This window comes from Stegodyphus dumicola, chromosome 5 (genome assembly GCF_044657685.1).
Source record: "Stegodyphus dumicola isolate Sdum_Otavi_A_Nest chromosome 5, ASM4465768v1".
Classification (NCBI taxonomy): domain Eukaryota; kingdom Metazoa; phylum Arthropoda; class Arachnida; order Araneae; family Eresidae; genus Stegodyphus; species Stegodyphus dumicola.
Window position 1 is genome coordinate 75,788,893 of NC_140772.1, and position 72,089 is coordinate 75,860,981.

A 72,089-nucleotide genomic window follows, 5' to 3' on the forward strand; every position below is an offset into this window, starting at 1 on the left:
ATGGCGTCCATAACAAATTAAATCACTTTCTACGACTTCAGTGTCTTTTTGCCGAATGAGACCGAAAGTAACATTTCAGTTTTGTGCACCGAAAAATATGTCTTCTTGCCCGCTGGCCTAATAGCTTGTTTTGCGTAGAAACTGTCAATTTAATTGTAAAAATTGTTTTTTTAATTGTATTTGGTGTTTTATATTTTTTTTAATTTTTAATGAAGGTATTTTGAGTTTTTATTACTTTTGCCTTGCCGCGAAGTAAGAACAAAATTAATTGAATGAGAAATATATCTCTAATGAAATTCGAAGAAATAAGTGTTTCATATTAACAGAAAATACTGTCGCCAGCTGTTTCGAACAAAGAAGGATATTTAAGAGTAGCGCACGGGCATTAGGTAAGCGGCGCTGAATTGTCTGTCAAAAACTTTTTCTTTTTTATTTGTTTAATTTCGTTTCTATATCGTTTTAGATTTATTAGAGTAATTGAATAGAACGTGTGGCAACGATTAGATAATTCTTCAGATGATATAATTTTTATGCATTCTGAGTTATAAAATGAATAAGATGTAACGTTGTTAAGTGAGCCTAGCGCCAGAGTATCGCTATGGTAAATAAATGTAGTGAATTTTAAAGAGTACATTTATTTTATTGAGATTTATGCTCTATTAACGAAGTAGTTTTAATTCAATTCACTATGCATATAATTTAATATTCCGTACAAGAAAGTCACGTCACAGTTTTTCTTTTGAAATTATAGATCTTGTGATTCTGAATCCAACAATGTCTAAATGGTGAAATTAGCGCAAATAGGACTGGAGATACAGGCAAAAGTTTCCCTAATGATCTTGACTCCATCTTTTGTTGCTACGTTGATGACAGCGTGTGATATTTTGCCAACTTGGAATTTTCGGAAAGTTTGGGAAAATCGCATTTTCATAGCACTAAGTTTTTCTTTTTTTCTCTTTTCTCCGGAATTTCCAAATAAGCAGGAGGTGACACCGTATAAATATGGCTTCGATAACCAGCAGGTATTTGCTAGAAATCTGATTGAGTACAGACGGATTACGGTTCAAAGAGTTAGCCGAATTGCGTTTAAGAGTTTATTCAGTGATTGATACCGGTAATTAAGATATTTTGGTAGCTGTGGAAAATTAACTTAATATCTGCATTATTCCTGAGTTATTATTGTAGCTGTTATATTTACTGTGAACAACAATGTAGCAAAAATAATTACAGAATCACAAATAAATTCTCAATTTCTTTGAAGTAATTATTTGATCACAATGAACCTGTAGCTCGCAATAGTATCGTCTCTTTTATTGACTATAAACCTGTACAAATTCTTCTTAATTTAATTTTTTAAGTTTTCCTTCTATTAGAATTTATAACGCTCAATAACGTCTGAATGCTATTATCGTTGAATCGCAAATGTTAGTAGTTCCCTCCAGGTTCAGATCGGCGAAGAAACTAACTGCATGGAAAATTTTCTCAGTTTTTGCCATATGTAACATAAATAATCCTCCATCAAAAGTCCTCCACAAATGTCTACTTTTCTTACACAGATAGTCCTGGCGTACTTTATCTTTCTAATAATAAATCCAATCCATTAAAATATTTAACGTAGGTATGCCCTTAGTAACTTTGTCCCAGATTAGAACTATGAATTTAACAGAATTCCTTGGAGCTGTGTTCCATTACATATGATTGATATAGAAGAACCACAAAATTTATGAAAGAAAATATCATTTTTTCGAGAGTTTTATATTATCTTTTGCTAATGTTGCCTTAATCTCATATTGCAGCGAAAATTTCTGCTCTCGCCTGTGCTCCTCGCAGCTTAAGGAAGAAGACGCAGGATTCGCAACCCAAAGGTCTCGGGTTCGAAACCTAGCAAAGGCAAGATTCTTGATAATTGGTTTTTATGTAAATTTCTTTCTTATTAATCTGTTTCCTTTATGTTCCAGCATGTTCATTAGCTGTAAGTAGTATATGAGGACTAGTACATAAATAGCAGCTGCATACGATATTTTTCTCTGCCATACCTATTATATTAAGAAAGCTGATTTTATTATTAACATGAAAACACAAGTACAGTTGTATTACATATTAGTGCATAAAAAGAACATATAAATTAAAACTACATATAAAAGCAATAAAAAGGCTTTATAAATAATGTAATGCAAGATTTTTAAATGACGGTACAGTAATTCTCTTTATTTAACAAACTGACGTCAAAAATATGAAAATGACTGAGAAATTTGTGTAGAAGAATTAGTTGTTCTCGAAATGTTCTATACCGACAAAAGTATTCTTTCGTTACAAGCCTTTGGAACTTTTTAAGCTTTATAGTGAATTTCATTTATAATATTTTTATTTACTTCTTAGCGGAACAAAATAAAATTCTTAGATAATGCTTTTATATAATTCTGAAGTTCTGTAAGGTAATATTTGTTCAGACGAAATACTGATTTGATATTTGCCCATATATTTGCATGCATATAAGAAAACATTTCAATGTATTAGTTCTAATAGTGAGTACATCGACATTTACACAATTTATTCTAAAAAGAGCGATATTCTAAAAATAGATGCTACTGGAAAATAAATGCTGTAAAATGCAATTCTCTTGTAAAAATGCAATTCATGTCCAATTTTGACCGAAACACTAAACGTATTTCAAAACTGATAAAATATCCTATAATTGAACAAAATTTGATTATCTCTTTATAGAAACTTCAACTTCCTAATAGACTTCATATAACAGAGTAAAAAAAATCAGAATAAATGGCATTCCATTAAGGACCATCTCTTCTCCTAAATGGAATCACTAAGCAATGTTTGAAACATAATCATATTTTACATCAAGGTAATCTATTAGAATAAGGGTTAAAACCCGTTTGATGTATGCTATATAAATTATTGATTAGATAAAAAGAAATGCTAATTAAATGCTACAATTTATATTACAAAGTAGTTCCAAAATTAGAACAAAGGAATGAAACGGCGAGTCGGTTATCATTGAAAAGGACATACTATTAAGTCTAGAATAGTTATCAGTAGTTATACACTCCTGGTCAAAAAATAAGTAACAAAGACAAAAAACAGAATAAGATATGCATGCAATTGATTCAAGAGGTTGGTGTCGCATTACTAGACCCCACACGAAACAATAAAACAATATTATTTGCAATTTATTAAATGTTTGACGTGGGTAAGTATTTTGAGCCTTATGAGAAAGAAAATATACTTTCAACTTATTGTACACATTAGTTATGCTTCAAATATTTTAATTTTGACGATTGCCGCAAGTGTAGTCCTTAGAATGGAGAGGCGTTGTAAATTAGAATAAATCCTAGATATAAATGAAAAAAAAAAAAAAAAAAAAAGAGGATGGAAAATATACCCAGGAAAAGGGGGAAGGAAACTATTTTAATGTAAAACAGAATAGCTTCAGTCTTAGAATTTTTTGGTCCGTTTTTGTAGCCGACAGCTTAATCCATTTAAATGCCAATTGTGTGCTTTTCACATATGACTTAGAATAAGACTTCTAGAATTTTTTCAGAAATAAATGCTCTTATAATTGCTATGTCTACAACTGTTATTTTCAGTTTTCTTTTATAGTTTTTACTCCTTTTACAAAGTAAACGAAGTATTGTAATCCCCAAAATTCGGGTCAACGGATGATCCATTTCGACGATTTATTTGGGGAGGGGGAGGGAGATGCCTGTACGTACCGACAGAATAAAGGACTCTTTTTTTTATTTATTTTTTTTTTTCAAAAAATGGAATCCAACATGGATTTAAAAAGGGGTTCAAAAGGGATTTTTTTTCGTGATGTTTGTCCGTACGTATGTATGTATCTCCCATAACTCAAAATCGATTAGTAGAACGTTGGATTTCTATAATCCGGCTTTTATTTTCATAACCGTTGATCGTAGTCATATAACTCCAGTTACAGAAGTGTTTTAAATGACGAAAATATTCATGTTTTGGCAATATCAAAATTAAACAAAAATTAATCTTCGACAAATAATGAAATCTAAGCTTTAGTGTGATTTCCCCTGTCCTATACTATAATTTGGAAAATTTTATACTTATTATGAAGAAATAAAATTATTAGAAGTTTAATTCCCGTATGTCAAAAAATGACCAGGCTATTTATTTCAAAATTTGCAATTTTTGATGCCATTTTCAACTTGCCTTGAAGGATTGGTTAATTAAGTTAGAATAATTCGAGAAAATAAATTTAAATGAAGTCAAGCAGAGAATGCATATGTTTTATTAGGCCGCACAAAGAACTCGTATGGTGACCACATTAGATATTCTAATTAAATGTTCATGGTTTATAAATTATAAATATGTGCATAAGATAATTACCTGTATTATTTTGAGGTATTCGCATTTAAAAAAAGAGTCCCACTCTGATCTATAGAATGGGAACTTTTTTTTTTATTTAATTAGAACTTTTTTTGTTTGTCTAGTGGTTGGTAATGGGAAGGAGGGACACTAGAAATAAAATAAAAAATATAATGCAATCTCATTTATGATAGTTATTTGCGAGAGCTGCAGTTATGAAGAAAGAAAAGTGAAACACATGGAGCAAATGAAATATGCAAAAGTTCTGGCTACGTCAGTTAATATGAGTAACTTTTAGCATTTATCCTGCCTTTATAGAGATTTCCCATGGAGTGTGTCAAACGTTTTAATTCTTCAGCTGTTATAACGGGAAACAAAGATTGAATTATTGCTTTTATTAATTGGGTTTTATTAATTAGTTTTTTTTTTTTTTTTTTTTTTTTACAATTTCTTTAGTTGGCGAATAGATTAAGATCTGGATTATTTTCAGACCATTCTAGCAGGGGAATATGATTATCTTGAAACCACTTTTTGTACACAGCAGCAGTGAAAAATGAAGAGAAATCCTTTTAAAATATAAATACTTCATCGTCTTTTAATGGTATTAATAGCATTTAATGTTAAATTCTCTTAAGTCTTGGTCTGCATGAAGTATACCTTCGATAACTTGGGTGGCACTTTGTTATTAGATTCCATAGAGCTAGCTGTATTGGTCAGATTAATCCAGCATTTTAAAGCAGTTAAAAGCAAAAAACTCATAAGGCTATAAAACTCTTCTTCGATTTTCTTCTTAGGTGCTTCATGGTATCACTACTAAACGCCGAGATTTTGGTATCACAGCTGCAAATAATACTGTTCCATTGTTTTGTTGTGCAGTTAACGTAAATGTTAGCCTAATTCAAACTTTTTATCTTTTGTTTGAGAGACAAAAACAATTTCTGCCGTGTAATTTTAGCATTTAAAGCAAAATTCTTGCAGTCTGCGCTGAAAAATCCTTTTGTTCGACTTGAAATTAGCGCCTATTTCTTATTGTACATACCCAGTTGATTTTCTTATGGCTCCCATCTCTGAACTTTTTCTATCACACCTAGGTATTGTGTTCTTTATCCTTCTTCCAGCAGCCTTATTTTTTAGTGAATGATTTATCTTACATCTCTTCAAAAATTTATAAGTGTCATCTTTGATTAAGTTTCCACCTATTTGTCTTCTAACTTCTTCACATATGTAACTTCATTCACTTAATAACACAATTTTATATCACTTTCTAGGTTACAGCCAATTCTCTGCATCGCTTCCTTAATTTTATACGTTTAAAAAGCTCAGTAAATTAAATAACACAAAAATCAGAGCACTATCGTAACATACCGACAATTGCCTTTCTCTGACATCTAAATGATTGACATCATTAGTTGAAGGCTATCGAGACTTGACTGGCTCATTGTGAAAACAAGACGTCGGCTTCTTGGCAATTTAAATATCCATCTCATCGGTTACACTGAAATCTATTCCTCAGAAACTTAAGCAACTGGAGCTTCTTTTTTCTAGTGTTTTGGCTATAAAAAAATTCGAATAATTGAATAAATTAACATTACAGCATGTATTTATAATTAACGGGTTTCTTTAATCATTAGAAGAAAACTATGCTTTTCGGCAAACTCTCAAGAGGTTCTTCCGGGAAATCGGAACTATACTAAGCGGAAAAGGAGTTTCAGAAGTGAGTTTTGGATTGAACATGGGTTGCTTACAGGATGAAAAGAAATACCGAAAATTAAGAAAACGATTTGAGATTTGGTAATGAACGAACACGGTCCTGAACTGTGGAGTTTTCCTGTAGTTAAAACTATGATATTGTTCATATTGCTCCCGAGGTGTATAGAGTTTGACCTTCTTTGATAGCATAAACAGAGGCTATACCAGATAACTATATTTGTAAACCAGATAGCTATAAACACTGCCTTGCGTGTGTATAGCTAACAAACTCCTAACAGACTTGGAGAGAATTATCTCTATATCTGAAGCTAACCACAGAGACTGGAGAAGGTTAAAATAACCTTTTTATAAAATCAGAACTTTAACATAAACTCACATCTCGTGCTAACATGAACGATTACCACTTGTGGCGATGTAACTTAAAGTAACAATCAAATTCAATCAGACTACACAATTTAATTTAAAACTTGGGTGGCTCAGAACTTCTCATTAGCCATACAATTTAAACGACAGCATCTATAACGCAAAGTGGAATAATTTTAATTTTATCAAAGTTGGCGAAACCTAGTAACGTGGCCTCGAGAGGCAACACGCTCTGTCTCACGTTTCTGGTGAGCAAAAGGAAAATGAAAAGTGATAAAGGTTGAAATTATAAATAACTAGTCAATGCAACATAATAGCAACCATACAGATGCTTAGGGCCCACCAGCGGCCGAGCGGTGAACACTGGTAGTTCGGTCCAGTGTTCTAAGTCACTGAACACTGGTAGTTCGGTCCGAGGTTCGAGTCCCGCGAACGGGCTGGCTGCATGGGCGTTTTCGTGGTTTTCCCCATGTGTAACGTGTATACGAACCAGTTTCCCTTAGAAAGTCCTCCACGAAGGCATACCTTCCTTTAGGCAGATAGCCCTAGTGTGCTTTGCCCTAATTAAATACACCAAACCAAATCAAACCATACAGATGTTTTAATATGTCATTCAATAGTTAAATTTGAATAAAAAATCCCAGAGAGACAAACATGTGTATATTCTCATTCGGGAGATTTGGACTCTCTGTCCGCCTGGAAAAGTCCCAGCGGAAGACTGTCAAGAAGGAAGAAAAAATAATAAATAAATAAAATAATGCAAAATGTAAATAAATAAATAAATAAGCCAAAATTAAAAGGAATGTAAAAATAGAAATAGAAATTTAATAAATTATCAATTATAAATAATGAAATAAAAAGTAAATTATCGAACGACATCTTATTTAGGGCTCCGGATGGAATTACAATTTCACTCGGAAGCTAAGAAATAGTTCATCCGATCTCCATCGGAATTTAAGCCTAGTTATACGTATAATGCGCTATTTCAAGGGATGATAGCTATAAAAACTATACTTTTTTGCACCACACCAATGAAAACAGATAAAACAACTAAAGTGCCATTAAGAAGAATAGTGAGAATTCTAGAAAGAGTATAAGATATGGAGGGACATTTTAACGGGAAAATGTAGCTCTGAAAATCAGGAAAGAAGACCAAGACTTTTTGATAGCAATGTCCCGTATAGTTCTAGCCGTCAAGTGAAAATCTTCCCTAAATACCATCCATTAACAACGTGACAATAAACTTGATTCCTCTGTACTAGTGACAGTAGTGGTCCTCTGCATTTGAACACATTGTTGAAAAAGTCTGCTGAAGGTCCAGGATATCACTTCCAGTATTTTCAGGAACACAAAGTTTTCTTGCTCTCATAAATCATTGCACCTCCTAGAGAATTAGCCTTTGCCATGTTGCCGGGGCTTTTCTTTCCTTAAAAGTCTCAACCTGTGTCCAAGGGAAAGACAGGCTTTCATTCAGAAGTTAGTATAGTTTTTTAAGGCATGATTATTATTAAAATAAAAATTTTCTGTTAAAATATGTTGTGTTCACTTACAGAAAAGAAGTGCCCGGAGCCCTTTCATTTAGAACTCCGGTGCGATGATGATTTATCTCAAAAAGAGAAGTACTGGAGCCAGGCTCCGGTTCGATGATGATTTATCTCAACTCAGAAGTGTTGGAGCCAAGCTCCGGCGCAATTTAAGCTCTGAAAAGTCCTAATTCATGATGCGAAGCTAGAACATAATAATTCTGATTAAATTATCTTTTTACTGATATATAATTTTACGTTACTCAAAAAGAGAATGATGTTTTCAGCCGTCAAATCTAAAAGATATACCTTTTCCAAAAGATTCCACAGTTTTGTTCATTACCGCATTTTTTAAGGGTTTTATTTTATAGGGTTTAAAGTTAAGGTTTTCAATGGTTTTATTTTCCATATCCTAATTCGTTAGTTAAGGGGACTTAATGAAGCTAAAATTTAATTTTCGAGAGAATTTCATAATTTCAATTTATAAATTCAGTAACAATGTCTATTTAAATTTTGTTATGTTTTGAAATGGTCTGAGTTGTATTTTATGCTTGCAATGTTTTTATTCTAATAAAAATAAAAACCAAAATTAAGAGATTTCATAATTAATTATTTTTCCTAAGTATTATCTTGATTTTCATTGCAATACGAGCAAATGTATTAAATACTCCAGAATGTGTTCTGCATTTGATTAACATCCAGTGCACACAGAATCACATTTCCGATAAAATTAACCGCGAGCATCATAATAGGAAAAACAATGTTTACATCATAAAATTAACAGAATGGAAATGCCTTTGTTGACATAACGTTCATCTCTTATTGCGAGAAATAATAAGCTGAATTCATTTTATTAATGATGGAAATTACGCTTTTAGACTAATTTATTTAGGTAAGTTTCGCAAGTCCACCTATACGAAACAAATTAAATTAAAATATATTAATTATTTATTTTATTTTTAATTTACTCACAAAACCTAAACTTCGAACAAAAACGCTATTAGTTTGCTATGTTTTGCAACTACGCATTTCCACACTGAAGAAGATAAGTTAACATCTTTTCAAGATTTCATTTATTTACATTTCCTTAATTAAAATTTCAATATTATTCATGTATTTTTCCCCCTGTTTATTTCTGCTAATCTTTCTGTCTTACCTCACACAAGTTTGTCGCGAAACGGCGCACGCACACCTTTGCTAGATCGTTTCAAATAAATATTCAAATCATGGCTTTCGTTATGAACGAAACAGAGTTAGATCACAGAGACCTGCAGTTTGTCCGAGTCGATTTCTCTAACGGTAGAATTACCCAATCGGAGAACGATGCGCCAAAAAGTGACCACCCCTGCCTTGCGTGTGTATAGCTTGTGGGAAGCATTCCATATGTTGCAAACAGAATAACGGTCACCTGCGCCCTCAACGTTTGACCCGTTTAAATCGATGTTCGGGTGACCAATCCCCCCACCTGGAAGCCCATTGGTCAACAAGAAGTCATTACCGAGCCGATGATTGGCCAAGACTATGTTGCTCTTACCAATAATGAGTGGTCAGTACAACTGTCACGCGTTGTAGTTCTAGAAGATTAAAGTAAAAATCCCTTTAATTTAGGGAATTCATTTTCCCACTGCTCACGAAAAGGGATATGATTCCTTGCATATATGGGGTTTGTCATCAAATTAAAATATGTACAAAAAGAGGGATAAAAGTACTCTTATTTGATGCATCTTCATTCAGATTATAAATATGCATAAATGTGTATCCTCTGGTTATAAAATAACAGACTTTAACAATTACCTCCCTTTCCAAATACAACATAACAATGCATATAAAATAACATACTTTCTGGATGAAACTTTCAGGACTATTCAAAAATAATGATATAATGGCACATACTTGCCTTTCGCTTTTCATTGCCGTGTAATCATGTCGTAAAATTTAATAATAATTTAATCGTTTTTTAGAGAATAGATATATTCTCCAGTATATCTATCGAGTATAGAACTTGAACACTTTTATGAACATTATAGATAAAAATTAAACTTATAATAAACTAATATATGATAATATACCATTTAATTTCATAGGTGCTGTTCTTCGACAGAATAAGTGATTAATGAAACAGTAAGTATGTAGAGACATTAGGTTATATAAGCAGAAGCCATGTAAAATGAGCGCGACTCGGACGTGATTCGAACCTCTGACCTCTCGAATACTCGCCGAGCGTGCTGACCATTACACCACGAAGGTACTGTAAGAAGGCAGGAGAAATATCTTATATACTCTCCCTTTTAAAGGTAGACTGGGCAATAGGGGACCTTTTTCAGTTCGGAAGCCACTGTAGAGAGATTAGGTATTTTTTGAAAGCAGGAGAGATTATATAGTCGCTTTACTTAACCTGTTCCGCCAAACTGAGTTAATGGCACTACAGGGTTAGGAAATCATCCTAGTCATTGCTAGCAATCTGACGGTTAGGCCGCCTTTCTACATTTTACTTTAATCTGTAGTTTCTTGGATATAATTATTTTCATTCACTTGCTTCATTATCTCTAAGATGCCCTTGTTGCAGTAATAGCCCGTGAACAGTATATTCACAGGATATGTGATGTAGTCGGAAGGAAAGAACTGCTGTCGAAGGTGCTCTGTCAGAGGGCAGGAGAGCAGGTAATGAAGTGCGTCCGCGTCTTCCCCGCGAAAACCGCAAGAACAGTTGACGTCCCGTCTGAGGAAACGTTTGTAATACGCTGGGAATTTCCCGTGGTTGGTACAGGCTTGGAGGAAGAATCGGTTGCTTTTCTGCCTCTTGAGAGAAGGTATTGGGAAGATGTTGTAAGTAAATCTTCCTGTCTCTTTTTCCTGCCATCGTGATGACCATGTCTCTTGAAATGCTGTCTTGAGGAGCCGTTTTGCAACTTCTGCGGAAAGCGGAACTTCCTTGTCAATTTCTGGTTTGAGAGCTGCAGTCTTGTAAAATGAGCAATGCCCTCACCGGAACTCGAACCACAGACCTCTCGAATATGCGCCGAGTTTGCTGATCATTATACCACGGAGGCATGCTAAGAAGGCGGGAGAAAAGTAGAGATAAAGTTTGAAAAAGTTCACCTTCCTAACATGTATTGCACTTATCTGCAAAGCGTACTCTTTACATATTTATTTTGAAGTTTTTATTTGTGTCACTGACAAATTAATTTTTGTGACTGAAATAAATTACTCACAAATTAATATTAAACTATACTTGTGTCACTCACAAATATAGTTTTTTACAAAAGTTAAATTGTTCTATTAATTTAAAATAAACATCCAGGACTTCCTTTCCCCTTCAGAAACACAAAAAGAAGAGGTAACACGTTTGGAACTTAAAGTTGAAATTTTAAAAGTAGTATTATTAGCAGTATATTACTAGATTTGTAACTGTGTATCTGTGCGAGCTTCTGTGTACTGTCTGTGCCTTTGCAACAGATAGGAAGCATAGAAATCTGATGAATCCCAAAATTATACATTGAAGGCAAATTCATAATGGAGACAACATGCTCCAGATACTTAAGAATCACCTTAAATACAGAATTGAGATTAACTGACATGTCAAAAACTGTGGCGACAGAGCTTTGAAAAGATTAAGAAACATTAAAAGTCTTTGTGAAACAAATTGGGTAGCTTTTCTTGAGACACTTAGAACAACATACACCTCACTAATTAGATTGATCATAGAGTATGCTCCTCCCATTTGTGATCACGCTTTTAGGACTGTGTTGGTGAAATTAGAAAGTGTCCAGACAAAGGTCGCAAAAACATTACCGGTGCAGTGTCTTCCACTAATAATTTAAATGTAATTCAGGAATTGGACCTCGAAAGCCTAGGAAAAAGAAGACAGTACAATGTAATAAAATTTACACACAAGGCAAGAAGTCGTGTACTAAAACACATCGCTGGGAAAACCTTTCAAAACTATAATTGCAGCATTAGACTGAAAAGGTCACCTCGTATGAAATTTGACAAAGATATATTAAAACAGTTCTCGGCCTCGATCACAAGAAATTTTCCACCTTCCAAGAGCCAACATTTCCTTCCAGGCTAGCTATGAACTCTAAAAAGTTCTCAACCTACTACAGCTATGCAATAAAAAGAAATTGATTGACGTCATTAAAGCGAAGGACCGTTGAACAATATTCAAAAGAGGTGTACACGCTTTACAGATGTTTCATTTAATGAGACAATCACTAACGGAAGATTTGGAGTATTTCTGACTACTCAAGGTCATCATACTACTTATCAAGCTGGAGCGTCAGTCTCTAACTTTATTTGCGAGCTTCTGGCAATACGGAGGCACTTGACATACGTAGATTCTTTCCCGTGTCTGAGCAAGTAAAATGACTCTTTGTCTTCTGTGGTTCAAAGGCAGCTCTACCTGGATGCTTCCTGATCGCCAAAAGGATCCACTTTCGCTTAAACGAGATTCAAAATTTAGATAAGGTCTGCATTCTTCAATAGTTGCCAGCGTATTTATTATTTTTTGTATTACAATTTACGAGAACGCAGATAAACTGACAAAGGTTCGAAATCTCAACAGTCGAAGGCTCGAAAGAAACTCGAAATCTCAACAGTAATAATAATGTAAATGTCAACCTCTCGGACGCAGATGCCATGTCCAAATACAGATTGAAGGAATATTCAATTCCAATAAAGCATCAGTTCAATAACACCAATAGAAATAGACTAAAATAATTAAACTAATAACTAAAATTATAGTCAGGCTCAGAACTGGCCATTACAGAGGATTTAAAATTGACCAGAGAGGATAGGAAAATGTATAAAAACAGTGACAATTGCCCGGACACAGAACTGACAACCGCACACATTTTTTATTTTCCGGCTACCCCTTGCTGAATAGTTAAAAATTTGGGTCTTGTTTAAGAGACCGAACCTTTAAAATGATAACATTTTGTAGATTAGCAGGCTGTTATCTTCGCCCATGGCACTATTTAAATAGGCTTCACCTAAGACACGACAACAACAAGAACAAAAATTGTGTGCTAAATTCCTTTGAGCATGAAACAGGATTGCAACCACAGTTTAATTAAAATATTATTGCTTGTTCTCTAAATATTAACATGATTATTGCGATTATTTTGCATAATGCTTTAAATAGACGACTAAATCCAAAGAGTCTCCAAATAAAGGCTTAAAAGAAAAATTTGATTCAGTTTAATAAGTTCCATAGAAAAGAAGAATGTAGCTAGAAAAATGCTTTTATGTATTGAACACATCATAACTAATATTTTTAATAAGTAATAGGAAATGGGAAATGTTTTTTAACAGAAGAAGACAAATTATATAGTTTAAAATACGTTCCTGATGCAGAATAAGAGAAAAATTCTGCAAGTGAAATTTCAAGAAATTTAGATTATGACCAGAAGAAGAATTTTCCTCACATTTTCGATTGATATGGAAAAAAAAATAAATAACCGATCTGCTAGAGCATATTTATTACAGCTTTTTACTTCTTATTGCTCATGACGGAGAGGTAGGGAAAAATAACTTTTAAATTTTCTGTTTAACGCTCATAATTAAAATTTGGTACTTTCAAGAAATTTGGTACTTGAAAAGTAAAATGGGCTTAGATTTGAAATAATGACGATTCTAATCGTGATTAGCTAACGTAAAAGGATCACTCCTAAAAATGATAATGTTTCTTAAACTCTAAATAAATATCGATTCGGAGCGTACCTCTTTAAGGCCAGTATATTCACAGACGACCAAAGTCAGCTGGAACCGGAGGAGGATGTCTAGAAAAGTTGTACTTAAAAATATTTAAAATTAAAATTAATTGTTTAATTAAGGGCAAAATTATCCAGTATATCTTTTAGCTTAGTAATTATTTCTTTTTACTTCTTTTACGAAGTAAAGGAAGTATTGTAATCACGAAAAATTCCGGGTATCATATTTCAAAGAAAATATCCATTTTGACCGCTATCGAATGCAATTTAACGATGCTTCTGCGTGACATCTGTACTTAAGGACAGAATAAAGGACTCCCTAAACGAATTATAAAACTGATTTAAAATAGATTCAGAAGAGACCTTTTTCGTGGCATCTGTACGTATGTACGTACGTACATATGTACGTATCTTGCATAACTTAAAAACAGTAGTCTCAGAACGTTGAAATTTTGTATATAAGACTGCTATAACATGTAGTTGTGCATCTCCCGTTTTGGTTGCAAGCGGAAACACCAAATATATATATGTACCCACTCTGTTATTCGGCTCACTGAGGTCAGAATTTTTTTATTCTTATATGTTGGTAAATGTGCATTTTTTGCATTAAAAAGGATTGAATTATGTTGTTCTTATCTTCCGGTTAAGGTTTTTATGCCTTTAGTTAATCTGCGTGCAATAGTTGTAGTATTATTAACAATTTAAAAGTTGTTTAAGTACGCTAAGCCTTTTTTTTTTTTTTTTTTTTTTTACAATAGCAACCATATTTGCTTACATTTGAAATAGCAGAATAGCGAACTAAGTCTTTCTGCACCTTCAGTATCTTTTTGCCGAGTGGGACCAAAAGGAAACTTTTAGTTTTGTGCACCGAAAAATCTGCATTCGAATTGTTTGCTTTTGCATAGAAACTGCAAATTTAATTGTAAAAATTGTTTTTAAATTGTTTTAACTGTATTTGGTGTTTTATGTTTTTCTAGATTTTTCAATTTTGAATGAAGATATTTTGAGTTTTTATGTGTTTTTGCCTTGCCGCGGAGTGAGAACTGAATTAATTGAATCAGAAATATCTCTCTAATGAAATTCAACTAAATAAGTTTAAATCAAATGCGTGTAATTTAATATTCCATACACGGAAGTCATATGGTGTACACATCACGGAAGTCATGTAGTGTAAACATCAGATTTTTTTATATAGACTAATGTAACGATTAACAAAAGATCCAATTTACGAAATTAAACCAAAAATACCAAAGCGTATCGAAAACGTATTTGCTAAGCAGTTTTGCATAACTAATATAGAATTACTCCTCATTAACGAATTGAAATACTTTCTAAACCTAATGTTTTGATGACATATTTCACATCTTTGGTTCCCAAATGGTATAAATCCGATATCTAGAATGCTATTCAAATATCGGTTATCAGTTAGTTATATTGAAGAATGTCATCCCATGGAACTGAAATAGCTCTGCAACTAGCGTAAGGTTTCTTGAATCCAAGCTTCAGAGACGAATCTCTGAGATGACATGAAGTTGAACAATTTAGTGAATTCAGATGAAAACAACAACACCAAACTTCAGTTTTCATAATTAGTAAAAAATGGTTCATTTCTACACTACTCTTCACAGTTTTCACTGTAATTTTGGGAACTTAAATTATAAGCAATTATAAATGCAGAATTGCAATCTCGGTAAATAAAACTATTTATGCAATAAAAAAGTGTTTTAAAATAGGTGGTAGAGGATTAGGTTATTTTGAAGCTGGAAACGTAAAAAATGAACATTGCACTCGCCGGAAGTCGAACATGGGACTCTCGAATATGCGCTGAGTGTTACATTACACCATAAGATGTAACGGTTGGAGGCATGGAGAAATTTCACGAAGAAGAGAGAAAGGCATGCATGGCCCAAAGGCATGGGAGAAAATAACCTTATAAGGTTTTTAAGAAATAAGATTTTTCTCCTTTTAGTTCATTGATTATTTTACGAGTTTTAAATAAAAGTTTAATTTTTAAGAAGCTTTTTTAAAACACGTTTTTTTATTTTTATCTTTTTAGTCTCTGACATTTTCAGTTAAATCATTCTATTGGAATATTACTTTGAAACCATGAATAATCAATCACTCTTTTATTTCCAACAATTCTGTTACGTGAAGTGGTCTAAGAAATACAGCGAATTTGTCAAAAAATCAGAAATTAAATTAAAAATTTCATACGGACTTCATTTGAAAGACATTTTTTTTCCACTCTTTCTGATGGTGCAAATCATAAGAATGTGAGAGTTTTAATTTGTTCATTAAATAAAGGTGTATGAGGAAATATCGTCTTAACATTTTATTTCGAAAAACTCTAAATCAAATTTTTAGGAAAAAAATCACCTCATCATATTGTATTTCTACAATGTGCGTGAATGCAAAATTTGGGCTTCATAGCTTATCGGAAAAAAGTTTAAAAATCGACCCTAAAAGTTTGACCGTAGTGACAAACACTGTGAAGAACTTAAATAATGCTTATGAAAATGCAGCTGCTAGTTTAAAAAAAATTCTTAAAAGTCGCATAATAGTTACTTTCATGTATTAATATTTCTTGTCTTAAAAGCGAACGAAGAGTTTGTTATATAATTTTTGTAAATTTCAAATCTTTGTGAAAGATATATTTTTGGATGTAAAATCAAAATCATCCTTTAAAATAAAATATTGAGGAAAATATGTATAAACTGATGAAATGGGGGAAAATGAAGTTACAGGCTAGAATTCATAGCAAATAATTTAAACTTTAAACAGCGTTTAAACTCATTTATCTTTTGTGATTAATGAAATGAGATGTAAATAAAAATGTGTATAAAGGTTTAGAAAAATAGCATTTATAAAATTATATAATATCTCTGTGTTAAGCTATAAGTAATTATTTACACCAGGGTGACTGATGTAATGATATTGCAACCTTGAACTATGTTTTGAAACGATGGCGAAGAACCCGGATCCCCCTTATTTATTATTAAAGACTATTTAAAAAAAAAAAATGCAGAAAATCGCTCAATTAATGTTTTATTTTAATCATTCTTGTTTTAAAAGAAGACGATAAGTTTGTTTTATTAATCCGTTGAAAGTTCAAACCTTTGTAACTGATACATTTTTGGATATTGAAATTTTAAAATCATAAACGTCAAGTAGCCAAAAAATCGAGCGATTTTAGAAAATTCGGAAACAAATCAAAAACGGCATTAAAATTTTGATCGAAATTACATTTAAGGTTTTTTTACGCTCTATCCGATGTTGCAAACAATAAAATTATAGAAATTTTAATTTGTTCGCATCGATGTATAAAAATCGTTTAAATATTTAATTTAAAAATCTAAATTGAACTTTGAAACAGTCACTTCACCGGGTTGCAATAACACCAACAAACAGCGTGAGCGCAAAATTTGAACTCTTTAGCTTATCACAAAGTAAATAAAAAATCGATGACAATATTTTGGTCATCCCACAAGCACTATGAATTCACTAAATAAAAGCCTACAAAAATTAACTCTACACAGCACAAAAAATAATAGCAAATATTTCCTTATATAAGAAATAAAAACTTATATACAAAACATATGGTCACAAATTCAATTACGTATAAAATAAAGCTTAAAATTACCACTCTAAAAGAACCAATAAATAAATATCTAAATAAAACGGTTTAAGATGTTACAATAAGGGACAAACTGACAATAAAATCAATTTAAATATTACTGAAATTTACAACAAAATAAATTTACTGGTTTAATAAATAAAATCTAAATCGGATTTTGAATAAATGGTTTCATCACTTTGCATTTACTGAAATTTACAACAAAGTAAATCTACAGATTTAATAAAAAAATATAAATCGAATTTTGAAAAAAATGGTTTCACCACTTTGCATTATGATCGACAAATCAGGAGATTGTTTAAAAATCGATGCCAAAATTCCGATTATGATGAAACGCCATGAGTTAACTAAATATAAGCTTGTGATAACAATACCATCTTAAAATAAAATAAAAAATATTAATAAAAAGTACAATATCAAACAAGAGCATCTTAAAGTAATTAAAAAATAAGGAAAAAATAATTTTCGTCTGCATACTTTTTATTGGGTATAATAAGTGCAGACTTTTGAAAAAAGAAGTAGGCTTACCTTAAGCTGGCATCATCATTTTTGCCCTCTCCTTTTCTCTCTAAAACACAAATATTTGCTGTCTGAGTTGAGTGCAAGCACTCCCTTCTTTGACTCATATTTCTCTCATCTCTAAAGTCTGTGCTGTCATAAATGCAGTATTCTGGATGTTACGATTAAAATAATAACGTAATTTCTCTCATATTTCTTTCATATAATTATAAAGTTAAGCAACTTGAGAGTGGAACATATTATATCGAATTTTATTATAAAAAAATAACGCTAGCGGTTCACAGATGTAATCATTTTAGTTCCAAGCTAATCATTAGAGGCTTTAGAAAATTAGAAATTAGGAAATTGAAAATATAACTAAGGCCCTCATAATTCAGTGTTGTGGTTCAATCTGTTTTGAATAAAAATAGCATTTAATTAAAGTATTCAATTTTAGTGAAAGACTGCTGGTAACAAAATCATCGCCTAACTTCTATTAAATTCTTTTCAGTTTTTTTTTTTTTTTTTTTTTTTTTTTTTTTTTTTTTCATTAGATCAGGGTTTCTTAAACTTTTTTCAGTCGTGACCCCTTTTTATCATTGAGATTTTTTCGCGATCCCCAAGACCTCATAATATTTACGAAAATTTTGTGGGCACCCCCACAAGCATTGCGCAAATCCGACACGCGCGTGTCTGAAACTGTCAATTTTTTCACTTGTAATATACTATTGCAGTTTTAGATCATTAACTTTAATTTCTAATTTTAAGACATAGAATAATGTGAAAATTTTAAATAAGTAACAAACGAAATGACAGCGTCACGTTCAAAACAAGTCTTAGGAAGGTGATCGTAGTGAGGGTTTTCATGTATTTTATTCTCGAGTGCTTTCTATATTCTCGATGAATTAAGTTGACAGGTTATTACTTATTCTAAGAGGTTTCCATAAACTAAATAACAGAAATTGTTATTGAACATACAAACAGAGAAATCTCACTCATTAGTTTCAATTAGTAGATTTAAAACAACAGTACTAAACAATGTTAAGTAGAATGCGTTATATACTCTATTCTACAGCTCAATTTTCGTCTTAAAAGAAGAGAGAAAGATTGAAGTAATCCAAGAATTGAATCAAAGCTAAAAACGTAGTTAAATTAATATGAAGGAGAAGAAAATTATTCCTAAGAATTTGTATTGTAACTTTCTTTTAGGAAGACATAATTCTAAACATACTGTGCTTTAACTAATTCGAGAGATAAATTTGCTTAAAACATTTCTCCAGTAGGATGTTTAAATGATTAAATAAATTCTGCAGCAACTAACTATGCTTTTAAGATTTTCTATCACTCCATCAAAGTAGTCCTCTATTTTAAATAATTTATCTGCTATATAATTCAACTAACTATCACAAAAGTAACTATCTTATTCTTTTTTACCTGAAAATAACATCTAAATGTATAAATCTGCCTCTTATTTTAATGAATTAAATATATTCGGCTGCTAGTTCACAATGCAAAAACTAGTAATAGAATCCTCGATTAGATTTTTGCTCATCATAAAATAATATTAAGGTAATTAATTTATGTTACACTGAGTTACGTTATTTTTCTCAAATATTAATGTTATTTTGATCGTAAAATATGGTAAAGCTCTTAAGAATTATCGGTCTGTTATACTTAATAATTTAATGCCTGTGATACTAGTTTTGATTTTTGATGTATAAAAAACATTTCTGAGTGCTAAATTATTCCAGGTTTCGTTATAAAGCCCAGGACAATGCTACACCATGTTTTAGCTATTTGGCTGCTTGTCCTAACTTTTAAACAGCAAATGAGCAGAAACTGAATTCAAGATTTAAAATTCCCTGTCTAAGAAATTTTCTTATTTGTTTAAAAGACTGACTGAAAAATGCAGTTATTGAGCATTTGACAAATGAGCATCTTTTTGTATTGGGTTCGTTAAAAAGAATAAATTAAAGATTTACTTTAATTTATTCTTTTTGTATTTAAAAATATAAATATTGTCACTTTGTAAATTTGTCTTATATTCAGTGCCTACAATAAATCTTATAACATCTCCGAATCCTTTGAAATAAAAGAATCACTTTCCGGAATTACATGTAACTTGAGGGCAAGCCAGTGGCCTGCGGCCAAAGGAAAATCCATAAGTTCTATCTGCAACTGAAAAGAAAATGTATAAAAACATTTCAGTACGAATGAAATCAGTTCAGTCTTTCCAAGCAACAACCAATTTGTAAATAATTTTTTGTTTCCAAACTACAAAACGAAGCTTTTGACACTTCAGGTTAATAAGCATATGTATGACGTCATGATTTAAATTTAATGGAGTATAACACCTTTTTCTCAATATCAATAGGCCCACCAGCGGCCGAGCGGTAAAGTCGCTGAACACTGGTAGTTCGGTCCGAGGTTCGAATCCCGCGAACGGGCTGGCTGCATGGGTGTTTTCGTGGTTTTCCCCATGTGTAACGTGTATACGAGCCAGTTTCCCTTAGAAAGTCCTCCACGAAAAGCATCCTTCCTCTTAGGCAGATAGCCCTAGTGTGCTTTGCCATAATTAAATACACCACCAACACCTCAATATCAATAAAAGAATTAATGTGGCAATAACATATCATGTCAGTTATCCTAACCTGAAACAAAAAAGTTGCCAACAGCAGCAATTTATTTAAAATGATGTCATTAATTGAAAATTTTCGACATACAATGACGTCACATGCAATCGCATGCTTTCTGCAACAACCGTACATGATCTTACGTAATAATAATATGTTTAATATTTCGCAATGCTATTTTTATTTCAGATTTTGTAAAACTTACAATTATTACAACTTACAATTTTTGATTAACAAACTCTACGATTTGAAAGCGAGCACTGGCAATACTTTTCGAAAAAATGCAGAATTTTATGCCCAGCGTGCGAGACTGTTGCCATTTGGAAAAATAAAGGCGAAAATTAGCGTATGCAGAGGTTTTAATTAGTATTTCGGCTAATTATCGTACGAAGATGAAAATAGTCGAAATGTCTTGCCACGAATTTTTAGAATCTGAGAATACCTCTCTCAAAACTCAACTCCCCGTCGTTACGAAGGTGATAATACCCCAAACAAACAAATAGATGCGCACAGATTTTAGTAGCATATATCTTATAATAATCAGTGGTCTACAAAAGAATTTTTTTCTCTTAGCTTCCAAAACCGGATTGTTACATATAAATAATGAAGGCTGTCTGCCATGAAGACAGCCTTATAATAATAATACAACATGTAAATTCATCTGATCTATTTCAATGAAAATTTCAGATGACTTAAATAAAACATTTTGTACCTTCCATTTGACTTGTCCAGATTTCAATAAAACGGAACTCTAAAATTTTAGATTTTTTATTTTTATTTTATCACGGAAATTTAGATTCCGAAGTTATTCAGGGTTCTTCTGATTAGAATCCGCTAATATTTTGTTGTCAATATTACAAATAAATTAAATAACGACTTGTAATTAACCAAGTTTATGATAATATTTCGATAATCTTTTATGCAATTTATATAAAAGTAATGAAATTTTCTTTGTAATATTTCCGTAAAGATTAAATTTAAGAGATTCTTAGTTAACTTCGGTATAAAAAGCTTACAATAAAAAAAAATCTACTATGAATGAAATTTTTAACCATTTTTAACGTTGTTCTAATTTTTATAAATTTTTCCTTGTTTCATTAAAGAGCATTTTTTTTATTTCATTCTATTGTGTAATAAAATTTTCAATACTTATCTTTCTTCCCTTCGGCAAGACAAAAAGTTAAACTAAATTAACTCTTAGATAAGAAAATACGTAATCGATTCTTTTGTGTGTGTGTGTGTGCGTGTATTTAAAAAATGTAGTTATACTTGACGTCGGTTTTATAGACGGTCCCTCACAAGAAAGATCTTCGAAAAGTGGCAAAAATTTCCCTACTGCTGTCCGAAAAAATTCTATGTCCACTTTCCTTGCCGACACGGGTCACGCTTCGTAAAGTGGCGCAATAATAAGAGTGAGCATAAATATTAAATGAGAAGGGGAATAATTTTTCCCCATCGAAAGTTGTACTGCCGTGAGTAACTCTTCGTGGTCTCAGTGTGGCAGATCCATGTGACCAAACAAATGGTGACAACTCATTAAACAAGAGGCCGTCGAGTTCAGGGATCATTATCATTGGGGCCCCCTTCCATCGTCACAGTGGTTGGCCTCGACGACATGAATCAAAACTTACTGTTTCACGTGTCGCGCACTGCTTGATACCCTTATCGCTTATTACAGTGGCAGTAAAGTGCCATACACATCGTTTGAAGAACTGTATTCATGCTTCTATTTAGTTAAATATTCTTTATGCATGTTATCGAAGCTAGGTTGTTAAGATTTATTAAGTCAAAAGGTAAAAGGGAAAAATAAGATGCTTGATAACGATGATAAATACAATAAATTGATTGATTCAGGTAATTATTCTGATTTGAAATTCTGAATTCTACTACAATATGAAATCGGAATTTTTATTTATAAATCACAGTTTTCAATCTTATGTTATCAAATTTAAACCATATTTAAAAGATTTGAATAACAAATAATTGTTAAAAGACTACTTGCTGAATTGTCCATATTAAAAAAGTTATAAAAATTGAAAGCTAATTTTTTGTGCAACAGTATCCAATTTAACTGTGATGCTGTGAGTATGATGATAAATATTCTATGATAAATCGGAATGCAATCCCTTTATCACGATATTTCTTAAGATTTTGCTGTGACCTTTAAAACGAAAGTTGTAATTTAGTCCTCAACTACATGTCAATGAATCTGAAGAAACTGTATTAATAAAATTAGTTTACAGACAAAAAAAAAAAAAAAAAAAATGAACGAAATTTTCGAGATGTGTTAACCATAATCGGTATCTAGAATAAAACACCCTAAAAGACATTCTGAACTGAGAAACAGGAAGTGAAGATAACATTCGAAATGGATTTACCAACTAGTAAACCAGAAGCCATCACTAATATCTGCAGTCATCTTGTGCCACCAGATGCACATTCTCGCTACTTACCTTTTCTTGAAGCCGGATTTTGGCCTGGAGCAAATTCCCTCTCGCCTTTTCTGGTTAGCTCTATGAATCGAGATATTCCTCCATTTTGGCCTGTTCCGTGGCTTCCTCAACTGTGGTCATCACCTCCACTAACTACGAAATCAGGAACTACGAGATCCTTATTATCTTCGTCTTCGACAACAAGTCCAGTACCAGATAGTTCGCAAATGGGTAATGGCTCTGATGAAAGACATGAAACTCTGACTCCTACATTCAGGACTGCTTTGAACAACGGGCCTGCTTTGAATAACACGGCAAGTGTAGAAGTTCAGCGCCTTAGACCTGGAACCATGGTCGATCCACTTTTAGCTCTCACATCGATGGAAGGTAAGCATATATCTATGATTTGTAATAAAAGTTTTTAATTAAAAATATAAAGAAAGAAATTTCAATTATGTATAACATAGCAATTGAATATTTTGCAAAAATTCTGAAAAAAATGATTTATTATTGCCCGGTAAGCAACTATTTAAGAGCTATATTTCGTATATTTTTCAAACTAAAATGGTTAATTATTCAAACTGATAATTCAGATTGACTATTTATTGACTATTCAGTTTATTATTTTATTTTAATCAATATTAAAAGTCAATCATAGAAACAGTCAATTTATTAACTAATATTATTATTTCGAACACTTATAGAGGCTGTTCACCCATTTTTTAGACAAATTTACTTTGGTATCAAAAACAATTCGTGTTTGGAGGAAAAATTAACTGCAACTATATTTTTGAAAGAGTAAATTATCGTCTGCTATTTGACAACGTTTCCTTGCAAAATGAAAGCTTCGGAGAGCTATGCTTTTAAAGAAGCTATGGACGGAAGGCTATGTTTGTACTCTTTCCGAAGAAAATTATTCGCATTTAGTTATTAAAAAAGGTTATGAAAGTCATAGTTTTCTGCATCTAAAGCAACGATAGGTAATATTGTCAAAAAGAAAATATAAAGAAGTAATAAATTTATTTTCTATATAAACTTTCAAATAACTACCTGTCAATGCATGTTGACACAGAGCATTTGACAAAATGGCTTTTTTGACAAAAGGCATTGACATTGACTAAGTTATTTTTAATGTGGTATACAGCTGTTGTTCTTACATTGCTAATGTTAAAATGATATTTTCTTTAAGACTCTTTAACGAGGTAGAATGTTTAACTAATTAATTAAAAACCTGTTTCTGCTATAGAAAGGAGGAAAAAAAAGAATGAGAAAGATTATTTTGCACTCTATATTTCTTCAGTGCTTCCTTTTGAAGTATTTGTTGAGCACATCTTAATTATTAAATTCTCTACTTTCACACTATTAAAACCAGAATTTGGCAGGATAGATTATTTTTTGTTTAAATCACAGAATATTTTGATGTATGTTTCACAATTAATAAAAGGATAGATTAAGTTTATAGTTAATATCAGTGAGTTTTCCATTTCAGACTTAAAAGTATTATTTTGATCAGTAAGTTGCTTGTTTTACAAGCAGTTGGCATACAAATATTTGTTACTTTTTATTTGTTTGTAATACCTTTATGCAAACCTTTACTCTCTAGATCAAAAATTCCAAATCTTCTATCTCGTACTTAATTGTTCATGTGTGATTAATGAAGCTTCTGATTTTTAAATTACACTTCTGTTAAGATTGTTGTGAATTTTTTGTAACATCCTCTTGGTAAATGCTAAAAATATTTTCTTCATTCCTACTACTTTTTAAAATCTGTAGCTCAGAGATGGAGTGGGAAGTATTATTCATGACAACATCTGTCTTAAAAAAAGGTTTTAAAAGTATGATATTTATTGTTTTTATTTGTACAGTAATTATTTTAAAATTTGTACAGTAATTATTTTAAAAGCCATTTTGTGAAATGTAGTATTTATTGCAAAATATACTTCTAAGCTACAAAGGTTGTTCACTCCTTTTTCAGACGACATTGCTTTGCAATAAAAAAAAACTCGCCTGCTTGGGAAAAAAATAATTAATTGCAGCTATAGTTTTGTAAACGTAATTTATCGTATAGTACTTGATAATTTTGGTTTCTTGCAAAATTGCATTTTTAAAGGATCAATGGACGGAAGAGTATGTTTGTGTTCTTTCTACAGAAAATTATTTCCCATCAGTATTAAGCCCACCAGCGGCCGAACGTTAAAGTCGCTGAACACTGGTAGTTCGGTCCGAGGTTCGAATCCTGCGAACGGGCTGGCTGCATGGGTGTTTTCGTGTTTTACCCCATGTGTAACGTGTATACGAGTCAGTTTCCCTTAGAAAGTTCTCCACGAAGGCATCCCAACCCTTAGGCAGATAGCCTTAGTGTGCTTTGCCATAATTAAATACACCTATTAGTTTTTAGTTATAAAAAAATGCTGTGAAAGCCATGAATTTTCCAGTATCTAAAGGAATATCTAATAGAAAGTATTGCTAATAAGAAAGGAAATAAACTTCAAAGTTTAGCTTGAAGGAGAAAAATTGTTCAAAGTACATATCCAAGAAAAAAAAAAATGAATGTTTCGAATGTTGTTAAAAGAAAATCTTCCAAGTGAAAGGACAGTTGCATAATCATTAAAATGCTCTGTGTCAACTGTAAAGAAAGTAACAAATGCTGATTTGAATCTTAAAAAAGGTGAAAAAACATAATGTGCATCATATTTCTCCACGATGTATCGCTGAAAGCAGAACACGCTGCAGAATTATCTGTGAGAAACAATTATTCGGAAAAAATGGAGAAGTGTTGTCACAATAGATGAATCTCAATTATATTTAAAAGAACGCAGTAAACATAAATGCGTTTATTATCATCAAAGAGTAGGGAAAATGTTAGAACATGTTTCAAAGAATCTAAAAAAGGTTTTTTTCCAAAGGGATTTACGATCATTGCTGGTTTTTGATATAACAATAAATAAAAATTAAAGAGAGTGCAGAAAGCTGTTAAGATCAACTGCACATATTATCAGGAACATATTTTATACCCGAATTTTAAATGTGAAATACCTTCTGTGTACCTACAGTGCCATCAATCAGTAGAATTGCATCAAAACAAAGCAATCAGCCGCACGTCAAAATCCACTTTTAATTTCCTGGAAAAAAATGGAACAAGAAACGTGTATCAAGAGCATATCCTTCACTCATATCCTACTAAATCTCCTGATATATCATCCACGGATTTTTGAGCTTTTGAAAAAAGTGGATTGTCCAAACGTCGACCTACAACCCTACTTGGACTTTCGAAAGCTGAGAGGAGTGGGGTAAAATACTTCTTCTGTTGTTAAAAAAAGTTTTACTGTCTTGGAAATTACGGTATAGAAAGATAACGAATAATAAGAGTTATCAGATGAAACGTTTAAACCGCAAAGATTTTCGGTAAAATATTTCTGTAAATAGAATGAAAGTCATCTAAAATGTGTGCGAACAGCCTTAGTATTAAATGGTTATTAATCGACTTTATCAAGTGATAGTACACAACGCATTACTTCATATGCTATGTTAAAAATGCCTGGTGCTAGGATTTCCTGTGCCAAATTTTCCCCCAAATTCTCCTGTGATGAAAAAAAATTATCACAGAATTATCATAGAGAACATTTTTCAAAATGATGTTTTTAGGCAGTACTTTATATATTTTATAAAGAGGAAGTATACAAAAACGTTCAGATCTTATTCAAATTTCCAAATTTGGTTTCAAAGAAGCGAAATAATACTTTTTTGAATATTTAAGACAGATCATAAGCAGAATAAAATCTTCATCATTATTCTGGCTTATTAAGTATCGGAACGAAGATTGCCCTTTTAATTCACCTAATAATTAATTTTATACGAACAACATACTTTTAATTTTGGGCCTGATTCGCAATAAATCAATCGCGTTGAAGAAAACTTGATAAGTTAGGTGTCAACAGCTGTTAAAATGTAATAAATCCTATATCGCCGTTTGTTTCTTTAATCAATTACCGCAAAGCACGCAAAGGTTGTTTGTCCAAAGAAAGGAGTGAAGAATTTTACCAAATAGTCATAATTAAAAATAACTCAATTCAATTTTAAAATCAGTTATTCAGATTAAATATTTTTTTTTCAAAAGAGTTGTAGAGACATTAGGCATTTTGAAGCAGGAGACGTGAAAAATAAGCAATGCCCTCACCGGGACTCGAACCACGAACCTCTCGAATGCGCACCGAGTGTGCTGACCATTACACTACGAAAGCATGCTAAGAAGGCGGGAGAAATACCTTATAGAGTTACATTGTAGGTTTTTCGAAATGATGTTTGTAGGCTATCATAAATGCAATCGTAAAAATATAATGAAACATATATAGGAGTACCATAAAAGATTATATCTAAATTTGATTATTCGAAATTAAAACATAAGATTTCGGTCACAATTATATTTTAAATAAAGTTACATGGATTGAAGGCGTTCTCTTTAAGAAAATAATCTGTAAGCGTCATTTCTTTACACTATCACTTGAAATAATTCTGTAATGTCCTATTCATTTTATACAAGAACACTGTTCTAATTGAATCAGTGACTTTAAATGAGAATCATTCGTATGTTCTCTTTTCAAGTCTATACGAATATATGAAAATTACAAATTTCATCTTCGAAATATGAAAAGGATTTGAATGAAACAAACCCAGATTTCAATTATCATTGCTGATATAAATTTTAACTATAAACACATTTAAGAAACTAGGAAAATTTTTAAGTTTTTGCGACTTAAGCTTTGAAATTTCTGTTTTCTTAAAAATATTTTAGTATAGACTGATTACTTTTTCCTTAAAAATAAATTATGTAAAATATTAAAATGAAAGACTGTTAATGAAAAATCTGAGGTTTGCAAATTATAGGAAATTTGCTATACTTTAATAACTCTATATTTTCTCTTACCTATATAACTTCAGATTTCCGCTCGCAAAGCATCCCGTTTATTATAGGCTATAAGGCATTTTCTCCTTCCTTTCCGCATGCCTTATTGCTGCAACTGGAAGCCCACTCAGCGCGTATTCGGGAGGTTCGGAGTTCAAAACCCGGCGATACCATTGCGGATTTCTTCAGTTTCCCGACATCGAAAAATTCTAAAGGACTCTACATGTGACGCCCCAACTAAAAAGGTGGTGGAAGATGAATCATCACCACCAGGATTTGGGCAACTGGATCCCCTAACCTCCAGTCGGCCTTTAAAATGGGGAGTATATAAGGTACTCCTTTTTTTCCCGCATACCTTCGTAGAATGCGACATGTATTCGGTTCCGGGCGAATGGAGTTCGAATCCGGGCGAAGACATTGCGGATTACTTCAGTTTGAAAGAAAGAAAGAACTAATGACTAAGAAACTAATGACCCTAAAAGATAATAACAAAAGCAATGGAGGACTGATCATGTCCTCCACAGAAAAATAAAGAAAGGCAGGTATTTTATACAAAGATAAAAGTTTTACACAGATGATGACTTTTTTAATCGTCATCATCATCATTATTTGAATCGAATTCTACGATAGAATTCTTTTCAAATTCACAAAGACACACGTTTGTCTTTCTTCCAGAATTCTGCAATAAGTTTTGAACACTGGAGCCTGCTATAATATTTTATAAATGCAATTTCAGTACAAAGCAGTGGTTCAGAATAAACAATTAATTGGAAGCCAGCGAGTCACCAATGGTTGAATTTCAGATGCCGCAGAACACTGGTAGTTCTTCCCATATTTTATTCTTGCAAATTGAATTAGTTGGCTGTATGAGATTTACGTGTTTTTCTTTACATGTAAAGTATGAGCCAATTTCTCTTTGCTGCTATCCACAAAGGCATCTCTCCTCTTAGACAGATAGCCATTATGTTCTTGGCCACAATTATTGGTTTGTTACAAGAGAAATTGTCCATTTCTAGAACTATTGAAACAAAAGAGATTAAGAAGAAGAATACCTGTTTAATTAAACTCCAAAACATCAGTGCGTTGTCACAAACATGTAGCATGCCCATTTATACCAAATTAAAAAAAAAAGTCTCTGGAAGTGATGAATTTTCCCACTACCTTATCAATCAATGCGCCGTGGGCAAAGCAAAGCATTTCTTAGATAAAATATGGCTCAAGTGCAGGAAAAAATAATAATGTATTTGGAAAGTGTCAGGAGACTATGGAGAAGATACAGTTTCCAATCCGAAACAGTTTATTAGCTCTATGATTGATATTTATGTATGCAGTCGGGAATTAACCTAGAAGAAAAGAACTCAGTATCTATTGAATACGTTTATATAAGTCTTTTTATATGTTTCATAATATAGCTAGAGCAGGAAAGTCATAGTAAAAATTTACGAATTTTGATATTTCCTCTTAGCATTACTGTATTACTACATTAAAATATATTTTCGTTGGAATTTTTTGAAAACGTTTAAAGAAACTTTTAATTTGTTCAAAATCTTAAAATTTAGTAAGCAATTAGGCTGAACTTCGTAACGTGAAAATCCTAGGCGCAAGTTTCTGTGCGTGAAAAGTTGTTTGCAAGTAGGGAAATGCGAACAAGAAAAATTACTTTTAATGAAAACAAACAGAAAAAGAAAAAAAAAAAAAAAAAAAAAAAAAAAAAAAAAAAATGAGCTTTAAAATTTTCTAAAGAAACACTTGTGTAAAGGGGATAGAGGCATTATGAGAAGATTCAAGAAATGTATACCTAACAATAAAATGTCAAAAAGAGGAAAAAGCAACATTTAGATATTAAAAGGAAAATATCTTTAGAATATTAAAAAAAAATTCAGAAGGCTGTTTTTTCTAATAACAGAATACAACCAAACATGAGGCCCACCAGCGACCGAACGTTAAAGTCGCTGAACACTGGTAGTTCGGTCCGAGGTTCGAACCCCGCGAACGGGCTGGCCGCATACTTGTTTTCGTGGTTTTCCCCGTGTGTAACCATATACGAGCCAGTTTCCCTTTGAAAATCCTCCACGAAGGCTTCCCTTTTCTTAGGCAGATAATCCTCGAGGTTTTGACGTAATCCCATAAACCCTTAACCTAACATGAACTTAAATTTCAGACCAGAAACTTTTATTTCACTGCATATCATCCTTTAAAATCTCTTTGCTCGAAAAACTTAAAAATATTGTTTTTAAGAAACATATTCTTTTATTTAATATAATTTTATGGGAACTAGTGATAAACTAATAATCCTGATTATATATTGAGAACTGAAATTTGCGGTTTACTGTTTCTTTTTGTAAGATTCACTTGGATCTTTCAATTTTAATTCCGAAAATTTATCAAGTTCATAACATTGTGAATAAAAATTTAGTTTATTATTTAATTGTACGCAATATAAATATTGTTTTATGGCATTATGTGATATTAATTTAAGCGAGAAGGTCTTCATATAATATTGTAATAAAAAAAATAACATGGGAAACAAATCGCAGCCTAAAGAAAGTATTTCATTTTTAAATGAAATAAAATGAAAAAATTTCGCTTTGCTAAAGAAAGAATTTCACTTCAGTTCAACACTTTTCTAGAAATTTTTCCAGTTCAATTGCTCAAACTATACTGCAATAAATGCATATTTCGAATATGAAATAAAAGAAAATGAACTTTAGTTTTAAACTTCGTTTTGATATTTTGAATAGACATTTGTACTCGAAAATGTCTACGTGGGTGTGCGCAGTAATATCAGAAAACGATACAGACTGAGATTCTAGAATCACAGTTTATGTGGCTTATGTGATGCTGGTTTATCGCTTAAAAGAGCAGTATATCCAGTTCGCTAAATCCACCCACCCTTTATGGAATATAGCGGCTGTAAATTCAGTCATGTTCCTGTGCAGGTTATTAAGGCTCTGCTTTACAGTTGGCTTTGCGTTTGTCAATCTGAATTTATAAAAAGCGATATGTGTACTGGTATTCACTGATATTCACTTCTCTGTGAAAGTTTTTCAAAATACTTCTGTATCATAATAACAATTGTTAGATGTTACATATCTATTGCAACACAATTCATATATATATTGTAATAATGACATTCAAACATTCAAAAAACTATACTCAATTTTATGTTATTACTAAGATACAATTCAACAATTCGTCCATCGGAAAAAATTGAAATTTGCGGCACATAAAAGCACAAGTACTGGATCAAATGAAGCTGCAAGATGACATTTGCATTGCATCTCTAAAATATATAATTATCCTAAATAAGAAAAAGCGAAACAAATTATTACTTTTCAGCAACAGCACGATAGTACTGACAGGAATCGTTCAAACGCTGAAGTACATGCTTTTCAAAGATTAGAGTTTTTTTCCCTTCAGAACAAAAAGTATACTACTCTAATATTTTATGCTAGAATAGTTTCGCTATGAAATGTTTATTATTAAGATATAGTAATTTCTAAGTCTTCATTAAAATAAATTCATTTTGATTTACAGAACATAATGCCGAATTGTATTTTAGGATTTCACTTTCCAAAGACTAATACACAACAGCTGTATGCAAAAACACGTAAAAATAAGTAAATTATACTTAGAGCCGGATTTAAAGAGTCCCACAAGTGGTAATAACGAGGGTCTCCGAGTATCAAAGGACTCCTGAATCTCTTTCAGAATTCAAAGAAAAGCAAGGTTTCAGTGAGAAATACAATAGACATAATGTGAAGGACTACCAAAAGTTTAGATGACCCTTGACTTCATAAGTCCGAAACTTACAATATAAAAATTTATGGAAAAAAAAACCAGTAATAAATAGAATAGAAGTTCTTTTTGCAAGTGACAATCTCCCTTTCTGGCTAACTGTTAAAGTATTTCTTCTTATGAAGGGTTGGTTTAATTATTAATGGAATTCAGGAGCTGTGATTTAGCGTAAAACAATTTTGTTTAATTAAGTTTATTTAATGAGAATATAAGTTTCAATAAAAGCTACGATCTGCTATCGCTCTTGGTTTGAAACTTCTAGTTGCCTTAGTAAATACTTAAGCTTGGTTTGTAATTTTTATACCCTTGCAATTTGCTGCGATTTTGTTCATAATACCAAGAAAAGAAATTAGTAAATTATTTTGCTTATTATTCTGTAGTGGCAATTTTCTATAAGACTGTAATAAAGGATCTGAAGTCATATAAAAGCAAGTTACTTATTACAGTAATGGAGGGAATTAAATTCTAAATAATGTAAATAATTTTTAATAAGTAATTTAATAGGTTGGAAAGAATCACTTGGTCACTTATCGCTTTATTTACTTGAGGAAAAAAGACATTATTTTTTACCGTTAGTAACTTATTTTGTGAAATTAAGGAAAATGGAAATCACTTACTAAATTGACTCGCTTTACATTTTATTTAACCGTAGAAAGAATAAAAGCTCAAGGTTTATCACATTTTATTCATGAAAGAAATGCAGGGCATTATTTAAAATAACTTTTTCTATTTTATTATTCATTTGAAAAAAAGAAATGAACTCAGATTTTTCTAAAGATTTTAAATACAAATTCTTTATAAACAGATTAAATAAATTAATTAAGAGATTAACAGATTAATCAATCAGTTGAGTAAATAATGATGTCTATATTAAACGAAGAATTCAAAAATAAGTAATGAAATTTTTCACATTCGGTATTTTGTATAAGAAATGGAACGAAAAGTCATTTTATAGCATATACTTCTTCCTTGCCAGTCAAATGCTTTACTTATATATTTCAAATTAGCATTTTTAGAATGTAGCAAATTACCATTTTTGAAGCACTGGGTAATTTACTCTAAAGCGTATCTCTGAATTTATTTTCATGCAGAAAGCAAAAGACTTTCTAATATTCTCTTGGGTAATTAAAAGAGCTTCCGATTATTTCGAAATGCGAAGCTATGAAACTCTTTGTTTTCCACCTTTTATTCACAGTTTTACAAACCCTCGCAACTTTGCTAATACCCTTTGTTAGAAAGTATAAATATTTTGAGAAATTCGATATTTTCTTAAGGTTTTGCAAACTGCATTCAAATTTTATACTACAAAATTGGGTAAATTTTTTTCCAGAAATCTTTTTTAAAATGCAAACTTTTTTTCCCACTTGACGATTACGATAGACCTAAATCTCTTGAAGTATTATAGCCAGCAAAAAAGCCGTAAGCTTCAGATTCACCATATATATATATATATATATATATTTAAAAAAAATTATTGTTCTACTAAAAATGAAAGATCGGAATTTCAAGCTAATCTGATAATTAGTTCTACCTAATACATTTTAATGATATTTTGATGCAACATGATAATCTAAAAGATGATTTTCTTCATTTTATTATTCTTTATAGTTGATTGGATAAAAACATACATTTCGCCATTAAAATGAAAAGAGCTATCTATTCTCCCTACGCATTTATAAAAAACAAGAAAATTAGCTATAAAAGATTGAAAAAGATTTAAGATATGTGATCTTAATTTTCACAGTCAAATCACTGAATTTTCAAATATTTCTATGCAAATCCTTATTTTTTTTGCATTGCTTTCCTTGTACTTCGAAACGATTTTAGTTAGTTTTATTACTTATGCGTTAGTAAGATTCAACTTCAACAGCTCTATCACTTTAAACTAAAATGTTTGAAAGAAAACGGCATTTCCATTCGATACTGCCGTAATTATTCATATACACTACAATAATTAATATATATACAGGGAAGTTACAGGTATTCCTTCTACTTCACATGGACTTTGAATCTCTTTCTCAAATTCTGGTCTTACGGTGATCAAAATCTCTTATTATTATATAAGCGTAGACTTTAAGGGCAATTTTGTAATAATTTATTCATATATCAAAAGAAAAATATCTAAGAAATATAAGTATATAACAAACATTAACTTTTAGAATGATTTGCATTAAATTATTATGAGAATAAGTGTCATCGTTTTGGAAAATATTTCCCTTCAAGTCAAACGTCATTTCTTTATTTCATTCGGAACGAAAAATTAACAGATATAATAAATGCCGCGCTGAATTGAAGTATTAGAGATATTTCTTAATTTATTTTACTGATTATTACTTTTGTTTATTATTTTATTTATTTTACTGAGGATAATATTTGAAAAATTTCACGTGTTTCCCTATTTGCACAACTTTAAGTAGAATTTTACTAACACATGGAACTCTTTGCTCTCTTTTCACAGTATTCTTAAAAGCTCAGTTGAATGTTTCTTTATAATTGTGGTAGGAATATATTAAAAAGACAAACATTCTCACATTATTACCAAAATAATTTATACTCGTACTTTGTTGTATTTTTGGTTACTTTTCCAATCATTTGCTTATCTATGAAACTTAATGCCCAGTCAAATACTCAAATAACTGCTAATTTTCGCTTTCCCAGTGAATTTTGTATGTCACAAGTTCTCAACACAAAACAGTTTTTTACTTACTTGAATCGTGACCGAAATACAAAATATGTGAATGTTTTCCAAAATTCTTTTGCAGAAGTATACATGAGCATCCATGAATTTTTTACTATATTTTTCTTCCATTTTATAACAACAAAATTTTCAAACAGATTTTTAAATACTTTTCATGTTCCACGAAATTTATGAATTTGTTCTGTCTTCGGAAGTTTCACAAATGTTTTGAGGTATGCACTCTTTCTAGATAGAAACATTTTCTATTTCTGCATATAAATAATTTTTCCGGTATTTTTCTTATTAATTTTCTCTTTTTCATGTCTTATATATATCTAAAACGTATTTCTAGATCGTCTACAATAGTTAACATTACAGATTCATTGAGTGTGTAGGAAACAGTTATTCATTTTGCCCATGCGAATGTAATTGAAGTTTTCCTCAAAGCTTAATCATTCTTCACATTCGTCTATTTACGACAAAACACCGAATTTCCTGTTATTACTCTATATTCATATAAACGTACGTATTTCAAAATATTCACATAATTGCTCTTTATCTTGTCGATAACTACAACACGAGTACAGTAAATGCAGTATGTATAGAGCACGAAATAAAAATTCTGAAGTTAACAAAATAATTTTCGAATGTACTTCAGCTCTAGGAAAGTGGAGTTATTTATGTGTAAATATTCTTTAAATCCGGAGTGTTTCTGAGGCGATATAGCGTATAATATATAAATTTACAACCCGAAAAAGTGAATGAAAATTATTTAGAAAAATTATAAATTGGTGAATAAAAAATATTTTTTTAACATTATGTTAAAATAATATATGTAATTCTCATTAAATTTCATATTTCTTAAAATTTCTGATATGTGCTAAATCTTTGTAAATTACCATACTAGAAAATATAGTAAATGCATGAAAAATAAAGAATTGAATTGCAAATGCCAAAAATGAAAACTTATATTTAAAAGTTTTCATTTCATTCATTTTCATATGAGTATTTATGAATATTTGTAAGAAGCGTGCATTTTCTTCTATTACAAATATGAAAATATTTATTAAATTTTTATAAATTTATATGAAAATGAACGATTTATTCCTTCCTAAACTCCTGTGAATGTTACTGTTAAAAAATTTAAAAAATCTAGTTACTAAATGCATCATTTAATGACCTTATCCGGACTTGTGCTTCTCTTGATTTGCTTTGGAAACATGAATGGTCCTGAATAGGAACAGGGAGCTTACTCAAGCTATGTTCAAGAATGTGTGAAGTAGACAACACAAGCAGGAAGGGTACACGAAACCCTTTATTTTCAATACTTTACAAGTACTTCCGAACTTCGGTATACAGAGACCAACCACTTGTGGTCTGAACGTAAGAATATAAAACTACTAACTAAAAGCTAACTTTGAATTAGTATACAAATGCCTAGCATTAAGACTGGCCTTTATTTAAAACGGTACGTATGTAGTACGCCGAGCTGCTGAAACTACAATACGTTTGCAAATATCAAGAGGCTAAACCTCTGGCCTTGAAGGCAACCAGCAACCGAATGAAAACTCGTAAAACTGCAGTGGCAAGCGGCTTGCTTCCTAAAACTCCTTCTCTCTCCCTCACTCTTGGCAAAAAACCACAACTTAAATACTTGGGCGTTAGCAAGACAATTTGCATAAACAAATTAAAGCATTTAATTCTGGCCGAAAGTAGAAAATAAGAAGTAATAGTGCAGTTTTAAAATAAAATAAACGTTAGTAAAACTTAGGATCCTTACAACCTTAAAAATTAATTGTAAACATAAATTAAAATTGGTGTTGACAGCTATATTTATAAATTCTTTGATCAGTAATTGTTTGTACTGGGAAACAATCTTTAAAAGGAAGAATAAAATAGAATGCACATTAGATAAGATGATTCCTTAAGACAAATGTAAAGTAGAATTTTTATAATACCTGTTATTAAATACAAGGATCAGAAAAAATTTTGAGAAGTATTAAAATAATTAGTTCCTTCTATTTAATAATAATTTAGTTGCAAGTTTTCAAGAATTTTGACAAATCACTTTTTTTTTCCAATCCAAATTCTCATAGATTGCAAAATACATAAAAATCAAAAAGCAGCTGCAACATTTAACATAGTTAACTTAAGTTTGCATTAATTTGAAATAAACAAAAGAGAGCAGTATACTGTGAATATCATTTTGGGTTTAAATTATATCTTTGAAAAGCTAAACATCTTCTCATGTTTAAAAAATATTTCAGAAAGATGTTCTATAAGCATAAAAGAAATAATACGTGATTAAGAGGTTAATAACGTAATAAAATTTAAATTTTTGTAAACGTTAATGAAATTAAATCATCTTAAAATGTTTTCCTAATGCAATTAATGAAAATTTGTGAACGCATTCTGTTCAAATTGAAAGTATTCTGAGCGAAGGAAAATTAAAAGAATATAATTTCCATTTAGAATGAAATATTGTTTAAAAAAAAGTAATCTTTTACATAGTTGCGATTGTAAAATATTGCAGGAAAAGGAAAATACATACATTTATGCTTATATTTGCAAAGTAATTTCAAAAGTTTACCAAAATTTTGATTTCAAAAGTTTGATAAACAAACTCCTTCAACCCAGTGAGCGGGAGAAACCGATTAGGACTTCTCCTCTTCTTCCTTCCTCCTTTACTTAACTGTAAAGGAGGAAGGAAGCGAAGAGAATAGTTTTACACAGTTTCCAAGTTACTGATAGTTTTCACTGAGAATTTGATTTCAGTAGTTTAGTGAAGGCTTAAAATTCATCTTATAAATAATAACAAGAATGCATTTATTACTGCCTTATTTACAACCAGACAACCGTCTCAAAACTGGCTCGAATGCAGACGAGAGTTCAGAATACAACTCAAATCGGTGGTTTTACAATCCCAAATATAAAATGCTGTTTGTTTAAATAAGAAAACTGCCAACTTGTTTAGATTTAAAATCATATTATTTCAACAACACCAATGAACAAAAGTTTCTAAGACGCTGTTTAACGTAGTATTCAGATTCTGCTTACTATTTTTGATGCAATACACACAAGATCACCAAATTGGCAACAAAAAGATGCTGCTTTAGCTTCCTTCTATTTAAAAAATCAAATTTACCAATGTATAACTTTCCGATTTTACGACGGACAAAAAAGATTTTCTGAGAATTTTAAACGGTGGCCTTTGCTAGGGTAATAAAACGCAAATTTTGAATACTGCACTATTGCATGATATAGATACCATTGCTAGCTTAGAAACAAACCTCACTGGTCTACCTTGAACAGATTTTCTTTTATGGTTATTACTTCTGCCAAAATCAAGACACATAGCTCATGGCATTCTTGGTGGTGTGAAGAGGCATCTAACTCCATACTTTTTGCTAGTGATGATTTAAAAAACACTGCTACTACAGAGATGATAAACAAAATCCAAGCTTTCAGATTTTACATTACGCCCAAAAGGGCGTTTTTTTAACGTTTTGTGTGTTACCTTTATTTATTAATATCATGTTCTTCGCACTTAAACCATAAAATTCAGTTTAACACCAATATCGCAAAATAATTTTAAAATGAGCATATCTTTAGAATTTCTGATATACAGTCTCGCGCGCTGGAGATAATTTCCCCCCCCCGCACAGTGTTTCCATTCCTCGTTTTGAAATCGTTGAATTTGTTAATAAAAATTCTTTAATGTTTGACAAAATACGAAATAGGTAATAAAACAAATTCCACGTTCCAAATTAGAGCTTCTAGATGCCTATATTCGGTGGAGTATTACGTTATTCAAAATTTGATGGCTCTAGGTACCGTTGTTTTATTACAATGCGAGAAACATACATGCATTTATGCAGATTCTTCATTATGTAATTTCTTTAAATATAATACAGGGCTCTAAAATTTAGTGGCAACAATTTAAAAAGTGGTTATAAAGTGGTATTTTATGTGTTATTAAACATCAAAATGGGTCCGGGACTTTATAAACACCCTGCATATTTAGGGAGATAAATAGTACAACAAAGCCATACATTATTAACTAACTGAGAAAAATCTTAAAATTTTGTTCTGTGAGTAATACAGGTTATAGAAAATACAAGATAATAGTCCATATGAAGCGGAATAAAAAATGCGTAACAAAATGCAAATATACATAGCTGCGGGATTGTTTTCTTTTGGAGGGGGTAGAGAAGTAGCAAAAATTTATTCGGGGCTCTCAGCCATACTTTTTAAATAGCAGTCAATGTTTAATGCGACTGAGCGCATATTTATTTCGCTAGTGTTCCTGACACATTCTTGCCGGTGTGTCAGGGATGGTCTTCTATCTGAGTCTTCTGGCATCGCATGGGCAAACATCACGACCTCTGCATTATGCAATACCACACCAGTTTGTCACCTGTAATTTTCGTTTAGGATGCCATTGCCATTTATTCCAGCACCAGCCGAATACGCGTTGCCATCACAGTCCACAACCACCACTACATCTCTGAAGTTCTGGAGCCTTGATATTACCTTCAAGGCTTGCTTGTGTCCAAATTACAACAAAATAGTGCACGACCGCTACAATCCTTTTATTGTCCACCAGATCACACTGCTGCCTTGGCCCGTCAGTCTTTTTTAGAATATCGCCTATCGAACACGTTTGGTCAATGACTGGTTCAACATATATCATCCGCCATTACAGCAGATGAAATTTGCAACGTACGGCAGCAACATGGGTTGACATATACATACCAAAAACTGATCCAAATTCTCTTCCTTTCAAATACTGATGAATATGACACCTCTTTTTGCCAACTGTGGCCAATAAACAAAATACAGATTTCTTCCTTGTTCTTCATAGTGTTGCATTTTTTTGGTGGCCAATAGTATATTTATTTTACCTTAGCAGTAAAATTTAAAATTCAAGTAATTTTTTGTACTTCTTTATAATGTACTTTTTGTACTTCTTTATAATTTTTGTACTTCTTTATAATACAGTATTGTATTTCTTTACAATACATTCTTTATAATACAGTATTGTATTTCTTTATAATGCATTCTTTATAATACAGTATTGTATTTCTTTATAATGCATTCTTTATAATACAGTATTGTATTTCTTTATAATGCATTCTTTATAATACAGTATTGTATTTCTTTATAATACATAATTTATTGCAATTTTGAAAAATTACAAAAAGTGATTAATATGATGTATTTGAGACAGATGGATCACAGTTTTCTCACAAAGGTAGAAAGTAGTACTGCACTGGTGACTTGCTGGAAATTTGCCGAAATTTTACTCCAAATGGAAAACTGGGAAATAAAAATTCTTACTGATTTAGCTTATTTGAATAATATGTTTTTAGGACCTGCTGTGAGAAAGCGTGTCTGAACATTTTATAACATGCATTTTAATTTTAGTAACGCAGATGTTGGCTGCGAAGCCACCCATATTTTCTAACTAGCAGTTATAGCAGTTATGGACTGGCTATAATGTTAAACATTCTAGTGAGCGGTAAGTGAAAACAAAACCATAGTGCACTTACCATCTCTGTAAATGAAATTATGTTTTGTTAAATGCAGTTTACTGCGTCACTTTTTATTAACTTAATTATTAGTGCGTTTTTAATAGCTAGAACAATACTTACAGATACATTATCAAATGTAATTTCGAAACTGATAAATTTGTACTCAAGAAAATGTTAAATACATTTCGAAACTTACATTGATAATTTCGGCATAATTATTGTCTTTCAGAAGAATTATTTAAACCCTTATTTTAAGACATGGTGTTACATCATGTTGTAGAGTCATTAGGTTATATCGATGCATAACAGCGAAAACAATTATAATCGTTATATCGGTGCATAATCATAAAAAATTTGCAGTACCTTCACCGGGATTCAAATCTTCCGAATACGCATCGGAGCCTGTTTCCAGTACCTTATATACGCTCCCTTTTAAACGGCTGCTGGGGATTAGAGGACCAAGACTCCAAATACTGGTTGTGACGAATTATCGTCGACCGCCTTTTAGTTCGGGCGCCATTTGTAGAGTCATTGATGCGTGAACGTGAAAAATGCGTAGTGCCCTCGCTGGGATTTAACGCCGGACCTTCCGAATACGCATGGAGCGTGCTTCCAGTTTCATCATGAAGTTATGTTGAAAGGAGGAAGAAAATACCTTATAATGGTCTTAAAATCGGAGATTAATTTTGGAAAATTTAATCTTTGATTTTAAGCTTCAGTATAGTTCTATTACTGAACTATGTTACGTGCTTCATTTTTAATTTCTTTCTGAACTCCCTCCCCTTTGAATGACTAAATAACACCTCAAATTAGCTTAAATATGGTGGTGAAACGACGAAAACTGGTTTGGGATCCGAGTCACATTAATAGCTAAAAGTTCCGAATCCCTTTTTGATATATTTGTTTTCCAATGATAGTTTCGAAGCACCTGCCTGAAATCGCAATCATGTCCACATACATTTTGTTAAATAAAATGAATATTGTGATTTCGAGTCCATTTAAATTTTTATTTTCATTTTGTTTTTGCTTTATTTAAATGATTTTTTGAAATTTTTCCAACCTAGCTCATCAAATCCGCTTATATTTCATTAATCATTTCCTGTCATTTAAACTTGATTAAATGAATAAAGTATAGGAAGGACTGAAATGCATGCTAAAAAAACTAGTTTTTTTAACACCATAACGATAAAAGAAATGCCAATATTTTGACTTCGTATATAAACATTCAATGAATATTATATACAGGAAATACCTTTTAACTCGCCAGACGATAACAGTAAATATATAGCTCATACATATCACTTTCGACCTCGAGCAGAGATTTGCTTTCCCGTTAGTCACGCAATACAGCGGACTTATAGCATAAAGCTATTATACAAATATCGGCAGAATTAGCCGCAGTGTGCAGCTGATTAGGGGTCGTCACCATATTGCAGAAGAAAAAGTTACAACGATACCCTCAAAATTAATTATTATCTTTACGAAATGAAATAAAATTATTTAGCTATTTATATTATTGTATCAAGTGAAATTTCTAACAAGGGCTAATAACGGTAGGTTTCACTGCTGAAAATGACCAGCAATTTTCAGAACATAAATAAAAACCGACGTTGACCGTACCTCTCTATGGCGATCACCTCTACAGAAAATCAAACACGTCTGGAGCCATAGGGGGTCACCTTAAGGAAATTTTACTCTATACCTATAAAAGGAAATATAATTTATCGATAATCATATTATGTTGAATGATTTTTATCACTCGCCAGGAAATCAATTTTATATCAAAATTGATTTTAATATTTATATTAATTTCGTATATAAATTTCATATTTAAAATTGCTTAATTCGAATATGTTGCATATCGTATATATATACATAATAAAATACAAGAAACATATTTAAATATGAACAAAAATATTCTAAGATACTTGTGTAAGAACTCTCTTTACCTTAGTGAAAATTCATGACATCTTTCAGTTGAGGTTTTAGAGTTGTTTGCTTTAAAAATAGTGAAAACGATGGATACACGGACAAGTAAATCAATTTTAACAACTAGACAGATGATTTGACAGCTCATTTAATCCTAGACTGCATAGGGATACTTATGAATAAGCCAGAACTTTTTAAATTTGCGAAATGCCACCCTAATCGTATAGTGGTTAGTACTCCTTACTGCTGTAATGTTGGACTCAGATTGGAGTCCTGAAGAAGGCTTGGATATTTGTAAGTGTGCAATGTCTGTGCGGCACGGGGGTACTCAAAATACTGCCGAACCAAAAATTCTCTGTAGAGATTTGGTGGTAAGAAAAGAAGAGTGGATGGCCACGGATCCGTCCCCGATTCTGCAATTTCGTGCCAATTTTCACTATAAAAACTGGCACGAAACTTCAGAATTCTTGTAGGTGTAAAATCAATCGCCCCCTGTGAAGCATCTTGAACAACGCTATCGGGGATGAGACGACTAAATGACCGATGGATATTAGAATTTCCGGATGACTGCATTAAGTTGCAAGTATCCAGTCATTTAAATAAGTTTGCGAAGGAAATTTTTGCACCATCTCTTATTCATGCTGATTAACTTATTTTTCAATCTTTTTCTACATCTGCATCGTTAGCTATATGGTTTTTCCCACTCATAAACGTATATTAAAAGAAGCATAGTTCAGAAATAACTATCATACAATTAAAGGTTAATTTCAGCAAAACTTCCTCTAAGAGAGCATGTTCCGTGGAGATGCTTATCTAGAGAACATGTCTGAGAGATGCTTAAATCTACTTCACGGTTACGTTATTAGAAACACTGGGTATCTTTATAGGTATTCTTTATAAAGAAGTGATAGCAGTGAGAGATTTCGTTGAATTATGTTTTGAAAACAAGACGGAATTCTTTTGCCTTCTCCTACTCTTCGCCGAAAGATTATAGTAAAAGATTTTGTTGCGCATAACGCTTAGAGATATTTTGTGAGTGACTATTATTTAAAACAATCTGATGCAAATTAAAAAGTATTTGCTTTTATAATAATAAGCAATAGCCTTTGCTCCTTCACGTCCCATGAACATTTGTAATTAAAAAATTGCTCTTAATATAAATTTCTGCATCCGCTCTTCGTGACTGAATAAATATGCAATATTCCCCTATGTCTATTAAATAGCGCAAAAAAAATAGTTTCTTTACTGTTTATTTCAAAATGCCAGCAGAAATTGTCAATCATCTATGAGAATAATCATTAACAAATTTATCAATACTTAAAGGTTATATTTCTAGGGTCAAAACTACGATATTCATTCTGAAAAATATGTAATCGACCCCATATAAACAACAATGATTTTGTTTACCGTTATGAGTGAAAGCCAGCGCAGATCATTTCTTGTTTCGCGTGACCAAATCACCATGTCATGCTGCGTGACCCAACGCTGAGGCGCGTGTCACCTATAATCACACGTGACGCCAGCCTCCTGACTGTAATCACAACATAAAAAAGTGACTTTGATGAGCCCCTGGTGGCTTATTAGGAGCTGGGCATTAAGCATTTTATTATATATTTTGTTATGGCAAGTGTATGTCATTGTTTGATTTGTTGCAGTGCTTAAAACTTAGACCAACTTCTAGCGATAACACGATACATGAATTAGCAGGCAAACAGGAGCGCGTGATTGCAGTTTCGTATTTTTATCATCTTATGAAACAGAGAAGAAAAGCAAACAAAGTAATTTTCCCTCCAAAGTATTTTGTCTATTAAATGTATGAAACTGTAGATATTTTACATACTAGGTAATTTAAGGATTGAAAAAAAAGTTATTTTGAAATTGCAAATCCATTGAAAAGTATGTTTAATAAACATGATATCAATTTGGCTAATTTTAAATATTAATGCTATAATCTTGCAATATTTTGCTACAAATTAGGGTTACCTCTAAAATAGCTCATTACTTTATACTTGGCCAATAACATTGCAGTTAGAAAAATAAAATGAAACACAGCGAAACTTAAGAAGATCACGTACTGTTCTAGATGATTTTGATTCTTTCGAAGGATTATTCTTTAGAGGTATCGTGTTTAATGACGTTCCCCAAAAGACTGGAGTTTAAAAGAAAGAAAATTTCGCTTAAGAGAAAAGAGCCATTATAGCATTCTCAGCTGGGTTCCTTTAGAATCTAATTTACACGGAAACTTTCTTATCCTCATCGTGCAAATTGAATATAGCGTCTTCAGCAGAACAGCCTCATGAATAATATGAGATGAAAAAACTTAATTCCATTTTTTATGCTAAACTCAAAGATGACATTAATGCCTATTCATTACTTATAAATTTTTAACTGAAGTAACTGATATCAGGAACCAGGTGTATTGATATTTGCATACTGTAATTAAAACGTAACACTTAATGCACAATCATTTCAAATGCTTTAGAAATCGTTGGTAATTGTGTATTATAAATTAGGATTTTTTAAATACTCTTTATTGACTTCATAAGAACCTTAACCTTTGACTACTAACGGGATGTATAGGTAGTACTAAAAGTTTAAAAATTACTGCTGGATTACGACCGTAAGAATCTCCTGTATGTTGGGGATCATCTTTCAGTAGTTGGAAAATCAAGGCGCTGCTGTGCTCGTTGTACACAAATGAAGATAGAGAAAAGAACAAATATAAGATGCCCAATGTGTAATATTGGGTATGCTTTACCCTGTACCATACGATGCAAATCTATTTCATACAATAAAGTTTTCCAGAACAATAGGTGTGCTTATAGTATCGATTATAGTCGATTGCTAGGTGTGGGACAAATGTATCCCACCATTAACTAACGGCTGGGACATATGTGTCCCACCCTTTGGCTTGTAAACGTTTTATCAAAAAAATTCCAAATGCTAAAATCACCTTATTTATGACATATTTTGTTCGCTTAGATACAAAACGGGGTAATTTTTTTTAATTCGTAGTCATTTGAAAGGGCTTTGCTTATAGTGGGAGCAACATGTCTCTATACCTTTGCCCAGGGAAAAACGGGATTGGGTCTAATCAGCGCTCGAAATAAGTTCAATAACTCTTAAAGTTTAAAAATTTGATGCTAAATGGCAAATTTAAAGACTAATTTTTTTATATATCGTAGCCATTTAGTTAGCTCTTCAACCAGCAAAGTAGAGAAAAACAAGTCGATAGAGTCTGCAATTGTCTGCTCCGCATTATGTAAAAAATTTTAAATCTCCGCACTAGATTAAATTTCTTTAAACTTTAATTAATGACATCATCGTGTGGGGCACATATGTCCCAGCCCCCAGGGAAAATTTATATAGTCGATTTAAGTTGTTTATCATTAATTTGTCTTTTAATTGAATGCTTAATTATTGTTAAATGAATTATGCATAATGAGTTTTGTACAAAATCTATTAAGGTTAAAGTTGATTTTGTTTAATTTCACATTAATTGTTTAATAACGTAAAAAAAGTTCAAATAAAAAATTCATCAAATTCCTCTCTTTATACACTAGCGTCCAAAAGTTAAGCATAATTGATGTTCAAGTTAATATCAAGGGAAATCTATGAATCATCCATGAATATGATTACAATACCTACATTACCTCGAAAGAGGCAAACATAAGGTTCAAGAACTTTGTCTCTGTACCTTTTAGCAGTAACAGACCCTGTATCAAAGAAGTGGAAATCTGTGTGGCCATCCAGCATTATGCTTGCCCACACCAAGATTTCCTTTGATGGAATCTTTTTGTGATGTTTCTTGAGTGAACGAGTTCCACATTCTCTACATATCGTTATCCGACGAGTGCATTCAGAGTAAAACGGGAGTCGTCACTGAATATCCCATTGACCCACTCCGGCAAGCTCTAGTTTAACTCAACAAAGTGCTGATGTTTTAGCGTATTTATGCGCAGGCGTGAGAGGAATGTAAACAGCTGGTCTTCTGATATACAGACCTCTGACTACATATATACAGACCTACATGTAAACAGTTTGCCTCGAAATTCGTACTCCTGTGGCTGTACCTCTGACTTATTGCCAAATATCGGTTTTCACGAATGATTGTTACTCTTGGTAGAACTTGTTACTGGTCGTTGAGTAACATCTCTCGTACTGTGACACCTCTACCACAGTTTTGAGATCACACGCTGAGGCACATTGAGAATTTGAGATCGTCCACATTTCAGCATTTCAAAATACTTCCTTTCAAAAACATGTTCAGTTGGCATCTCTCTGTCATCCTTCGGCCTTTTTGATGATTTAGCTCCCTCTTCAGCACAACAATTGTACATAACATGCTACGTAGGCACATGAAACGGTTTTATACTCTTTCTGACTTGCGAACAGGTTTTGATCATGATGACGTCGACTTAAATGTTTTGCATAGGTACACTGTTTCACCTTCAAACAATGATTACTCACAAGTGATTTTGAACAATTTAATTAATATTTACTCACATTCTCCTCCATTTTACGAAATATGCTTAACTTTTACACCAGTGTAGATTTCCCGCACAGACTTTGAAGTCTATGTGTTATAAAAGACAAAGACATAAACAACTAAAACAATTTATGATTAAGAATTTAGAAAGATAATTTGGTTACGTTTAAGAATTTAGAAAGTAAAATTTTCCATTATTACGAATCTGAAACAGAAAAACAACTTCAATTACTTTTTTATCAACTTTTTGCATCATTCCAAGATTTCTTTCTCGATGTAGTCCTGACCGCAATTACTCGATGCCACTTTATCGATGTAACCGTAATTACATATTATTAATAGTACGTCTTTTTATGCTATCGTACAGAATTCAAATTTTTCCATTTTATTTCTACATAATTCTGCATTTATAATAAGCGTTATTAGTGAATTATTTGTTTTATATCAAAACTATTCAAAAGGAAATGGAAACTCTAATTATTGATGATGCATTATATGCCTGCTGAATAAATGTAATTGCATTGAATTGCGAGAACGGAAAGACAACCCAGGGACTTAGAATTAAAAAAAATAATGTAATAAATTCTAAATTCTTCATTGTAGGCTTCTTATTACTTTTGCCACTATAATAAGTCTAAATTTTAGGATGACACAGATTAGAAAGATTTATTCTAAGCATTTTTATAATTTTGGAAAAGAAAGGGAATTATTAATTAAAAGAAGGAATCAAATTAAAAAGGGGACTTTAGAGAGTATTAAAGTTAAAATTTCATCTTAAACACACGAATATATATATATGTATGTATGTATCCATTGATAAGTAATACAACTCACACAAATAGGTATTATATATACTTGCGTGCGTGAAAGCCAGAGCAAAGGCGGAGAAACAAATTAGAAAATGGAGGGGGGGGTACTACTTTTTCTCTTGGATCACTTTTTCCTTTCGCATGTTTTTCTAAGAGTCTCAAATTCCACCATAACACGCATCTTTCAATTTCTGGAGTAAGTTTTATTACGATTTGGAAAGTAGGTACGTGATATCACCCCTTTTATACCTATCTTTGTATTTCGTGTTTAAAAGGAAACGCACGTAGAAGATATAAAAACGAATTATCTCAAAAACTCGCTACCATGCGCCTGTCATAATGCATAACGAACTTACATTTCTTGCATCAGTTAACGTTACTCGAATATCAAGTAGATGTTGAATTATTTAAAAATAGCTCATTGAAATTCACTTCTGCATCTGAGGTATGGCGTTAAGTCCAGGACAAATACGAATGCACGGAAAATATTCTTTCAAGATTTTGTATCTTTTTCTTAGTGGCTAGAATTTATCCTTTGCAGCAAATATCACAGATAAGTTTTCTCTTGCAATTAAGTAGCAATATTACTAGATGTAGACTTATATTTTTTCAAATATTCATGCTGTAAACAATTAACCTATTATTCAACTATAACATTCTGTGAGTTAAAAATTGCCATTGAACGTACATGTGCACAGAGCTGTTCTCTGACTTTAGGATCATAAATCTTTCTTTTTATTACCTAACTCTTTAATGTCGACCTAGAAGTAATAAATTAATTAAACATATAATTTTTTAAGAAATATTTTTATAGCTGTTAAATTCGTATATGTTACTTATCAAAGGGAACTTTAGAAATGCCTATTTATAACGGTATATCAATAGCACAGAGAACAAAACTTAAGCAACGTTTCTGATTTGGAACGTAATTCCGGAAAAGGGTGGGAATTCATACTACAGTGTAACAAAGTAGTACTTAAAGGATGAGGAATATATAGTAGTAAAAATTTAATAGGACGCCCGTACAGTACAGAATGAACAGAAAAAAAGGCTTTATTGATAGAATGACGTTGGTACAAAAAATGTCTTACCAAGAGGAAGACTACCAAACCAAACAGCCTTATTATGGGATTTTTTTTTTTTGTTAACAAGCATTTGTTTCATTAACATTAACAGGCATTCAGTTTTATGGTGTTCTCTGGAGGGTTAGGTCATGGCACCAGGAATCTTCTTGAAATATCCCACAATGGGATTTAAAACAGTGAAGCTTGCTGACCAGTCTATTCTGACGATATCTTCGCTTTCCAGGAGTTCCTGAATAGCATCAGTCCTGTGTGGCTGTGCATTGTCATCCATAAAAACAAAATCGAGACCAGTGGCAGCCAGGAAAAGACGTACATGGGGGGTGGATAACTTCATCACAGTAATGGTCCTGGGTAAGTGAGTCTCTGTTGAAAATGGGGAGCTCCATTCCTCTGTTCATCATAATGCCTTCCAATGAAAGCATGCCACGGGAACTGAAATGGTCTTTTTCCCTGCTGTTAGAGGGATGAAAGTGTGCCTTTTTCTCTCTCCATATCAAATGGCTCCGAGAATCATTTGTCAAAATGAAACGACTCTCATCAGTAATGAGGACGTGACTCCACTGATGAGGTATCCGGTCTTTGTGTTCACTGTACCAACCTAAACTGGGCCGCCAATAGAATGCTGTCACTGAAATGCAGCACTCGATAGCGGGCGAATAGGCCGCGTTAATGAAATCGTCTGGCCACAGTAAAAAACTGGTATGTCATTTCAGAAGAAGCCCGAATGATAAATGAAAGATCTTAGGTCTCATAGAATGGAAGCAGTATCTGATTCGTATTTGTAACAACAACAACAAAAAAAGAAAACCGCTTAGTAAAAGCACTCTGACAGTTAAAATTTTATTTTAGAATTATTATCTTAGTACCTTCAAATCGCGTTGTGGTTAACATAGTGAAGCATGGCTGGTACATCGATAACCAAGAAAGTGTTAAAGTGAAAAATTTCAAATTTTTACCGTCTCTTAAAATAGCTTACTGATCAAATCTTTTATCTGAACAAAGAGAGATTCAAAATTTGATTTTGGATAGATAAAAATCTTTACTGTAGTATTCTATTAACACAGAAATCTTTGATGGTTGAGAGAATCCTTCAGTAATCAGCTACTGACTACTCATAGCATTCACATAGTCACAGAGATTTTCTCGTATCCTGATAGTACAGCTGAGCAAAGTGCTCTCATCTCACTTAAATAAACAGTAAAGAAAACAATGATTATATAAAACGAACCAATTTTCACTGCAAATGACGTAATTTCAGATACCTTAAATTTCATGACGGCAATCTTAACTAAAAGCATAGACTTGGCTGAATTCTATTGCATAGGTTTTTTAATAACACGAAACATTTTTTATGCTGATGTGAGATGGATTGTAAGGTTGAAATGTAAGCTATTAAGATTACTATAAAGAATTTCATTTTGGAATCCGTAATTTGTAATTAGTAAAATTCTCTTTGTTTATTTTGGAATGAATGAGTAGTAAATTTTATGTGAAGAAATTTCTTAACAGAAAAATAAAATTAATTAAGAAAGTTTATAAGAATAAGTCCTTTGATAAGAAAGTGCCATACGTGGAAAATTTTACGGAGCCAAAACTATTACAGTTAAAATGTGATATCTAAGTATTTGCAAAGTAAAGAAAACAAATTTCAATACGAAGCTTTAAGTAAACTAGATGCTTGCGCGGGTAGCTTAAAATAGTAAAAATGAAAAAAAAAAATGTATAATTATTTTATTGAAAATTCCAGGTAATGTCGTTTCACAGAGTCCAACTACTGCAATTTTACAAAAAATGTTAAGGATTCTAATAATAACTTAAATGTTGCTTTTTCTTTCATACATTAATTTAACCAATCTTTTCAGTTCAACGATTCTAAATTTTAGGTGCAACAGATATTATACAATTAGCTGTAGTGAACACTACAGCTCACTTTACAATTTCTTTAATGTATTCTTAACTAGCTGAAGTACCCGGCATTGCTCGAACTTTACGCAGAATGAAGAGACTTCATTTAAGGGGATCAGGGTAGATTTTTTGAAATCTCAGGTGGCCAGTGATTATCCCCTTATTTTGGTTCAAGGTAAATTGCGCAAAATTTTACCAAGCTCAAATAAAATTATAGAACGGTCTACAATTAATACTGCTTTATGTAACGAATTTAATATGAACGGATGTTGCTTTGTTATCGACTAGGCCTCTTTTTCGAAAATGAACTTTCGGAAAATCAACATCCACTCTGTTTGAGTTCTTCACCGTTTTCGAAATATTCGTGAAAAATTGATAGATTGAGTACTTAAATTCTGCTTTAAAGATTCTACACGGCTTTGGAAAATTCAGAAAACTTTCCAGAACTACACCGATCTAAAGAGTAAATGAGCACATCGCCATTAAATTGTTTTATTAAAAACCTCATAGCGAGAACACGCAACAACGGCAACGTGAACCTAAGATGGGTAACCTAATTTCAAAATTAGAACTGCATAGAAATATTAATATTTATTTTTTGTAAAAAATATAAACGCTTTATTATAAATTACTAATAAACCTGCTTAGCATTAATGACTTTCAATGATAATGAGAACATAACAATAGAAACCTGAAACTAATATGGATGACATGCACGTAAGACGTCCTGATGTGGTCCAAGTGGCATGGCTTTTTGAAATTGTGTGTCTACCAGTGACTTTGTCTTGGTTTGGAGGTCAAGTGGGGGAAATTTAATCAATATGGGAATAAAACTGCAGATGTGTATGAATTACACAAACAAACAGGCGCTCTTCTTTATAGATAATATTTTGAAAAGAGTCGGAATGAAAAAAATTATTTAAAGTATTTTACACACACTGGCTAATGAATTAGAAACCCAAGATCAATATTTTATTGGACCATCCTTTCCATGGATAACTGCTCTGATTGGTATGAGCATCGAGTCTACATGCTTCTGGAGTGCATTTACATACAGAGAATTCCATGCTTTGGCTATGCAACTTTTTAGATATTGTAAATTAGATGGAAGAGCAAAGTGTTGTCGGATGCGTCTTTCCACCATATCTCAGACATTTTCTATGGGGTTAAGATCCAGGCTATATGGTGGCCAGGGAAGATGTTGAAAGTAAGACTGATATTCAGCGAACCAATTTTGAACACTTTTGGCATGATATATAATTTCATTATCCTCCATGAAGTATCCGTCGCCATCAGGGTAAAGATGCAACATTGCAGGGTGCACTTAATCTGCCAGTATATCTAGGTATCTCATGGCTGTTCGTTTACCCTCGAAGAGCACCTGGACACCACTTCTATGCCATCAGAACATGCTTCACATCATGATACTCTCACCAGACCCTTACAGAGTGCGAGTAAGGGAAGACAGATTCATGGCTTCATGGAGTTCTTCTCAAATTCGACGTCTTCCATCAGTGCAAAATAAGGTGTAGCGTGATTCATGAGGCCACATTATCCGTTTCGAATCCTCAGATGAACAGTGTCTTCTTTCCCAACACCACTGCAAATGAAATCTTGCATGTGGGGCAGAAATGAATGGTTTTCTCACAGGCACCCGACTATACATTCCTATCCTCTATATTTCTCTGCGCATGGCTCGAGCTGAAATCTCTTGAGAAGAGCTTTGGTTGACGATCTGTTTCAGTTCAAGCATAGTAGAGTCCCTGTTCTGCCGTACATTCATCGGAGACGACGCTGATCACACTTTTGGAAAACTGTGCTCGAACCACAGTTACGTCTTCTAGAGAAAGGCTGTGGGTTCTGATTCCAACTTTTGAAAACCCTTTGATATGTCTGCTTCTGAGAACCCAGTCAGACTTGTTGTCTTCGAAATCAAGGTCCCTGCTAAACGGTTACCAACAATAAGCCCTTACTAAAGAATTTTCTTAAGGGTTAGCAGCATCGGTCTACTTAGCAAAACAATTGAATCTAAACTCTTCATGACAATATTTATATCAATTACAAACTATTTGACATTAAAACAATTTTATAAATAAAATATAGCTTTAATACTTTTAACAATTAGTAATTAGATATATCATGATTTAATACGATTCTTTTTTAAAAAAATCAGACGCATACTTAAAAAAAAGTTTAAAAAATTAGTAAGAACTACGTCTTTTTCTTTCAAATCACTTAGTGTATTAATCAAGAGCAGAAAAAGAAAAGTTGAAAGATAATTAAATAATTAATGCTTCACTGAATAGCAGTGTACTTTCATATAGAAGATGAAAGCATTTTATTTCGAGAAGCAACAAAACATAGTTTTAAAATCATTGGAGTTTTTTTATAAAATTTGAAATAAATAATATTTAACACTTTGCCGAAGAGCAGCAAATGCGCATTTAAAGATAAAAGTATATTATTTCTGCAGGTAGTTAAAAATTGCTTTAATCACTGACTTTGTTGACGAAATATTCATTAAAATTTCACAAAGTTTAGAACAAAGTTTAAGAAATTCGAAATTAAAAAATGTGGGCTTGGAGATGCACATTTCCGAGTGCAGGACATTATGTGTTTAAATCTGGTGATTCTAGGTGCCTCCAAATTTCAAACAAGTCGACGGACGCATGTAGAGATTCATCATTTCTTAATAATGAAGATAAAAATATTTTTAAACGCGTACTATGAAATTATGGTTGCAAGAGTACTTAATTTGAAAATAAAATTTACTTTATTTTTCTATTTAACACCTAAATTTAACAACTCTAAAGGAATAATGCTTGGATTTTATTACGAAATTAAAATATCTTGAAAAGTTGCTTATGACTAGTTTATAAAGCTCTCTGTATTAAATTCTGCTTAATATTTAGGTTTCATATATATATATGTAAATAACTGAAATATTTTTAAGAATGACATGCTAAATTATTATTTATTAGATCATATATGAATGAAACATAATAGAACCCTTAAATTAATGTGACTTTTTTCATAATTGCAGCTTCCCCAGTCATTTCAAGAGCTCTTGCTTCAACTTTACCTCGTCGTCCTCGAAGTGAGAAGAGGCCAATTCCAGATGAACAAAAGGACGATAAATACTTTGAAAGACGGAAAAGAAACAATATGGCGGCTAAAAAATCACGCGACGCTCGAAAAGCGCGGGAAGATGAGATTGCACTGAGGGCATGTTTCTTAGAGAAAGAAAATGCTATCTTACGAGCACAAATCGCAACGCTCAGAGAAGAAGCTCAATCTCTGAGGCAACTGCTGTTGCAAAAGAGACACAGTGAATGGTGCAAGACGTGATCCTACAAAAGAACTGTATTTACTAATCGTGAGAAATGGAAACGCACATGGAAGTAACAGTCAGAATAATCATGATACCCATGTTGTGCCTATTAACAACATAACATGTTGATTTACATGTTCTACCTAAAGCACCAAAACGTATTTAGATGGTTCTTAATTTACTCAAAGTAGAAAACATTAAAAACTATATGAAAAAGAGAACAGGGGCAAATTTATCGTTTATATTCACACATGGGCGAAAATGTTTGACATTTTAAAGTTCGAGATTTCCAGCAAATGTACTTTGCTGCATCTCTTTCAATTTTAAGGTAGTCTCTTACAATTTTAAGGATCACAATTTTGGAAACATAATCAGATTCAAAACGTAAATGGGAAATACTCATTTTCTGAATTTGAAAGTAAAAGTAATTAGACTTTTATCGTTAAATTTATATTTAACGGTTTACTCGATTTCAATTATGCTTAATTTTTTTATACATCTTACTATATCGCCAACCGAAAATTACAATTTTTACGATGACAAATAGTTTGTCGTCATTTTTTTTATTACTTTGCCATTTCAACCCTCATGTCTAGCTCATACATACTTTATAGTAGACATATTTCTATTTTACAAATCAAATTCATTAGTGAAAGATTTTAAGTAATAAATAAATCTAACTTCTACAGTGTCATTACGTAATTACAAGGTAATTTTGTTTTGAATTTTAAATTTATTTGATTTCTTTCCTGGGATTTCTGTATTGAGAAATTAGAATGTTCAGAATCTTAGATATAAAATAGATGTATAATAAATAATGATACTTATAGAGAGAAACTGTTTCAAAAAATCAGTTCTGATTTTTTGAAAGAAGAAGTAATGGATATAAATCATTTATTAAGTAATCATTTATCATTTATTAAGTAAAATTTAAAAAATAATTTAAATAATTCTTTTGAGTCCTAACTGAGAATATACGTAAATAAACGGTTAAAACATATAACTAAATTCTAGTCCTGCCATATGCTAATGCTACATATATTAACTTATCTTAATTTTATGAAAAAGGAAATAAATATCAGTCCAAATTTCGAATTTATTTGTTATGAATATCACACACAATTATATTTTACTGTATTTAATAAAGTTTGACTTCATATTTTTGTTTTGTGAATTTTTTAAAGTAGATATATGATTTAAAAACTTAAATCGTACTTTTCTGCGCAGTAAAACTTCCGTTATATTTTGAATGTTATGGCATATTATTTCTACTAGGTAATTTATATTGACTTTTACATGTTGTTTTTAGCAAGGATTTTACTCTAAAAGTGTTTATTCTTACTGCACTTTAAACATTGATTTATAATTAATCAATATGCCGTTTTACGTAGACAAAAAATAGAAAATAAATAAGCCCGCAGGGAAAATGCCACTAATAGGTTTATTTTACTTAACAAAGAGAACGGCTAATGCAATCCCTCCATTAATAGCAATTCCGACATCTGATTGCGAATAATATGATTTTGCTGTAATAAGCCATGCATTTTGTGCAACAGAGAATCACGATATATAGCGTGGAAGAGACCATAATAAGAAAACCTCGAAGCACGAATACATTCCGATGCAGTCATTTGGCAGATCTCCCGTAAATTATTATTATTATTTTAGTTACCGATTTAAATACCAGATTTTGATGGTTAGCAGTAAAGAATGCTTAGGTGAATTAGTTTGCCGAAGTGACATTGTTGCATAGCCTTTTTTGTTTTTTTTTTATTGCAACTCAAGTATTATTGCACGATACGTAAATGTAAACTGTATGTCAACGGCCGACAAGCGTTTCCTTCGAAAAATCGGTAATAGAACAAATTTCGTTTTTTCCCGCATAACTGAAATTTTTAGCATATTCTTAATAATTCATGAAATATCAGACATGTTCATATACTAGCCTAATTTTGTGTAAAGTAGATAGTAATTTTGCATTAATCCATTTCATATTTCACATATCGAATCAAGTTTTAGTGCACTGTAAATACATAATTAATAATAGGTTCAAGGCAACACAGTGAGTGCCTTGAACCTTGAACATCAGCTTATCAGCTTTTAAAAGAAATTTTAGTGCTACTTGATTTTCATAACCCCCGTTACCAAAATGGCGCCATGATTATCGTCAAGTGCAAACTACTCGCATATAATTTGCGGCTTTCATATCTCCATGACTAGTTTTAACATGGCATCCAAGGCATATCTTTCCCAGAGGATTTTTGCACATGAATTCAGAAAGATTCGGCTTTAGATGATCCCGAACCGTGCTCTTTTGCTTTTTGTTTCGGCATTTTCTTTCCACATTTTGGGTGTGAGCACTCGTTGTTAGATCAACAAGTTTTATGTGTGATTCACAGTTAAATGTGTGATTCACAGTTAAATGGCTGTAACCAGCCTTTTCAAGCTCGTCTGTTTTATAGACTTGCCAACAATCTAAATATATTACTTTCCAATACGCGGTCTATAATCGTTGACATCAGTGTGCTTGCTTCCGACTGTAACTTGAACAAGGAAGCATTTGCTGCTTTCACAGCATAACCCACAGAATATAAGCTATTGAGGAAGTATCCTGCTAGCGTTGCTTTTTCACCACACGAACAAATTCTCGTCAATTTCAACTATTTTTCCAGGGCCACCTATTCGTCCATCAGATTGTCGTAGTAAATCTAACGAACAAACCTCGTTCATAAAATTGTTCCGATCAGTCGTGCTACTTTGACCGATGTTGAGCTGTTTGTCGCACCATTTAAGTGACGTTAGTTCCTCTGCCCAAATATAGATGAAATGCAACGCTGTTAGGTTTGGTATCCTGGAATCACTAACCAAATTGTCCAATCGAATACTCTTTTTGTGTTCGCAACTTTTCACGTTGTCACCACATACTTTTGTTTACATATAGTTTCATTTCGTGGCCATTTACGCATATTCGACTGAGAGGTAATATAAATTTTCTCCTGGAAATACGATACGGCATGCTCCTCATTCATAATTAAAAATTGTCAAGATTTTTTTACTAATGTTTAAATAGAAAATGGATGATTAGGCTATCAAACGTTTCGTCAGATTCGGCAAATAGAAGTGAAAGCACGTTTTTTTACATAATTTGGTGGTTTACCGCGGAAGCCGAGAAAATCAAGTAGTACTGAAATTTTAATTTGTTTTTAAACGAATTCCTTAGTCCAACAAACTACGAAATAAAATATATGATTTTTTAAATATTTATACATAAATCTATTATGTGCAGCACATTTTTAATTTACAGAGTTATAATTTTACGCTTTTTCAAAGTACAGCAAGTAAACGAATATAATTTTTTTATTGAAAGAACTTGAAAGAAATGGAAAAAAAGATGCTTTATTATTTAATACTTGGTATCACAAGTTTATATGAAATAATATTATGCAATTAAAAGCTCCACGTCGTAGCTGAAAGAAAACGTCAATGGAAATAGAAAACGAAATCGAAAACAAAATTTACACCGTCCAGCTCGGCTGACTTGACATTCTCTATTTCAATTCTTTGTACCTGTGGAAAATAAACAGCTTCCTTTAATCTCTTCACTGTTTTAATTATCTCGAAATTGCCTGATCAAGCGGAATCATTCGATTAATGCAAAATACTTAATCGTAACGTTGCTGAGATAACCGGTTGTAATTCATTACTCTTATTTGTTCCTTTCGAATAGAACAGAAGGTTATCAATGATTTCACAGTTGGCAGCCCTGTTCTGAATTCCAGTTATGTCAGGATGTTCAAAGTGATCAAAATCATTCAAATAAGAGTAGATTTTATTATATTTTTTTTTATTTTTTTTATTTTGGGTCTACTAGCAGTTTTGAAATAATTGTTTCTCCTGAATCTAATTTTTGAAGTCAACTTCGAAGGTTAAATTCTTTCTTCTCGTCATCTGGTTTAATCCCTGATAGATTATATACCGCGACATTTTCTTTTCCCGGAATATGTCTAATTTTTAAATTGTGTTCTTCAAATTTCAAACTCTTTTTAAACTCTGTGACCAGCAAGGTCGTATATATACAGCTTAGAGTACTTTTGTGACGTTGTAAGGATTATGTTTATTTATCTAACAGTTAAATTTTAAGTTACTTTCCTATCTCTTCTTAATTTCAAGCTTACAAACTTCCTGCCAGAACGTATTTTTAGATTAGCTTTTGAATGCAAATGAGGAGGAGTATTTAACTGTGAAGCTCTACTGACTTCTTTAGAGAGCCAGTGATTCTGACTAGCGTGCGTTCGCCTTTTCAGGCTATTCTCTCTCTCTTAAGCTATTACTACGCTCGGCCGTACTTTAGGCCCTTGATAGCTTCGCTGTTAGTTAGCGTTAAGGGGCCAATTCTGTTAGAATCTTGATAGCTTCGGCTATATATTTTTAGTTTAGTTAAGTTTTAGTTCTTAGTTTCCTAAGCTCAAGCTCGTGTGGAGGCTTTATTGTAACTCCAAAAAAGGAGTCATCTGTTAAAACTTACTGGAATAATATAGGGTAATTTCACCCTTCTTACGTTTTGTTCTCTGTCTCACGAACTCAAGCGATTATTCGCTTATCAGTTCTTAAGATTCCTCAATTTTAGATTAAAACACTTAAGAACACTTAGGAATCCAACACCCTTTTAGTTTAATGGCGCCCGAACTAAAAGGATATTGGATGAAGATTCTCCTCTCCCAGGATTTGGCGATTGGGTCTCCTAAAAACTCCAGTCGCCCTAAGGCAATGTATTAAAAGTATATAAATGCAGGTATAAAGTACCATTTTGACATTCAAATCAGGAACGTACATTATTGTCATTGAAGTTTTGGGAAATTTAATTTCTTCGTGAAACCGCGTGCCGGTCGATTACGATCCCTCTTATGAAACTGAGCAACAAATTTTTCCCAGAACTCACACTTACGATGCACACCTGGTCAGTAGACAAGGTAAAAGCGGTCTTACCAAAATAAACTCGAAATTGTTGAACGGAGAACTGGAATGCTAGTGTTTTCCAGTAGATAGCAGTATAATTTATTTGAGTTGGATTAAATGTTTTGCTAAAATATGCTATCGGTTTTCCGTCTTGTATAAGCACGACGGTTACCACGAAATCAGATGCATCTGCGGCAATTGCTAATTTGCAGCCTGCTTTAGGAAATTTCAAAACGAGGCCTGAATTAACGCCGCATTAAGTTTCTCAAAAGAAGCTTTCGATTTCGTCAAACAAGTACATCTAGTTTTATTATTATTATTATTATTATTATTATTATTTTATAAGAGCTGTGTTAGGTGAGCATAATCTTTAATGAATTTTCTATAACAGAAGCACAAGCCCCAAAATGATGTCTATTTCTTCGCGTTGTTAGATGACAGATAATGTTGTTATGAATTTTGTACTTAGATAGGTAATTTTAGTAAAATTATAAGAAAAATTGTATTTTTCTGTATAATACAGCGTGATACAAATTTTAAGAGAAAGCTATGCCAGAAAGATAAGAATACAAGAGCACATGCATTTAACATTCATTAAATGGGTATCTCGAAAATAAGTATTGAAATTAAATAAACGTAATTGACCCCTATGTAAGTTGTAACTGTAATTCCATCCTCTTATTGTTTTCCAGTAATTTTGAGAAGCAGAAAGTACTAGAAATATCTTGCGGCCGGTTGAAATCTATTAAAGGCCGAAGAGAGAGCATCTGGTCTCAGTTGCTTAGTTATTGTTGTTGTGAGTTGTAGTTACGCGTGAAATGAAATAAATCGGAGCTAGCTTTTTCTTTAGATACGCTTTGCATTGCGTTGAGTTTAAAGTTGTTAGTAGTTTGAAGTGTAACTACACTGTGTGATACTGTGAACACTTGTATGAATATTTCTGTGGAAAATTCCAGAGTTCTGACATATTTCTTTTGATAAAAATAAATGTTCTTAGCCTGTTATCGGACTTGCGCACTCAATCTATTACGAACCCGTACGCACGCAACACATTTCGGTGTCAGGAGTAGGGTTGAATGCCTTTTACAAGAGCGATGAATGAGCGACTAAGACAGTTGATGACTGCATTTGCTGCCACCCAAGAAAAAAATGGAAGACGCCGTCTCCGTTAAGGAAGAGATGATAGCTGGCCAAGAATCCGTTAAAGGGGAGATGAAAGCTCTTAAGAAAAAGATGGAAGCTGGTCAAAAAAGATTGAAGCACGTCAAGAAAAAATGGAAAGAGAAATTATCTGCATAATAGAAAATAAATTTGAGGCTATGGAAGGCAGAATAGGCGCTGTTGAAATTAGAGTTGAACACATAGAAACAACAAACTGACGATAGAGTTTCTGCGGTCGAAAAAAAAAATTGATACTTTGAAGAAATTCATAGCGACGGCAGGGAGCAATATTGATGGTTTTAAATTTTTACCCATGCCTTATCGTACCTCTGTCAAGTTATCCACATATGACTTCCTGGCAAGTATATAAGACACAGTTTTCTGTAGTGGCGGAAGGGAATGGATGGGATTCCAAAGATAAGGTCTATCATCTCGCCGCTTCTCTGAGACCAGACGTAGTGGTTATCCATCAGACTCTTCCTAGAAAACCAAAGGCTAGATTTTGAATTTCTATTCGGCGAGTTGGAGCTGCGCATTGGGGAGAAAGGTTTAAAAGATTACAGCAGGCATTAATTAAAATACCGTCAACAGAAGCTCCCGGAAACACTCCAGGAGTTCGCCACGGATGCTGAAAGCTTGTCTTATGTCGCCTTTTCGGAGTGCCCGACAGAAACGAGGGAAAACCTGTCCCTGCAGTACTTCATTTCGACGGCATCCGAGATCCTAAAATACAGAGAGCTCTGAGAATGGCGGGTGTCAAAGATTTGAAAATTTCTAGTATACGCCAAGAAATTCAAGGCAGCCCAGCAGGCATCTCGAAGAGACCACTACCCAATCAGATCTGCTCATGTCCATGACCCAGTGGATCAAATAACTGTTAGTCTAGGTGATTGAACCAGACAACTCAATGCCTTGCGACGGAATATTAGCGAACTAAACTAAAGTGCTGGAACTGCGGTGCTGAAGGCCACGTACGAAAAACCTGCAGAACACTCCAGGTCACGAAAATTAAGACCACTGCTAACAAAAAAGGAGGGAAGCTAATTAGTGGCCATCTCGCGGGGCGGAATTTGAGAGATAAGGAAAAGTCCCAGTTTAAAACGCTTCAGATTTCTACAATGAGTGGCGGCAATAATGGACTTTCCACTATAGGACATATTAATGGAATTCCTTGCAATATGACCATCGATACAGGAGCCATTGTTACCAACATTCGAAAAGATTTATCTCAGCAATTGAAATATAAACTCATCTGGACGCCGCCCTGCGTTACACTCCAGATTATGTCCGGTAATGAAATCGATATTGATGGAAAAGTAAACGCTAGCATCACGTTTGGAATTGCCGCCTACCATCACACGGCATAAGTGGCAGATATTACAGATCCTTCCATACTCGGATCGGACCTTCTAAGAAAATACAATTTCTCCTTGCACTTTAAAAATAACGAACTGTATTCTGCCTCTGAGGACATAGCCCTATTTAGAATTAATGATGAAGGAGTTAAATCTATCCACAAAATCACAGCTCAAGACGACATCACAATACCAACAAGACCAGAATATTTACTTCCTGGATCCATAGACGGAAATTTCCACAAAATCACAGCTCAATACGACATCACAATGCCAACAAGACCAGAATATTTACTTCCTGGATCCATAGCCGAAAATATCAATTTCCGTTACGGCGTCATGTAATATCCCAAGAACTGTGAGAGCCCAAATGGAGTACTAGTAGCCTCAGTACTCGTCGACCTGTCGAGGACAGTTATATCCCTATAAGTGTTGCCAATGTAACTGACAAAGCGAGAATTATTAAGGAAGAAGAAGTGGTTGCAGCATGTACTCCACTGAACACCGTTAAAAGAAACAGTAACACTCCAGAATCCGTGTCTTCAGAGAGTATTATATCGGAGTTATTGCAAAATGCACAATTAAGTGACGAAGAGAGGAATGCTGCGGAATATTTCATTCAAGAATTTCAAGATGTTTTCTCCCGCTCGTCTTCTGACGAGGGTCGAACCAGTTTACACAGCATAGAATCGATACTGGGAATTACTCGCCAATTAAGCAACATCCAAGACGTCTACCGATTGCTAAACAGAAAGAGGTAGGAAAAGTTCTATAAAACTCTAAAGAAAATGCAAGAAAGCGTTGTCATCGAGCCTTCAACAAGTCCATGAGCATCTCCCACACTCCTGGTCAGGAAGAAAGTCGGTTCAACTAAGTTTTTCGTTGACTATTGCCGTTTGCACGAGGTTAAGTAGAAAGACAGCTACCCTGTTCTTAGAATTGACGACATTCTGGGCACTGTCTCTGGAAGCAAGTGGTTATCAACGTTGATTTAAAAAGAGGATATTGGCAGGTACAGATACATCCTGATGACCGAGAAAAGACGGCAATTACTACAGGGCAAGGACTTTGGCAGTTCAAAGTGATGCCGTTTGCATTATGTAATGTGCCGGCAACATACGAATTGGAGACTGTGTTGAGCGATCTTTCCCAAGAATCCTGTCTGATATACCTGGATGGCATCATCGTCGGGAAGAGTTTTGAAGAACACCTAAAAAATCTTAGAAAGGTGCTTCAGAAACTGAAAGAAGCCAATCTAAAGTTAAGTCCCGCCAAGTGTAAATTATTCAAAGAGGAAGTGAATTACCTTACTGAAGGTGTGTGTACGGATCCTGAAAAAGTGTCAGCAATTAAACACTGGAGATACCCCGACAATGTCCATCAGCTGAGAAGCATTCTAGGGCTTTGCATTTACTATAGGGGATACATAAAGAACTTTTCTTCCATCGCAAGACTCCCTTCACAAGCTGACAGAGAGCAAGCAAAAGTTTTTATGGACAAAAGAATGTGAGGATGCATTTAACAACCTGAAGGAAGCTATAACATCTTCTCTAATCTTGACGTATCCTCATTTCGACAGACCATTTATTCTCGACACCGATGCGAGCAATGAAAGTGTCGGTGCTCTTATAATTATTATTGAAATAAATACAAACCTTAGTCGAGTAAAACAATAGAATACAATAATTTATTGCTCTTGCGATATTTGTTGCGATGAAACAGAAGAACTGAATTATGTTGGAAAACTTTTATCACTACACTATGAAATAAATTACATTTTGAAACTGTAATGCAACCACTATTATGATGTACTTAGTGGTGTTTTTTTAATATGTAAATACAATTTACGGCTCAGCTTGTCCAGTATTATGATTTTATAATTGCACTGCACAGAAAATGTAATATATTGAAGTAAAGATAATGAAGGACTACAGCTAATGTTTCTGTAAAGTCATGCGTCTGGATTAAATTTTCGTGACCCAAACACTTCGCTTTGCTACCTTAAGACTCACAGTTTCAGAAATGCTGCTCTAAAATATGAATCATGAGAGAAACGTATAATTGCCATAAACGTGTTTCTTGATTATTTATGTATTTATAATAATTAAATATGAAATAATTATAGAATTCATTATTTCGACAATTTTAGACTTAGTTAAGCTCGCTAAATTAGGACAAAATCTAATTTGGTGGATTCTAAGATTAACTCTTTCCAGAAATCCATATATTAATAATTTTGTGTTAATTATGGAACTACTCAGCTTACTTTATGCTAGTGCTCACGATAATCTGTACTATCACGAAGAATAATGTCGTGTGAAAAACATTCGTGATGCCTTCGAATAAATATTTGAATCACCTCAACCTCCCAAAATGCATTTCTATGCAAATTCTTTGAGTATAAGGTTAAACTTAGCGGTTAGTCAGGCCAAAATTCTCTTTCGTGATGAAACGGAAAGATAATGTAATTAAAAGTTTTGAGAACACAAGAAGTCCTGATGCCCGTCTTAAGTTATGGCTTGCTAGAATACAACACGCATCGAATATTATATTATAACTTTTGGCGTGCTACTACGCGCTAAAACTAAAATAAATTGGAAGAAACCGTTCTCGTGCTTTTTGCAAGACATTTCTTGAAGGTCGTAAGGTTTTATTTTACTATAACTGTCTTTTATATTTTCGTTTTGGCTTCTTTTCGTCTTTAGGAAGATTGAACACTTTGATATTTCAATATGACAGTCCACTCAACTTTTCATGAATAGATATGTCAGCTGATACCTTGTAAAAATAAATTAGTTGTACATATTAATATGTCGAAATGACTGATTATTTTTAAAAAGAAATCCTAAAGCAAGACTTTGCAGATTCGCTCGTATTAGTGTGATAAAGATTCAGTTTCTGTAACTAAGAATCACAGCATGGACTTCTTGCAAATATGATATCTTAGAAGTGAACTAATGAAACATAACTGAGCCTCCAGCGCACAATACAGTCTCGATATTTAAATAAAAGAGTTTGCAGAAGCGTACTTAATTTCCATTAACAAAGTATACTTTTATAGATTTAAATTTTGGCAAAGTTTCACTCAGTTTTTGAAACATATATAGCATTGCAGACAGAAGATGTTTTACCAAATATGGAAGACAAAACTGCAATTCACACTTTAAATTACAGATTACAGAAAATCTATTTAGGTTTACAAATATTGTATGAACTTAAATCCATTTAGTGCGAATACAAGTTATTATTACTTGCGCAATTGCTGCAAAGTTAGTTAATAATAATTTGTTTCCTAAACAGTATTGATTAATTGATTATATTATCTCCTAAGTTTAATTAAAGTAGAATTATTTTAAAAGTGTGCATCCATACTGGTAAGTTATATTTTGAAAGATGTTTTGAAGTAATTTGAAAGCAAAATGTTAATAATGTTTTAACGGGGACTGGAGTTAAATCATCACGAAGAATAATATTACAATTGTAAAAGGAAAAATTAAAACATGTAATTATTGTCATTGATCGGAAATTAGTTGACTTTTCAAGGGGAACAAACCAACTCCCGTTCAATGAACAATAATTGATAAAAATACGTAAATATGAAAGTGTTTCGTCTTTACTCGAGTTATAAGTTAAAGCCAAACCGGCAATTCTAGTCAGGCCAAATATTTCCGCGAATAGTTGCTACTCAAAGAACTTATTCTCATGAAGCATTTTAGTCAATTCAATTTGGAGTAAAAATCAATTACTGTAGAGAAATCCTGTAAAACTCGAGTAACCGTCCCCGACACTATCATCTTTATGTATTTGAGTACTATATTATTTGTAGAAATTTTTATTAAGTTAGACAATTCGGATAAATGTCGGAGTTTTCAATTTTACCAATTACAATTAATAATTAGTTACTAAGTTACAATTAATAATTTTGGTAAAATTGAAAACTCCGACATTTATCCGAATTGTCTTAAACTTAATAAAACTAATAATTCACAAAATAGCATAGACTTTCTAGATCTTCAAATCATTAACTACAAAAAAATTTTACTTTTTGACAAAACAAAAAACTTCAATTTCAATACTAACAAATTAATAAATTGGAACTCCAACATATCCAAAAAAGTAATTAACAATACTATAATTAATCAAATACAACGAATTAAAATTATATGCACAGATACAATAGATTTACAACGCGAAATTTTGATCCTTATCAAAATTCTCAAAAATAATCTAATTCCCTTTCAATTTATCAACCATTGCCTTAAAAGAGCAGGCGTTAAATACTCACTCTAAATCATTTAACTGATAGGGATATGATAATTTATTCCTAAACCTGAGAAGGCGCTATAAGTTGGATGACTGTCAGTTGAAAGATTTGTATATACTCAATTGTATATATTGTAAAAAGCTAATTGTCTTCAGACATATACTGTTACTATACTGTTACTAAAAAAATGGGCCTATTTCCTGCCTTTAGACTGTCTACTAGCTCTTGGACAGCGAAAATGCCTTTTTCCTTTCTTAAATTCTTAATCATTGCGACACGACAATTAGCCAGAAATTAATTAATTTCCATTCACTAGTATTTTAAAAAAAATCTTAACAGACGGTCTCTCTCAGATAAGAACTCCACAAAATACATTCCTCAAGAATTCCAAGTCCCACCCACTACCATAAATTACTTCACCCAAGTCTTACCGACTGATATTATTCTAAGCCCCTACTGCCGCTAAGAATTTTCGGACACCCTACACTTCAGAGTCAGACACGAAGAGAACACTTTGCCAACTCCCCCACTAGAAAGAATGTAAGTTACTTAATACCTTTATGGCCTTTATATCTTCATGTACATTCACTGATCTTATTTATATTATTTTCTATATTATTTTTATATTATTTTTATGTTTTCTTTGATTTGTTTTTACAAAGTTTGCATTATTTATCTTTTTTATAATCTTCTATGTTTATTTCAACTTTACTTTGATTTCGATTTCATAATGACAATTTCCAATGTTTAATTTCTACAAATAATATAGTACTCAAATACATAAAGATGATAGTGTCGGGGACGGTTACTCGAGTTTTACAGGATTTCTCTACAGTAATTGATTTTTACTCCAAATTGAATTGACTAAAATGCTTCATGAGAATAAGTTCTTTGAGTAGCAACTATTCGCGGAAATATTTGGCCTGACTAGAATTGCCGGTTTGGCTTTAACTTATAACTCGAGTAAAGACGAAACACTTTCATATTTACGTATTTTTATCAATTATTGTTCATTGAACGGGAGTTGGTTTGTTCCCCTTGAAAAGTCAACTAATTTCCGATCAATGACAATAATTACATGTTTTAATTTTTCCTTTTACAATTGTAATATTATTCTTCGTGATGATTTAACTCCAGTCCCCGTTAAAACATTATTAACATTTTGCTTTCAAATTACTTCAAAACATCTTTCAAAATATAACTTACCAGTATGGATGCACACTTTTAAAATAATTCTACTTTAATTAAACTTAGGAGATAATATAATCAATTAATCAATACTGTTTAGGTTTACAAATACTACTTACTATACTGTAGTTTACAAATACTACAGCATATCTGTGTTCAATTTTAATTTCTGAATATCTCCTTCGTTCTTCCTCCCTTATCGTATGTAAAATAGCATTTCTTTCTGTCTGCATCAGATTTCTTTAAATATTGAGGGAAGTATCACTAAACGTAAAATAATAAAAAGGTTAAGCCATTATTCAGAGTTCTGAAAGAACATATAAATTTCAAACAACTGTCATGTAGGAGTTTTCTTTCCATTCTCACACATAAATACAAATAATAGATAGTATGCAGTTTGTTTCAAGTCACTTGTCTTCATTCTGCAGTCATGGAAAAGCTTACTCTTGAATAAAAACTGCAAACAGTCTTATAATGTCTCCAGAATATGGGTTCTGAATAGCTTACTTAAGATAAAAAAAGTATAAATATGCTCAACCTCCCAATGACAGCAATCAATAAATAAAAAGGATAAAAAATCTGGAAGGTTTCAGATTTTAAATTACGTCCAAAGGGGCGTTGTTTTTTTTTTTTTTTTTTTTTTCACATTTTGTTTGTTACCTTTATTTATTAAATATCACGTTTTTCGCACTTAAACCATAAAATTCAGTTCAAAAGCAATATCGCAAAATAGTTTTAAATTGAGCATGTCTTTAGAATTTCTGATACAGAGTCTCGCGCGCTGGAGATAAAAATGTTTTTTTTTCTGTACAACGTTACCATTGCTCGCTTTCAAATCCTTGAGTTTGCTAATCAAAAATTCGTTAAAGTTTCACAAAATATGAAATCGTTAATAAAACAAATTCCAAATTTCAAATTTGGGCTTCCACATGCTCATATTCGCATAGGATTACGTCATTCAAAATTCGATGGCTCTGTGTACCGTTTTTATATCACAATGCGAGAAATATACATATATTTATGCCGATTTTTCATTATTTAATTTCTTCAAATATAATGCAGGACTCTAACAATTGGTGGCAACAGTTTGAAAAGTGAAACGGACATTTATAGTGAACCAAATAGTGATGAGGACTTTTCTTCTTGCTTAAAAGCAAGATTGCTAAAGATTGCTAGTGATCCAACGCAAAATCACAAAACGAGAAAAAAATAGTCCTTCAGGGACACAGCCCCTTTGGACTAATAAGACGATTGAAACAAGTTAATTATCTAATCAAGGACTGAATATTATCAACTAACTTCAACTTCCGATGTATGTCGAGATTAGTATGAAAAGTTCATGCTGTGTTCCGGCTGTCAGAACCCATAGAAGGACGCTTCAAGTAGAATGAGAGTAGCACAGCAAATCCAGGAGGACAAGATAGAAAATGCCGAACGGGGAAAAAACTGCTACCTTGGGTACTTTATATCAAGGTAGCAGTTCTCCCCAATAATTTCCCCTTAATAATTTAAATAATTAACTTGTTGCAATCGTTTGCAAGGTTGAGACCTTGCTAACCAAAGATGTGCATTTGAATGTTTGCCATCAAAGTCTGAGGTCGAATTAACACTCGAAAGCCAAGTGTTCGGTTTTATCCGTTTTGTGCACTCTCTGTGAGTTTTTCACTAAACTGATTGTAAAACTTTTGGTCTCGTTCATTCGTTCTTCCAACACTGTTAATAGTTCAGGTTGAAATCCTAATATTCCTCTTTTCTGCCTCTCAGGGTTGAATGCGACCCTATGTTCTTATGTAATTATTGCTCATCTGGATGAGTACTATCACCTCTCTTAATTTGTAAAAACAATTTATAATCATCCTGTATATATATGTAGTAATTTAAAATGAGCAATCCGGTACTTTTAACTTCTGGCTGTAGACAAGGCTGAGGGTGAAGACTTGATGAAGCAGATAACAAAACTGAATTGGAGAATCACCATCTTTATCTTTACACATCTCAAATCATCTCTTTGGCAGACAAATTTACTTTTCATTCATATTTGAATACTTTTATATTTAACTTATATACGCAGATAGAGGGATACTACGTCATTTCAGGCAGGAAAGCATAAGCGGCGCAGAGTTGTTTGCATAGCAGAAGTCAAGAGGAAAAAAGGGGACGTAGTTCCTCGCAAAGCCGCATTTATACTATGTAGGTACAGAAAGTATTTTAAGCTATGATTGGTCAATATTAGTTTTAATTACCTTTTTCAAGCAGTGTTATGTAATTTGGAATGATCTCGAATTTGGGAGAACAGATGAATTTAGGGAAAGAGCACCAAATCTAGAATTGTTGATTTTGAGGTCGCCAATTATTTTTTAAAACAGCTATCATATTTTGTTATATCTTACATATTTATACATATTTGGTACTGTCGATTGCAATAAAAATGGGAGGTGAACAACTAGATGTTATAACAATTCCATATACAAAATATCAAAGTTATACTGCTAATCGTTTTCGAGGTATGCGAGATACATACATACGTACGTTCGTACGTACAAACGTCATGAAAACAAAATACCAATCAAATCCATTTTACAATCCGTTTTGGAAAAAAAAGTTCTTTATTTTGTTAGTACTTATAGACCTCACACTAAAAATGTCCAAATGGATTCGGGAACGGTGAAAATGTTTATTTTCGTTGATATGATACCCGAAATTTTTCGTGATTACAATACCTCCTTTACTTCATACAAGAAAAAAAAAAAAAAAAACACTAGGAAGGAGGTAAGGAGGGAAGCAAATACACTGAAATTGGAAATTTAAAGATTCGGATTAAATTGTGATATTGCGATCTAGACGCAATTAGATTTAAATCTTAAATGCGAAAAGTAGACTGGATTTCTACTTAAATGATGGTGAAGACTCTGTAAGACTACCAGCTTGGGTTTTTTTATACAGGTTATTACGTTAGAGATATAATATTAAATACCATTTTTTTTTTAATGTTCTACAAGAAAAACTGGTCACTTTCATTGGTGTTCGTCTAACTCTGAAAATTATTTTTGACGTGCACGTAAAAATAATCACCAAAAGTTAGCTATAAAAGCAATCACCAAAAGTTAGACTATTAATAATTAAATGCAATTCTTGTATTTAATCATTATTAGTCTAGTAACTAGTAATAATGCTTATTATTGCTTTTTGTCTGTGTAACTTTTTCTATTTACCTTATACAGTGCTCTCACGAATTATTTTGCACTTACCAAGCGTTCGATCGAGATATGGCTTTGGCCCGGGAGTCCGAACTTATACCATTACATTTCAAGAGCAAACGTAAAGAAGCATTTAATTAAAGCCTTAAAGATTCTCAATGAAAGCAGCCTACTCTCAAATCTAGACGGCAGCCAAACCCTACCTAACAGTAATCAATTATCATTTTTATTTCTAAATCTCTTATCGAACATAAACATTCTTTAGAAAATATCTTAACGTTTAGATTATACCAGCGATTCTCAATCTTTTGATTAACGTGTACCATCTAAACAAAATTTGAAATACTTAAGTACCACCACTACATTTTACAATGATTATTTTTCAATTTCTCAATAGAAATAATTAAATATATTGTTGCGTGCGTACGGGTTCGTTATGAAATGAATGCACAAGTCCGATGAAAAATGAACAAAAAAAAAATTTATTATTATCACAACAAAAATGCTTAAATTTTCTCAAATTATCATGCAGTATTACAATATCTCACAGTAGTTATCTTTTAACTACTCAAATGTCCAATAGAACGCAATTAAAAACAGCTAAAGAACGCTAATCCGCGAATTCGCTACAATCAACAAGAGCAGTTTTCTAAACAACAACAAACTAAGCAACTACTACAAACTGAGATGTTTTCCTCCTTTTATAAGATTTTAAAATCACGCGCTAGAATTTTCCAGTACTTTCTCGAAATCAAAAAGAGATATTTATTTATTTAATGCACGCGATCTTGTAATTTCAATTTTACGGCTTAGCTTTCTTTTAATATTCGTCACGCGCTGCACTGCGCGAGAAATAAAATCATTTAATTTGTAATTGAACTAACATTAGCTTTTTAAATACCAAATTCGTAACACTGCCCCCTTCCCAAGGACTGCACGTCCCGGGCAGTACAATCCCTGGACAGGAAGCTAAACTTACAACTGTGGCATAAATGCATTAATAAGCATTACATTACAATAATAAACAACATGAACAATAAATGCAATACATAAAACAAATCAAATACACATTTAAAAACAAAATGGACCATGGTCTTATACTATTTACAATTATTTACATTATGTACTATGGCCATAGTAATGAGCTAACCTGTCGTAATGAACGACTTTAGGTTTAGAGTTCGAAGACTTACGAATCCGAACCACGACGTCATTCAGCCTGTTTAGGACTGTGTACGGCCCATCCCAAGGTGACTGTAATTTCGGACAAAGTCCTTTCCGTCGAGTCGGATTCCACAACCACACCTTGTCTCCTTCGTGGAATTGATGTTCAGTAGCTCTTGTGTCGTATCGGGTCTTCATCTTCTCCGTCGCCAAGTTGACTCGCTCTCGTGCAAAATTGTGCATCACTTCAAACCGGGCCTGGAGATCTTGAATATATTCCTCAGACGATGAAGGAGCATCCGGAGGGCGGCCAAACAATAGATCACAAGGCAGACGAAGGTCACGACTGAAGAGCATCTGTGATGGAGAATAGCCGGTAGTCTCGTGGACAGCACTGCGATAAGCCAGTAAAAAGAGTGGTAATTTCTTGTCCCAGTCCTGTTGGTTTCTGGAAACCACTAATGAGAGGTTATTAAGGATGGTTCGATTGAACCTCTCTACCATGCCGTCCGACTGGGGATGCAATGGCGTCGTTTGAGTTTTGTCAATGCCAAGTAGTTTGCATAGTTCTTTGATTACTGCCGAGGCAAAATTCCTTCCCTGATCGGAATGTAACTGAAGAGGCACTCCGAACCTGGAAATCCAGTGCTGTATCATTACCTCAGATACTGTGACTGCCTCTTGATCAGGAATAGGATAAGCTTCAGGCCACTTGGTGAAGTAATCAATGACAACGAGTATGTATTTGTTGCCATCAGCAGTTCGTGGCAGAGGTCCCAGGATGTCAAAGGCGATACGTTCAAAAGGCGCACCTACGTTGTAACGTTGCAGTCTGCCTCGGCTGCGTTTCCTCGGTCCTTTCCGACCTGCACAGGCATCGCAAGATCGGCACCACTTTTGCACGTCATTCTTTGCATTATTCCAGTAAAAGCGCTCACGAACTCTCTGTAAGGTCTTCATAATTCCAAAGTGACCTCCTGTAGGGCTGTTATGTAGTTCTTTGAGGACATCAGGAATCCGGGATCTTGGAAGTATCAGTTGCCATCGGAACGTCTTCCCATCATCCGACTCGAATTTCCGGTATAAGACGCCGTTTCGAATGTGAAGTGAATCCCAGAGTGCCCAGTATTGTTTTGTTGTAGGACTACAGATAGAAATGTCCTGCCATGTAGGTTTTCTGTTTGATGACTCTATTAAATCAAGTATGGGTTTAATGTCGCGGTCTTCCAGCTGGTCTTTCCTGACTTCATCATCACTCCACGGGTCTCGATCAGCCGATGTTGATGTTGTAATTTGTCTTGCGACCGGAGTCAGCAGCTCGTATTTCGCTTCCACCCTGGAACAATATCGGCAGCTTTCTTGGCAAGGTCTTCTAGACAGGGCGTCGGCGTTTCCGTGTGATGATCCCTTACGATGACGGATAGTGATGTCATATTCTTGGAGTCTCTGTATCCACCTGGCTATTTGACCCTCAGGATTTTTGAAATTTA

The 72,089-nt window shown here is 32.7% G+C and overlaps 1 protein-coding gene across 1 annotated transcript; it reads left to right on the forward strand.

Annotated features, from left to right (window-relative positions):
- The first annotated feature begins 21,840 nt into the window (after positions 1 to 21,840).
- LOC118188125 (uncharacterized) lies at positions 21,841 to 54,473 on the forward strand. The gene is made up of 2 exons (XM_035358487.2): positions 21,841 to 23,241; positions 53,027 to 54,473. Exons 1-2 carry the CDS (start codon positions 22,791 to 22,793, stop codon positions 53,329 to 53,331), a joined length of 756 nt encoding a protein of 251 aa, XP_035214378.2. The 5' UTR covers positions 21,841 to 22,790; the 3' UTR covers positions 53,332 to 54,473.
- The last annotated feature ends 17,616 nt before the right edge of the window (positions 54,474 to 72,089 follow it).

Bases quoted from the DNA above. Each gene is read 5' to 3' on its own strand.
- LOC118188125 (XM_035358487.2), top strand. From the start codon at position 22,791: ATGGATTTACCAACTAGTAAACCAGAAGCCATCACTAATATCTGCAGT. The intron at 23,242-53,026 runs GTAAGCATATAT...TCATAATTGCAG, and splicing joins AGCTCTCACATCGATGGAAG to CTTCCCCAGTCATTTCAAGA.